The sequence below is a fragment of the Emydura macquarii genome, unplaced genomic scaffold (genome assembly GCF_026122565.2).
Source record: "Emydura macquarii macquarii isolate MOO-44397 ecotype Brisbane River unplaced genomic scaffold, CSIRO-AGI_Emac_v2 contig_3390, whole genome shotgun sequence".
Classification (NCBI taxonomy): domain Eukaryota; kingdom Metazoa; phylum Chordata; order Testudines; family Chelidae; genus Emydura; species Emydura macquarii.
The window spans coordinates 7,363,045-7,420,956 of record NW_027133527.1 but is presented as its reverse complement, the minus strand read 5'-3'; the positions used below and the strand labels follow the sequence as shown (position 1 = coordinate 7,420,956).

The 57,912-nt window shown below is 44.4% G+C and overlaps 1 protein-coding gene across 1 annotated transcript; it reads left to right on the top strand.

Moving 5' to 3' along the window:
• The first annotated feature begins 11,346 nt into the window (after positions 1-11,346).
• On the top strand, positions 11,347-49,021 carry SCNN1B (sodium channel epithelial 1 subunit beta). Its single transcript, XM_067534226.1, has 13 exons — positions 11,347-11,503; positions 25,250-25,568; positions 26,891-27,212; positions 30,360-30,553; positions 34,018-34,121; positions 34,792-34,955; positions 35,885-35,992; positions 41,125-41,242; positions 42,039-42,114; positions 42,295-42,352; positions 44,968-45,029; positions 47,634-47,709; positions 48,231-49,021. The coding sequence occupies exons 2-13, from the start codon at positions 25,258-25,260 to the stop codon at positions 48,606-48,608; spliced, it is 1,971 nt and encodes a 656-aa protein (XP_067390327.1). The 5' UTR covers positions 11,347-11,503; positions 25,250-25,257; the 3' UTR covers positions 48,609-49,021.
• The last annotated feature ends 8,891 nt before the right edge of the window (positions 49,022-57,912 follow it).

The following is a 57,912-nucleotide window of genomic DNA, read 5'->3' as shown; positions in this document are numbered from 1 at the left end:
AAATCACTGATCTTGGCTGAAATTGCAATGTTTAGGCTCCTAAGTGTGGCAGGCCTATTGCTCAGAGTTTATTCATAAAAATGAACTATATTGATATTTAGGCAAGAGCCTCCTGACTTCATTTACTTCCTGGATTCTCATCTGCATTCTGGACAACCTGGAAGACCTTCACTTCCATCCCTCTCAAGCAGTCCTGCCAAGAATCATGAAGCAGTAGTGCAGTTGAGGGTAAACATGACTTCTCATTTGGGAAATATGGAAGTTACCCACTTCTTAGATGGGGAATATGGAATTCAGTTTGTTAGTTTATCCACTTCTTTTTTCACCATTACACCACTGTCATGAGGCAATGTGAGCCTGCATCTCAGCACCCAAGATATACCAGAAGGAAGACCAACCAAAGCTGGCAAAGTGGCTGCATCATTGAGAGATCCTGAACACAGCAAGAAGATCCTTAGCTCATCACCATTAAACCATCAGCAAGTGTGTGCTGAGTATTGTGGATGGACAACAGAAATGGGTTCCTAGCCTAAAATCAGGAATACTAGTTAAAGGGACAATATCATCATAACAATTATACATTGTAAACAAACAAATTTCTTTACCAATGGTACTAATAAAACCTTAAATAAAAGTGAAATAATTTTGAAATCCAATCACGACTCCTCGTTTCCTTCTGGCATTTCTCATCTTGGATGATGACAATCAATTAAATCAGTTTTAATTTGGTATATAGTCTACTTTACCTTGTTCACTCAGTGCTACAATACTTGGGTTAAAAACACAGCAGGAGAATGTTTGTACAAAAACAATTTTGTTCAGTGGATTTTTTTTAATATTGTGAAAACACATGTATTGATCTTAGGTTTTATGAAAATATTGTGTTTACAAAATGTAAATATTAGGTCAAACAAAACGAATGTGTCCCTTTAAAAGAAGGGTTTTATCAAGTAGGCAGTTTCCTAATGAGATCAGGATTACTCAAAAGTGATCTCACATATATAATTAGCCAGACAAATCCCCACAGAACCAAGCTGAGAAGCCATTTGTGTTTTTTGTTGCGTTAAAAAGATTCAGCAAAGCTTTCATTGTCTAAAACATCATATCCCTAGAAATTGTGTGTGTGTTGAAAATGGTTATTGTTCACACATCCAGAGATTATAGCAGGGGTATTGAATGGATGGATAAACAAAAACCTAAATTCCAATAATATTTATTTTTAGCACTGAATCTATCATTTGATTTTAACAATTTTAACTTTCAATCTAATACATGGACAATGTCATTAACCATTTTTTCTTTCTTAGGGCAGGTGTACACTGCCACTTAAGTTGATCTAACTTCCGTCACTCAGTGGTGTGAAAAAGACACTCTCCTGAACAACGCAAGTTACAGCGACCTAACCACCAGCGCTATGTTGGCGGGAGAGCCTCTCACGGAGGTGGAGTAATTATGCCAATGGGAAAGCGCTCTCCCGTTGGCATACACTATCTTCACCAAACGCGCAACACAGGCACAGCTGTGTCGGTGCAGCTGCAATGATGTAGCGCTTCTAGTGTAGACCTGCCCATCAGTCTATTATTTCTTATTTCTCACTGTCATAAGTTTTAATATTTACACAGAAATCAAAAGTGCTATGCAGGGACAGGTCATGGCAAGGTAAAGACCTAGCCCTCAGACTTAACAGTTAAAAGGGACACAGTCAACTTAAAAATTACTTGTATATATATTTTTAAACCCTGCTTTTGTTGCAAATAACTTTAGGATCGTCTCTATTTTTTCAGTTTACTTTGACCATTTGACTGCACTTTGTTTTTAGTTAATTTAATTGTTTCCTTCTACAGTTGGCCATTTTCTCCTGTTGTTTCCACAGGTGTTTCATAGAGAAGCGGAAGAGTGGAAGACTTTAATAAAAATATAATTGCACAAAAATTGGGAAGGAGACTCAGGGACATGTGTGGATCTGAAACGACATTTAAATCATTTTTAAAAAATACACTATATTTCAGGTGGCTGTACACCTTTAATTATTCAAGAGAAATAGTTCAGATTTAGCCAGTTCCACTGGGAATGACTCTGTTTTAGCAAATATAAGTCGGGATAAGTCAATGTAAAATAAATCTGCACCATTCCCTCACTTCACTGTGATGAAGCATACCAGGCAGCTTATTACTCAGGACAACTAATTGACTCTCAAGTTAGCTCCGCCAGGAGCCTGGGGATGTCAAATTTGGCAGAACATTGCATGAAACCGCTATCTGCCACATGTTATCAGTGATCCCTTCAGTCGAGGATGATCTCTTTAACTGGCTTTATTTTATAAGGTCCTTTGGTGACTGAGGAGTCCGATCCTTGAGCCACAAACTTGTTGGCAGACGTTGCAGGAGGTATTGGAAGGTAGGGTTGGGCCGGGCCACGATTACTGCATGACAATTGTCTATCATTTCTTTTCTGGCATTTTTTCTGTGACCAGGGCGAGGTGATTTTCCTAAAATATGGTCAATTCTTCTTTGACAAGTCTTTGCCATTTAGCCCTATCTTAGGCTACTGTCTCCCAGTGGGTGATGTCAATGCTGCATTTCTTGATGTTTGTCTTGAAGGTGTCTTTGAAGCATTTCTTTTCGCCTCTCCGTTTCCTTTCTCAGTTGGTGAGTTGGGCATACAGCAATTGTTTTGGTAGGAGTGCATTAGGTATGCACACGCAGTGCCCGCTCCACCTCAGCTGGTGCTGGATAATCAGGGCCTCAACCCTGAAGATGTTGGCCTCCGTGAGGACACTGACATTAGTACAGCAATAGTCTCACTTTATGTTGAGAATCTTCTAGAGAAAGTGCTGGTGCTGCTGTTCCAGGTTTTTCAGATGTTTTCTATAGGTCACCCAAGTCTCACATCCGTAGAAGAGAGTTGGAATTATCACCGCTTTACAAACTAAAAGTCTAGTGTGTGCTCTGATGTCATGGTTATTCAACCTCCAGCAGGACAGTTTGCCAAAGGCAAAGCTGGCACAATGGATTTTGTGCTGAATCTCAATGAAATCTCAATTGCATGAAACCTCTATCTGCAACATGTATTCTCAGTTTAAATATACTATTTTATGAATAATAAATAACTAAGGGTCAACATTTTTAAGATTGCACAGACAAAAATGTATGTGTATTTTACAGCTGCAGTTACTATATATGTGCATGCAATCACAGTAAATGACTATGCTGCCATGATGATTGCACACATGAATATTATACTATTACCTTCATAGGTCTAAAAGCTGATCCTCAGCATCTGTTTCTATTTGTATCAGAGTGCTGGATATTGGTTTCTTTCATTGTTATATGAATTTGCAAAATTACCATGAACATTTACTAACCTAGACAGAATATCTACTCACATATCTTCTACCATGATCATTTATGATAGTGAATAAACAAATTATGTTTTATTTACCCACCTAAACAAATTATTTGCCCTGCATTTGTAGCAACTAGAAATTTGCAAGGCTTATTCTATATATATTGTTTCATATTCAATAAAATCTCAATTTAAAAAGTGATCTGGAATTAGAAACTGCCCCTAACAGCTAATGGGATTTCTTGGTAAGCAAGATTCTACTCTGTAGAAATTACCATGATGGGGGAACAGTTTGCAATACAGTAGTTCCCCATTGTGATTAAAGTAGACGGGACCAAGCCATGTTGAACTTTACCAAGGTTGAAATAATATAGCTCAGGAATATAATTAAAACAGAATTCATTCCCAACTACAATATAAAACCAAATATTTTAACCCATGTTTGGTACTACCATGTTGTAATCAGATGCTCTAATATAGTCATTTTTGGTAGTGTAAATGTGATTAAAGGGCAAATAGACCCCTCAAATGGCAGACTTAGACTTTTACCCCAAACAGTTGGAATAAACTTCCTGTTCAAGCAAACCAGGCACCAACATTGTTTGGTTTCAAAGAATTTTGTCTTCTGAACCTTGTCAGTACAAAAAGGAGGGAAAATATAACAATGTCTGCTTCTTTCACACTGAGCATCTTGTCTTATAAGCAACAAAAAAGTCACTGAGTTAAAGTTCCTGTCCTGCACCTATAAAAACAGCTGTGAAAAACCATGATCAATGTAAAAATTGTTTTTATGTCCACCAGGTAAATTTAAGGACCAGTTGATATTTTGGATATTCTACAGATTAGAAAAATAAAATAGTCAATTTCAACGCTAATCTGTTTTATGTATCACATTTCTTAGCTGCATTTAACCACTGACTACAGTACATCATAGTAGCATAATACATGTAGTTATGCAATTACAGTGTGGTGCATTACGGTATTTGCTCATTGTGCTTGCAGAAGATTTACAGTGTGTTCTTCAGCTGTATTTTTGACAGGAGGCTTTTGCTTATGGAATAAGCACCTTTCTGGTGAAGTAAGTGAAGGATACAATACAAAGGTAAAGTCAGATTCAAGGTCAATCTGTTTGTCTGGCTTCTCAACTGATTTTCCATACTGAGTAAGTGTAACCTGTTCTGTTTTGATTATTAGAACTGCCAGTGTGTAGTTAATAGATATTGTTCTCAAGAGGAGTTTATAGTAATCAGAGGGCAATTATTTTGACAGGAATTGGTCAGAAACTGAATAAGTCCTGGTCTTCACCATCAAACCTGTTCATTCTAGCTTCATTTGAAAGCATTGTTTAAACACAATCCTGCATTCCTTTTCTGACATTGGGGCAGGGGGTGCATTTGTGCAATTTGAGATTAAAAAACCCTTTTGTTCCCAAACAAAATATAATGACATCTGGAAAAGTCTGAGAAACTCTTGAACTGAACAAGGAAATTCTAGGATTACCTCTCACAATGGGAAGCAAGATTTTATGCAGTGATTAGTCCTTGTGCAGGGCTTTGCATTTCCAAGTTGCTTTACAAATGCTGATTAATTATACTGTTATAAGGAGTCAGAGGTGCTTCTCATTTCACAGAATCAGACTCAAAATGCCCAAAAGTAATACGAGAAGCTACAATTAGTTAACATTTGTACAGCACTTCAGGGGCTCAATCCTGCAGGATGCTGACCACTCTGGCCCTGATCCAGCATAACATTTAAGCACATGCTTAATTTTAGTCACACAAATAGTCCTAACAATGCTAACAGGACTATGCACATGCTTGAATGCTTTGCTAATTAAGGGCCAAAGTGCTCAGCACCTTGCAAGATTTAGCCCTAGAAATTCAAAACACTGCATAGCAGGTAAGCACTGTATAAAAGCTTGCCTTCCACCTTCAGCAGTAATCATAAAAGTATCTTGCTCATTAAAGAGTTTTTCCTCTGGCTTTCCCAGATACCCTTATATTTTGTTGTTTGTGAATGAAAGGGTTTTGTTGCTGTTTACATTAATGGAAGCAGAGGTTATTTATTCCCTTATAAGAGGTGTTCATCATCTTTCAGGAGCAGGCCCCATATGCCTGGCTTTAAGCGTCAACATTTAAGTATCAACATTTCTGCAGTGTGCACTTAAAAGATGTACAATGTACAAAATGTTCACAGAGAAACCAAATCCGGCAGCAGTCTTCATAGTAAACACAGCTGCACAAGCAGAATTACAGATATAGTTTCTGTAAAAAAACAGACATATAAAATTTATTGCTAAAAACAGCCTTTAGCACAGCTCAGCTGAAGCTACTTCATACGTGTTGAAGGCCCAATTTTAATGCACCGTATGGATATTGTTTGTTGAAAGATAAATCCAATTTGTATTAAATTGGGGTTGGGGGGAATTAGCAAACTAAGGGCCAATATTCAAGCTAAAACTTTTAAATAATGAGAAGTCCCATCATTTAGAATAATAGAATCATAGAAGATGCAGGTTGGAAGGGACCTCAGGAGACCATCTAGTCCAATCCCCTGCTCCAAGCAGGACCAACCCCAACTAAATTTGGAACATTTAAAATTATACTGGAAAATGCACCAGGAAAATTATTATAGGAAACTGTGTAGAAAAATGGACTGGGGCCTGTTGTATTAATTTAGATGGAATAAAGAGCCCAAACAGTCAAATATGTTAACATGACACTGAAACTGCCCAATATTAAACAGTTTTAAACAAGGTTTGGGTTTGGTCAACAGAGATCTCAACCTGCTTAGTATCATGGCAAACACATTAAGAAATTCATATAAAAGATTAGAAATTTATTGATTGAAATTGTGAAACACACAAAAGGAAAAGAATCAAAATGAGGCAAAGAGCATTGAAACTGAAATTGAGTAATTATGCAAAACAAACAATCAAAACTTATCAGAGTCCCTTTTTGAAGAAAGAGAATATTGGTTAAAGTTTCTTACTCAGTCAACAGACTTTTTTGGAGGGGAAGAAAGGGTTAGTTCTGTTCAATTCTGAGTCTGGAATGATAGTCACTTTCCTGTTCGAGACAAACCAGACAGACACAGAAGAGAGAGAAGAGATAGGCTACTAATAATGGAGAAAATACGGATTTTGTTGATGTTCTCAGGACACAGGGCAGCTAGTCAGACATGGATGGATGCTTTGGGCTGGCAGGTCAGCCATGACAGCCATCACTCTGGACCCTGGCTCACCTCTCTGGTTAGGGACATCATCTGGGTGGTCTGGTCAGGTCCCTCTCCTTTATTGCTCCTTCTCAGACCAAGCAGAGCTGAACGGGCTGTCTCATCTCTCTGTGCTGGTGCTGTGAAATACAGTTGATTTCAGGATCAAGTGAAAAGCCAAGAGAGAGATGACAGGAGGAAGATAGTGGGGGACAGAAAGGAGCACACGAGGGGAACACAGAGCAGGATTTCACATGTATCAGGCTGGGTCATTGCTGATGCAGGGATGATGGTCAAGTGTCCTCACTGGAGTATCAAGGTCTGGTGTTATGGCAACAATCCTTCTGCTGCAGCTGTGGTGATGGTAAAAAGCTGGGGTTTTTTCTCTCTCTGTCTCTTTTAAAGGGCCCTCGAAAAGGCAATGGGTGGAATGGTCCATCCTCTCATTATTTTACCCACCAATTAGGCCTAATTTTCATAGCACCAATTTTGGTCCATTATTCTTCTCCTTTGTTATAACCAGTTTTAATCCTTGTGTGATATCAGTAAAACCTTTCTGTTTAAATTAATTCAGTCTTTCTGACTCCTACCTACATCTTTTCTTAAACAATTGTATATAACAGATCAGCAAGACAATCCATGACCCTTTACCTACTTTTCACCAGTTAGGCTAACAATTAAAGCAGGCCTGCTAGGCCCCAATTATTACAACAGGTCCTGCTCCTGCTGTTAAAGGAAATGATAAAACTCCCATTGATTTAAATGTGAGCAGACTAGGCCCCTAGCATGTGACCTTTGGGTAATAGAACTTTTCCATCTCCAAATGCTATGATTCAGTCATTCTATAAAGAGTCTCCTTACTTTTTCTGAAGGGGGGAAAAAAGACATAAAAGGAAAGTGCTCCATGATGGGGGCCACCTGAGCTCTAGGTAGAAGAGAACTGCAAAATATATTTTAAAAATTCATAAAAACATGGTAAGAAAATCCCTCCCCATTACAATAGACATAATGCTTTATTTGGTACAGTTTATTTAATACAAACTGTATTTCAATATGTTTCACAGAATTACATGAGTAGCAGCAGAGGGAGACAGACATTAAGAGGCATGGGCAAGAGAAAAACAGAGATGTCTACATGAAATTTAAAATGAGATGGAGAGTTAATGAGGCAGCAAAAGGCTGTTCCAGACAGCAGGAGCTACAGTGCTGACGGGTCTTACACTGCCAATAGTGAGACAGTGGGAAGATGGGTGGAGGCAGCAGGGAGTAGAAAGAGACAAGATTTTGGAACTCAACTAGGGCAATTCCATGGAGGCCTCTCAGAAGAGCAGTTTTAAACTGGATCCTGAAATGAATCAGTAGTCAAAGAAGGTGTTTCAGGCTGGGTCTGAGGTAGTGATAGTTCTTTAGAAGGCAAGAACGCAGCAGCATTCTGCACATGCTGGAGCCTGCTGACCTGGAACTTGGGAGCATCAAAAAGGAGGCAACTGCAATAATTTAGGTGAGAAGAAATGAAGTCAGAGATGGTAATTTCAGCAGAGTCATTGTCAAGGCTATGTCATACAAAGCCAATGTTATGGAGGATGAAGTAGGCAGAGTATAGGGATTGGAGATGTGGGAGGACAAACATTTGGCTAAGAAAACATGACACCCTTGGGTATTTCATGGCTTCAGAAGCATTTATTATGCTTATACATACTGGCTTCTCATCTAAAACATTGCTCCCTTTTAGTGAGACTGAACTTAACTTCTAACATGCTTCCATTATAATGAGGGTCCAGTTCAGAAACAAATAATCTCATCTGCAATTTTTGTAACTACAGCTGGCTGCAATACAGAGTACAGCAAATCTGTCCTCCCCTTATTACAATAAAAGAAACGCCACCCTAACCTTTTAAAAGCAGAGCTGCACCTTGCATCATAGGTCTTAAGCAAAGTTTAAACTCAGTTTTTTTCCATTTGAATAATCAGCTGACAGCCTCTATAAAGGGAACAGGAATGTAAGGAGCAAGACCAGAACACCACACAATCAAGTCTGGTTCTGGCTAACTTGTGTTGATTCACACACTCTGTGCATTTCCACTGTGCTCAATGGAATTGCACTGGGTGTAAATCAGAGCAAGAATTGTCCTCAAACTCACTAATAATACTCTACCTACCTGAACTCCTCTTGCAGTTTCAAGTGGATACAGGTTTCTTCTTCATTTCCCATTTTAAACTGTTCTGTAGTATTCCTTATGAATTAAACTGTTGAGTTTATCTTGAAAGCTTCTCCAAAAATTTGCTGATATGCATACAGACTCCCCTGGCAAGAGACTTTGGCTGCTGATGGTGATTCAGGGTGCTTTGTAATCTCTCCTCAATTAAGATGTGTTGTTTTCTGAAAGAGGTATGGGTCAAGCTACCTCACATTGAAAACAACTCTGGCTGCTGGACCATAAATTGGATGGCAGCGCAATCACAGTAATGTCTGATGGATTGGGAAGAGGGAGGTTAGAACTGGAATTAGGTGGGGACATGGAATCTGTACATTCACCACCTTAAAAAGGGATGTTGTCACAGTGCAATACAGAGGTTGTGGCTGAATTTTGATGCGTGGCTACCAAGAATAATCTTGACTTGAACCCATATTATCAAATTATCTCCCATTCAATCATATCCATAAAAATAAAAAGGGTAAAATATCCTTTTTCATACATGGTAATTCACCCAAATATTCATTAAGAAAATAAAAAGTGTAAATTTCAAGACAAACGAAGCTTAACAAACTATTTAATTAGAGATGCTGCAATGTGCAATGAAAAAAGTCTGAGTTATAATAGAAGCTTCTTTCAGAAAAAAGGATATTTGTCTCCATTTCCAGCCAAAATCAATAACCATAAATATTTACAAGCAAGAGAAATTATCAGCAAAACAAACCGATTTACAATCAATATAATTAATAAACCATTCTGCCCAGTACTTAAAACAAAATATAAATTCAAACTCTTACACATTGGATGAAATATTGAAAATACGATGAACTCTGTTTCCATAGAAAAGACCTATCATCCCAGTGAAAACACCTGTCATTCCTTGCCTTTCCACTGCAGTGCGGCATTGGCCTGAAGGAGTCTGCCCTGAACTGGTTATGTGTCTGGGTGGGGAATGTTAGTTGGAATGGGAGTCACTTTGCTGACAATTATTTGCAGCCAGGGCTGCTGACATATCTTTCCACAGAAAAAGTGGTCTTTCTACTGAACACAACTGTGGTTCCTTGTAATTCCATGAGATACCAGTGAGTTTTGTGATTAATCGATTTTATTTTAGGAGCCCATTTGTTTTCTTGTGACTGTCAAACGTGCTGGCATCCCAACGTCAACATAACCATCTCCCTCCCTTCGGTATAACCACCAGTAGGCATTCCTCATCTCCCACACTATTACTTCTGCTAGGCATTTTCCCGACTCCCACCTTTGGTCACTGGCAGTCCGCCTCCGTCCCCAATGATCACCTTCAGACGTTATCATCAGAGGGCACTACCAGTACATGAGTCACTGCTAAATATTGGCAGCTCAGGGCCTGGAGGGTCTGAGCATGGACTCCACGCCCTCCCCACGGTCCCCACACAGGCCAGGGTCTTTCTGTGCATTCACTACTTTGCTGGTGCCCAGGGGGAAGCTGTGATACGGGAACAAGGGCCAAGTGCTACCCACCTCAGGAAGGTGCCACGGGAGGCTGGGGGCAGCACTGAGGAGCTCAGCACGGCTGCAGAGGGGAAGGGGCGAGGGTTGATGGGAAAAGGGGATGCAGAGGAAAGGAGAGCAAGGGAGATGCGGAGGAGAGGGTGCAGAGTGCGAGGGGGGAGGGGAACTGGGGAGACTGAGGCAGGGAAAGCAGGAGAGGCAGCGGTGTGGAGGGGGGAGGCTGGGGTCTGTGAGGGGGGAGCAGGCTGTGCGAAGGCTGGGATCTGACGGGTGCGGAAGAGGTGGAGGACCGGAGCAGGAGGTTGGAGCTCTGGGGAGTGAGATGCGGGGGCGGGAATTGAGGGGGAGAAGGTAGCTGTCTGCGGGGGGGGGGGGGGGGGAGAGGTTGGGATGTGAGGAGACAGCGTCGAATCTACGAGAAGGTTCCGGTCTCGTGGGGGGGGGGGGGCGCGAGGGAAGGAGGTTGGGGTCCGAGGGGGCGGGGTCTGAGGGGAGGAGGGGGTTGGGATCTCGGGGGGGGGGCGGGGGAAGGAGGTTGGGGTCCGAGGGGGCGGGGTCTGAGGGGAGGAGGGGGTTAGGATCTCGGGGGGGGGACGGGGGAAGGAGGTTGGGGTCCGAGGGGGCGGGGTCTGAGGGGAGGAGGGGGTTGGGATCTCGGGGGGGGGGAAGGAGGTTGGGGTCTGAGGGGAGGAGGGGGTTGGGATCTCGGGGGGGGGAAGGAGGTTGGGGTCCGAGGGGGCGGGGTCTGAGGGGAGGAGGGGGTTGGGATCTCGGGGGGGGGGAGGAGGTTGGGGTCTGAGGGGAGGAGGGGGTTGGGATCTCGGGGGGGGGGGAAGGAGGTTGGGGTCCGAGGGGGCGGGGTCTGAGGGGAGGAGGGGGTTGGGATCTCGGGGGGGGAGGAGGTTGGGGTCTGAGGGGAGGAGGGGGTTGGGATCTCGGGGGGGGGAGGAGGTTGGGGTCTGAGAGGGCGGGGTCTGAGGGGGTTGGGATCTCGGGGGGGCGGGGAAGGAGGTTGGGGTCCGAGGGGGGGCGGGTCTCCGAGAGGGTCGGGGGAGGATAGCAGGGGTGTGAGGGGGGAGGTTGGGGACCGGTCTGAGGCGTGGGTGTGTCTCGCGCCCCGAATCAGCGCCGGAGTCCGGCGCGCGCTCCCGGCCCCGCGCGCGCTCCCGCTCGTGCCCGCGCCCAGAGGGACCAGGAACGCCTCAGCCTGCGAGAGCCGAGCCGAGCCGAGCCGCCCGCATCCTCCGCCGGCAGCCGAGGTAAGGTCCGCCCGGGCGTGGAGCTGGGGGTCGGTGCCGGGCGGGCCTGTTCTGTTCTGTTCTGTGCTGTCTTGTCCTGTCCTGTCCTCTCCCCGGGTCTGTTCTCTCCCCGGCTCACCTCCCCCCGCCCGGAGTGAGGGCGCTCAGGACGCCTTGGTTCTACTGCCGCGCTCCGTGCCTCAGTTTCCCTGCTATGCTCCGGCTCGCAGGGGCCGAGGGGCGACTCTGTCGGTGCTGGCGAAGCCGAGACCCTGCGGGGATGGGGCCCGTAGAGATCCACTGCTGAGGGACAAGCTCAGGGCCAGTCTTCAGCTCGAATACTCACCCCCCCCCATGCTGCCCCCACCTGCCCGAGGGGTCATTCCAGCCGGACGTTTTCCCTAATGTCTCTGGGATAAAAAAGTCGAATTAAAAATAACCGAAAAAGTTTGCAGTCTGTTTCTCACCAGCTCCCCCCAGTCAGGCCTTCTCACCAGTCCTGCACGAACTGGGAATGTAGGCCATGTCCTGCTCTCCCCCCTGTGCAGGAAAGCAAGAAGTGCTTGCTGAAGACATGAATGTATGTATGTATGAGGTGGGGAATTAGTCACCCAAGAATTTTTTAATTTGCTCTTGGAAAATTTGGAAAGATGAAATTTGCAGGATGATTTATTATTCTTTACAAGTCACTAGCTCAGCTGCAGTTGGGAGAGCGCTTACCTTCAGGAGATTGCTGAGGGGACTGTTTCTTATTCTCTAAGTAGGACATTGAGCCATGCCTGACATGAGTGGTCAGTACCAGGTTCCCATGAGGATTGGAGACTGTTTAATTGCTACTGTAAACAGGACAGAATTGTTGTCAACACTATTGCAGAAAGTGTGGCTCTGAGGGACTAGCTGCCTGACAGTTGCTATTTGATCCGTATTGGAATTCTCTATTTATTTTCTCTGGCCAGGTCTATCAGGCATGAATGATAGTGGATGTTCCCCACAGTGGGTTCTATGGTAAAATGTGCAGCGAGCTGAACTCCTCAAACAAACTGACATAGCCTGCCTTTTCACTGAGTCAGACAAGACACTGCCTCTCTGACAGATGGTTCCAAGGGTCTTCCTCTGATATTATATTCCTGCATGTACTGAGGCCACACATATGCAGGCAATACTGTCACTGAAGTCTTTTTCCTCATTACTTTGTACTCAGTACAGTGAAGTCTGCTATGATTTTGTACGTTTACCACACTGAGTGAACAGCAGATGCTACCTGTCTCCAGCTCACAGCAGACAGGCGAATTCAGGCTATTCAAAACCCATCCTGTACAGGGTAACATTTCTGTGCATCTTACATACTGAAGGAACAGAAAAGTGATCAGAACCTGTTTTCCCCTCTATTTGCATAGGGATTCATAACGCCTCATCAAGATGGACCCAATCTTGCCATCCTTAAATATGCAAAACATTATTAGTTTCTCTCACCTTTTCCCTTCATCTATTGTAAATATGGAAGAATGTTCTGAGACTCACATTAAAATGCAATCAACTGCATTTCCAGAAGAACAAAGAGGGGCTGCAATGTTAATGGGACAAGTGATGTTAGGCAAAGCACCTTTCACCTTGGGCCAACCCTCAAGCAAATGGCTGCCCAGCCCACTATCACTTTTACACAGACAGTTACCAAACACTTTGCTGTTCCAGGTGGCCCCAGTGCTGTTCTGCCTGTATAACAGAGCTGTCCGGAGCTCTCCTCTCTCACAGCACTTCCCGCTCCCTTTGGTAATGTCCAAAGGCTGTTTAGTGCACTTAGTGGAGTATTGCCAACCTCAAGCATTCAAAAATCAAGTGTCAGGATCCTAAATTAAGGAGATTGACTTAATCATGAGGTTTTTGGGTTTTTTAAAAAAATAATGCAGTTGTGGTTCTTTTTATTTACCTCCTAATATTTACCTCCAACATTAGGAATGCTTAGTAGTCACATTTTCAAAACAAAACAAAAAATAGAAGCAGAGATTCTCAGCTAATAACCTACATTTCAGCAGCTGGGTCTTTCAGAAAAACACCAAATATTGTGAGGGTTGGCAACACTAAGCTTTGGTCTCAGTCAAGTTCCCAGTGGATACGTGTCCATATCACAAGAACTACTATTGTAATGAGCTCTATTTGGGTCCCTTGCTGACAGCCTTAGCAGAAAAGAATAAATGGGTCAGGGGGAGACATATTAGCATAGTGATGTGAAGGGGAATTTGCACTGCAGCTGTCCAGGTTGTGCTAATCTGGGGTGACAGAAGACAGTTCAGTGATGTTAATCTGGCATCTTTCACTAGCTCTAAAATTCACTTAATAAAAAAAGCAACACCCTAGTATCCATATTTACACACAAGGCTACATTAAAGGTTAAGTAGCAGTTATAAAATGGATGTTTTCCATTATGGGCTGGAGTTTCTGCAGTGTCAGAGAAGCAGCCACAGAATTTCCATTAGCATTAATGAGTTGCTTTGTGGTTAAAATTGTGCAGTATGCTTAAAATTCACTCCCTTATATTAACTATCAATGGCCAAGGATGGATTTTACTTGCTATCCTAAATCACACACTGAAGAGGCCAGTGAGTTTTGGGGATTGAAACGATTGATTCTAGATTTTAAGAGTAGAAAATAGAAAAAAGAGTAGAAATTAAAATTATTTTAATTTTTTTCATTTGGTGTGTTTGTGATGTCGTAAGAAAGGAATGACAGGTTTCTGCAACACAGGAAATGGGTTTGCACTTCAGCAAAACTCATAAGCTCTATGTTTTGAAGAATAGGCTATTTTGAGGGGATAGCTTGTATAATATGAGATCTGTTCAGGAGCAAAGCAGGTGTCATCTATCTGTAACACTGGACAGCTGTCTAATGACTAAGAATGAGTGAGGATTTGTGAGTGTGTTTTTCTTAATTAAGATGAAAAACATATTAGCTCCATGTATAAAAGAGGGCAGAGTAGAGATACAGCATACAGATAGGACACATCAAAATTCTAGGGCAAGGAACTAGACCTAAAATTGATAGGTATCACTAGAAGAAACTCTCAGTATGGAAACTTTCCACTGACCATGGTGAAAAACTTACATGAATAAGAGGAATAAATTTAAAAAGTCATATGAAAAGGTATCATGTAGATATCATTAAGTTAGAAATAGAAAATCCTCAATTTGTGCAAACATTCTGGAAATACTAATTCAAAATAAAAGTTCTCAGTGCTCTACATAAGTTAATAAACCCCTAACTCAGGTGTTCACAAAATCCTTAATATGTCCCTAAAGGATCTTACTTTATTATAAGACAAATGAATTTCACAGGAGGAATCAAAGTTCAAGAAGCTCAGTGGACAATATACAGTGCTACACATTATTTGTTCAAACTGAAGTTAGTGAGTTTAGTTTCTGCCTCTTTCAGCAAATGTTTTGCTTCACTAACATAAGAGAGAATTATTTATTTTACTCTTTATGCAATATGTAGATATCAATGCTTTTGGAATGGAAAACTTGTCACTCAAGCATGGTGCTTTTTAGTGCTTGAGCTGCTGATGGTAACTTGAGGTCATTCAATCCTTTTACACTTTGGCAACACTTGTACAGGCTGTCATGCCAATAGAGTATACTGAATGTGCGTACTGCTCAGTCAGGTATAATGTTTCCTGTTTAATTTGTATTAACCTCTGGATTTTATATTTAAATTTCCTTGACTAAAGGAATGAAGTGAGAGTTTGGTTTTCCAAATACTTCAGTGGCCATGTCCTTTGCTCCAGATGTCCCATCCATCCCCAAACAGCTGTCACTTGGATTTCTCATCAGAGAACTGTCATCCCTCTTGAGGATGCATGATCTGTTACCTAATCTATCCCTGATACAGATTGTTACTGTAAAGCACTAAGAAAACCAAACTTGTAAGAACTGCTGGTTAGAGCTCCTGCTGCTCTAGTTACAAGGGCTTCTCTTCATACTAGCATGTTTCTGTTTATATGTACGCTACATAGATTTAACTCTCAACAACATCATCCTCACTAACAACCAACAAGGAACGTGATTCCTTGGCCTGTTCTAAGTGACTGAGCGACACTGACTCTTCCAGGAGAAACACAGGACTTAGCATGTAGGTAAAGGAGGGATTGTTCCAATATTTGAAGAAGAAAGGCCAGGGTCCTCCCCTGGCATTTGTGTAAAGTTAAGCATGCTGATAGCACACCTGCCGGATGGGCCCCACAGGCAATATAGGCAAGGGAATTCCTATCTTGCCCTAATTTGAGTATCCTGCGCTGGGTCTTAGGCAAGAGATGCCTGCCTGAGGTAGCAGTGTGCATGCCCACAGGCAGAAACTTAGGTGCCTAAAGAACTTTAATGGCAAAAATTTAGGTGCCAAGGCACTTACAGGGGTAAGTGGCAGCTGAGTGGGGGTTTTGTGGATTGCATTGGTGCTTAAATCTAGGTTTTAGGTGCCTAAGTCTTTTGTGGTGCTGGCCCTCAATGTACTGTCATTTTTCATATGGGAAACAGACTGTTAGTTTTAAAAATTTAATCCTTTAAAAAAAGTCTTCTAATGACATGTAACTCCCTCCTCCCTCAGCATTAAGCATTTGTGTCTAGGAGAGTAGGCCCTACAGGGAGGCTGGATCTCATCCAGAATTAGCCAAGTTAGACACAATTGAAGCAAAACCTTTGCTGATCATATTACACATCAGACAGGTTCAGTAAATGTTTTCCTATCTGATAAGAGTATGTACACTTCTGGTTCCGTTTTCGTTACACTGCCAGTTAGTCTGCAAATCTGTACAGAAATAAAAATATTTCTACACCTAGGTTGCAAAAATTAAATCAGAACAGAGTAAAATCCTTTCTGTAGGAAAACAAGACTAAAGAAGATCAGAGAGGAATTATTGTTCATTTCAGCAAGGAAACTAACAGGAGATATTAAGGGCCTGGCCTAGTGTTGGAATTATGTTAGCAACAGACTTCTTGCATGGCCTCCCTAATCCGTGTGGACTGGGATTTTTTTTAAATGAGAACTATGCTAGCCAAATCCTATTACAGACTAATTGGTAGTCTATAGCATGATTTTATAATATGGAGTCTGATCCTGTGCCTTATTATGCCGATAGAAGTGTCACTTTGGACTTCAACAGGTGTAGGACTGGATTTATGGTTCTTGAGGTGCGGTGAGAGTAGCCTCTCCACAATAAGGCACCAAACTGTGCTAGGACCATACACACAGATGTTGCTAGTATGATTTCAATCACTGTGTGGATAGGGCCTCCATGAGAGTGAAGTATCACTGGTTCCTTCAGTGCTACTGAAGCCCTGTGTCCAGAAATGATTTTCAGGATCAGTTCTTGAAAATTACATCAGATAACACATTTGTGCTGGCAGATGCCAGCAAGAGCCGAACTTTAAATGTGTCCAAACAATGGTGGAGGTATCTTTTGGTGTAGACAACTGCTCCATTGTTTACTGGAGGTGTCCATTAAAGTTTGCAAAGTGCTTTGAGATCCTCATAACTATAAAAGGGCAGAGTATTATTACACAATATATTGATGAAGAAATATGCAACTAATTCCTTACTTATGTATCAGAGAAGAATCCATACAACCTGGGCAGTGTGTAGGGGCAAAGTGCAGATCAACAGAAGAGGTGGAGATTGGCATCTGGTGGATGCTTTACCCAGCAGTACCCCAAATCAGGAGAGAGGAAGGTAAAACAATTAAACAAGAAGCTCCTGGAAGCAGTAATTAGGCATCATAAAGTTTCCCACCTGCCTGCAACTATTGCTGCATGCTGCAATTTTGTAAACAGTGCTATCTAGGGGAAGCTGCAGGGATAGATCTTTTCTCACCCCCAAATCAGGGACAAACATATTTTTTGCCCTGTCTTCCTCTGCTAGCGGTAGCCTGACTATCGGATGGAGTTCTATCTGGCTTCTACAACTTCCTAAATTGTCAGCCCTAACCTCAATTTGCGATGTAGAGTGAGGGAGGGGAAGGGTATTGTGCTGCAGCCTGTGTTCCCTGATTCAGGGTGGGATAGAGAGGGGGTAGTACATTTATCTGTGCTGCAGCAGTGGTGGGTGAGTGCCAGTTTCTCTTACTTATCTCCTATGTGCAAAGCTCAGGGTAAATCCCAGCTAATGGGAGAGTTGGACAACCTGAAGGGTTCACAGAGAAACTGTTGAATATCCCTTTAGAATACATGGCTGCTTGAACTCCTCCGATATCAAATGAGCACAAGGAGCTGTCTCAAGAAGAGCAGATGTGACTGTAGACCTGTAGCAAGCCACCATGCCCAGAGCAGTCTGCAGGAGTAAGGAAAGAGTAAGATTTCATCTTAGAAAACAATTAGAAAATAAGGTAAGGAAATGTGTTAAAGTTGGAAAAGTTTAAAAAAAATAAAAGTAGGGTTGCTTTCCTTCTTGAAAAATGATCAAAAGAAAAGTTGCACTTGAACACAAACAAGTGATCAGACAGCTTTTCTGTTTGAAAACAATGCTTAATCCTGACAGACGAAGTAAGCTTGGCTCTTGGCCTCCTGCCACATTAAAAAATCCTTTTGAAGTGGTGTTTGTTAACTAGATTGTGCTGCCAGCATTGGGCAGAACGTGTTAGCTTGAACAGGTTGTAAACTGTGATTCAGACTGATTTGACTATAGATCTGATGACTAGATTCCTGTGTAAAGTCTCTTTAACTAATGTTAACTGTTATAATGATTGTTTTGTTTCTGAAATTTACCTGGTAAGGACTTGTAAACTTGTTAAAATTTCCTCAATAAATAGTTTTTTAAAAATGATTAGGATAAATGGTTGTGTCTCCAGTCCTCTTGTCTACACAGCATTTTTGGGTGGGGGTAGGGAGGAGATTTTCCCATCATTGTATTACTGTTTGTTCTGCTCCAATGGTGGGAGCAGAATGGGTATGTCTACACTAGAACAGGTACTTTCCTGCTCAAGTAGACATACCTGCACTAACTCTGATTGAGCTGGCATGCTAAAAATAGCAGTGCAGTCTCGGCAGTGCAAGCAGAAGTATGCTCTAGCTACCCTGGCTACGGTCTCATCTGAGACGCTAAGTATATACTCGGCAGTTAGTCCTCCAGCTACACTTCTGTTTATGTCTACTTGACCTGGGCATTACGCCTTCCAGCTCCTTAGCATCAACAGGGCATGGCCATTTTACCACCACGCCATCTAACTCAGATCAGAGCAGGTCTTGATGATACGAGGTAGAAATGCCTCTGCCTTGCCTACAGTAGCTCTCCCACCGTTTGTCACTGTTGGAGGTGCACCAGTGGTTCTACAAAGATGGGTAGATTTCCTCAAAAATGTTATTGAAGTCACAGCAGACAGGGACAGAGCCTAACTGCAGTCCAGAACCAGTTCAGGGCCCTTCCCAGGTCCAGAACCAGGACATGTCACCACAGATGGATTTAGAAATGTCAGCTGTGTTAAAAATCTTTAAAGGACCATGGTCATAATTAGATTAGTCATAATTAAAGATTAGTCCTAATTAAAAAATCCTCCATTAGTAATGTCTCAAATTAATACAGAATTATCATTTCATTTTCACCTTTTATGCTGTTTGTTTTTTCTCTTCACTTGTGGTCCATCCCTGCAAACGTTTACTCACATGAATAATCCTTTCAGGCAAAGTATACCATTTGACATCAGTGGGACTTCTCACGTGAGAAGTGGTTGCAGGATAGCACCCTTAGGTTGGATAGTAAAACAAACCTGATCAGACTAGATCAGTGGTTCTCAATCAGGGGTACGCAGAGGTCTTCTAGGGGCGATATATCAACTCATCTAGATATTTACCTAGTTCTACAACAGGCTACATAAAAAGCACTAGTGAAGTCAGTACTAACTAAAATTTCATACAGTGACTTGTTTATACACAGTAGACTGAAATGTAAGTACAATATTTATATTCTAATTGATTTGTTTTATAATTATATGGTAAAAATGAGAAAGCAAGCAATTTGTCAGTAATAGTGTGCTGAGACACTTGTGTATTTTGATGTCCGATTTTGTAAGCAAGTAGTTTTAAAGTGAGATGAAACTTGGGGTATGCAAGATAAAGATAAATCAGACTCCTGAAAAGAGTACAGTAATCTGGAAAGGTTGAGAGCCACTGGACTAGATGGTTTTGATTACACTAATGGTTATTTTCTTGTGGGGTTGTAATCAGTGCAGTAAAATAGGAATGAATCCCAAAGAAACAGTTTTACTTGAACATTTAGAAAATAATGAAAAACATTAGGGTAAGTAAATAAACAATTAGGAGTTGGGTTTGAACTACTTGACACTGTTTTAAATGATAGGAAAACATGATAAAATGAGTAATCTGAATCTAGTATATGATGGCTAATTCTGTGAAAACACTCAATGGCAAGAGAATACAAAAGGGTGTTAAAAGTACCAGAAATATAATGTGAGCTACAAAGTAATTTTTAAAAGGGTCATTTATTAGATGGATAAATACATTCAAGATACAGAGTGTGTATGTGTAATGACTGCTGCAAAATTGTGGACAAAAAATGTAGGTAAAAAACAACATTTCAGGGTTTTTAATCTTTTTATCCATATAAGGATGCAGTTGTGTGTATCTACTGTGTTATAGCAGATTATAAATTTGTAAATGAAAAGGTTTAAATATTCAGATTACAATAGAAACTTTGTGCTTTATTCTAAAGAGATGTTTATTTGTATATGTTTATTATGAAACTTCTGAGTGCATTTGTTTGAAGAAAAACAACGGTAATCCTTAAATCCTGGATATAAGAGGATATAGGCTTTAAAGTATTATAATACAAAGGTATTGTTGTAAACAAGTGTCTGTGTTAGACTTTATGCATGCTTTATGAATGATGAATGTTGGCTGGCTGAGTTGTAAAGTGAAAGGCTAATTAATGAACACTGATTTTCCTGAGTGTATCTGCAAGACCAGATTACTCAGAAAAAGTGTTTGAAAAGCACTGGTAGCTCAGAAGTCTGTGCTGTGATCCTGGCTGACTAGAATGATTGGTTTGTGATCCAGCCCTGTTCACTAGCAACCAAAAGTCATTAGTCCCTGGAGGCTGCTCAGTTGCCTTAGTGGAATGAGGTGGGGTCTCTGTCCAGTTTCTAGTCAACAGGTGTTGATGTAACTTTCACACTTGACACTAAGATACTTCCTTTCTGACAATCTCACAGAGACCTAGGAGTCACTGGACCTGGAGAAGGAACACCCCCTCTTATCACTAAAGGTTCTGTTTCCGTGAACGGTCAAGTATATTGAAATGGTAATTTGGAAGAACTTTCTACTGCTGCTTCCCACCCCTGTTCTTTGTACAGAGTCTTCACTTCCCAAAACTGCTATTCTGGCATGTTCTCCAACAGTGAATTCAGAGTGTGGAGCTTATGTCAAGCAGAATCTTTCTGGCAGTCTGAGCTACGGGAGGAACCATTTGGTGCTCACCAGCTTGATTAGATGGGAAAAACTAATCACTATATCCAATGGAGCGTTCATTACAACTTCCTGGTTTCCTTCCCCTACAGTATGCCTGACACTGTGCCCTTATGCCATAACTCCACTGTCAGCACATAGTCACATGTAGGAGAACATCTAAAATCTTTTATGGATGATGATATAATGGAAGGGAAATATACACAAGGAACTGAAATTCCAAACAATCTATAGAAGCCAGTCATCTGGAGGGGATTGCTCATCTGTCAGCCTGTTACTTGGTACGGAGAAGAGCAGTTCCGGATTGCTAGTGGAGATGATAATGCTCATCATGTGGTTTTAATAATCACTGGACCCCTGTGACAATGAGTAGGAAATTGAGGGAGGGAGAATTTTGAAGTGTTACCTTTAACAAGCTCAAAGAGCTCCTTCTTTGAGATGTATTAGAATATATGGAGTGTCTTGGCATCACTTTTGACCATGCCCTTTCCAAAGAAAGCCCTACAAAAATAATTTGCCCAGGTTGCACCAGCTGCATAACAACTTTGCAGAAGCAGCACGTCCCTCATAATCATGAGGCTTAATGCTTTATTAGTCAACACTGCTGCTTCCAATTGGCTCAGAATTCAGGAGCAAGACAGGTCACTGGTTTGAGCTCTGTAATCAGCGTATGAGGCCTAATCCTGCATTCTGTATGTTAGCCTCAGTTACACATGTGCAACCCTACTGACTTCAGCACATGTAAGCAAGGGAAGAACTTACTCTAGAGCCATAACCTAAACAGTGCAGGAACTTGAACTTCAACCACATGAAGCTACACGCCTGTTAAATAACAGGTATTCAATCAGCTTGTGAGACTCTCTGTGAAGTCTGCTCATAGGTATGCCTTTTTCTCCCATGCTTAGTGCCCATCCTGGGTATGCAGATGGTCCTGCTTGGTCCTGCTTTTAGAGGTTCATGTTTTGCCTAAGGGTTTAAATGAAATAAAACCAAGGGAATCTGGCCTGAAGGCTAAAATTCCATCCAGAGGCTATTCCCTGTGTATCTTAGGGGTCTCCAGCCCCTGCAGTGTTAAAAGTATGTGTTACTAACAGTGCCCACATGCAACTGAGATGGGGCACAGGACAGTCTAGAAGAGGAGGGAGGGTGGCTGTAGGTGAAAGTAATGGGGTACTAGAGGAGACTGAAGGATACAGAGGACTGTGGGGCAGGATGTAGTAAGCTGCAGCAAGGATTAGCAGGCAAAGAAGGGTGAGAGGCTGAGGGGACAAGTGGGAGTTGGGAGACTCTGGTGCAGCATGGAGGAGAATGTGAGTGGGGCAGAGATAAGGAGGGAGATAGGAAAGTGATGGGGGTGGAGAGGGTAACAGGAATCTCCCATCAAGCAGCCAGCAGGCAGGATGACTGTGTAGGCCACACAGTCAGGACTTAGATCAGAAGGAAGATCAAAATGAGATTGGCTTGACAAGAATGAGATTTTAAAAACAATCAATCCCCTGACTTGGGGGTCTGACTCCTCATTCTGAACGCTGGTGGTTGGCTATACTACTCTTATTGGTTGGGGATTTGGTTTTAAGACCATTAAAACTCAGACTTGGGAGACATACTATTAAAAGAAACTAGTACTTCTTTCCAAGCCCCTCAAGTAAATGCGCCACTGACAGTTCTGTACAGATGAGCCCAGGACCCCCGTTGGTGGTAGCTTTTTAGAACTGAAACAAGATCTGACTTTGTCACCTCTCTATTTCAGATACTTATTTGGGTAGTGTGAGAGTGAATAAGCAGCACAGCGAACACAGAACCCAGGACATCCTGGACCAGCTAGTCTGGTCTAACAAGGTTGGATTTTGCCTGGTGGAGTTTGGGTGTGTTTTAATTTTAATCTAATCTAAATATTTTAATGGATTTTTGAAGAGAGGGGAAAATATTTACTAGTTTGCTTTTGCCAATCTCTCTGGCTTCAAGTGTATTTTGGTTACACCTATTTATGAAACAAAGGCTGTCCTTGAGGCTTCCTGATCTGGGATTTAGCAAGCAAATGTCCAGCTAGTGGCAGAACAGCTGAGGTGAAAAGGCCATACATAAAAATCCTCCAGCCTGCCTGTGTGTCATGGGCTTGCTTATTCCTCTGGAGTTATCTACTCAGAGAAGACCTTCTGCCTGGAACTCTCCTGTCGTGCAGTGGTGAATTGGGGTGCAGGGAAGAGTCATTGCTTCTGCAGCACCTCAAACCCTGCAGAGAGCTTCTGCAGCTCGGGCAGCCATGTCTGGAAAATAGAAGGGGTGGGCAGGAAGAGTGCATATTGCTTGCCCTCATCCCCACCACAGATCTGCACAAAAGCCATTGGGAAGTTAAACATAAAAACCCTCTTCAAACTGAAGAAACCCTTGAGAGCAGGAAACCCAAATGTGGTGGGGGGCTCGGAGAATCCTTGGTATTGTGACTTCATTGGAGCAGTGCTATCAGGGAGGTGGTGGGTTGGGAGCCCCAGGGCTACAAGTCTCCTTTGCAGGTTACATGAAATCTGTTGGGCTTGGGAACAAAACTGCTTCCTGTTCCCAAGGAGAAAGGAGTCTAAACCCTGTTTCTGACAGAACAATCCTAGGAAGTCTCTGAAATGTGATAGTGCTGGAAGTTTTCCTTCCCTCCAGAGCTCCTTCCCATGGTTTTCCTTAGGGAGGAGGTAATCTGGGTCTCATGTGATGTCCCTATAACAGTTGATTTTGAGTGGTGAGGAGCCGTTGGGGCAGGGCACAGGATTAAAGGGCTGTGAGTAATGGGAGACAGATGGAGTTTGACTCCAGGTCAGCATGAGGTCAAGAGACACCAAGAAGTCATTGAATCATTTTAAACCTTTACCAAGCTCATTGCACTTGCAATCTAGGCCAGATTTGGAAGGTTTCCTCACCTACTTCCCTAAACAGCTGAGTCTTCATGAGTACTCAGTTACTATCCAGTTTCTCTGCTTTGCTGTCTAAGGTTTCAAACTGATGCAGTCCTCTCACCAAACAGGCCCAAGAGGAAAAGACCGTCTAATCTAATGAAATCAAGCCTGTATGGTCTTCCCCTTCTAGAGTGTAAAGGGATCTCTGTTGAGTGTTTGGCCTATGCCCCAACTGAACTGCAACTTCCCTTTGATATTTTATCTACATGGGATTAGTAACAGTAACACTGAATTATTCTGCTTTTATGCATTCTGGCTTCTGAATATTGCTGACTATCGAAACATTTCTAATTTTACACATTCAGTGTTACTGTTCCCAGTACGCTTCCTACCATATTTAACATGGTTCTTTGATCCTGACTTCCTACATTTTAAACTTCTGAACAATTTTCTACCCAGCTAGGTCTTTCTTTTGTTGTGAAATTCTGCTCCAGGATATAAAAATTTGGTAATACACATTCTTGACTCTCAATAGCAGCAGAAAATGTACCATGTACTCATAATACCAATGCAAAATATGCAGCATCCCTCACATTAGCAGCACAAAATGTACGGATATTATCTTAAAACAAAGGAATCTGAAAAAAATAAACCTATTGTCCTTTCTCTGGCAGACACCCCTTACACCTTTGACATTTTTAAGTCTTGAAGAAGGACACTATTGTATCTAAATCCCTCTTTCTTGCTCCCCTTTTGGGAGGGTGCATATACTGCTGCCTAAGGAGCTGGTAATATTTCTTCCCCAGCCATTTCAATTCAAATCCCTTTAGGCCCCTTCTACATTGAGAATTAAGATTAGTTATCCTAGTTGCTGTTCAAACTAGTTCAGAGTTATGCAGTTCAAACAGACCTAGAGCAGATAAAGATTTAAGACTGACTGGTCTATAGTAGCAGCATTTATTAATTAATGAATGGTGGTTCTTTGAGACAAAATAGTGGTCCCTTCTCCAAGGATCTTACACAGTTTAGGCTGTAATGGGCTTAGAATGGGTTTGCAAGTATGACTTGCCTTCCAATAGCTGTATGTTTTTCATTACCCATGTCTAGATGGGAAGGATTTTCAGTATTACTGGAGGAAGCCCAGCTCTGGGGAGGTACAGTGGGAGGTCTCCAGAATAGGTAGTGAGATGCTGAGAATCTAATTCAAATTTCCTTTGTGGCAATGTAGACCTGTGCCCTAATTGTTGTGGTGAGATTGCTACCGTATGATTTGTAAAGTCCACCTGTTGAGCTACAAGACACAGGCTGAAGGCACCTGCTGCTTAGCCTCCCATCTGAAGGACTCCTACGAGCAGAATACAGCAAGTAATTGAAATTCCTGCTGCCTAGGACTAACCTATTCTGTTTTTTCTCCCATGTTACAGGCAATACAATGAACTTTAAAAAGTATTTCATTAGAGTGCTCCATCGTCTCCAGAAGGGTCCTGGATACACATACAAAGAGCTGCTGGTTTGGTATTGTGATAACACCAACACTCATGGGCCCAAACGCATCATCCGAGAAGGGCCAAAGAAGAAAGTCATCTGGTTTTTCCTGACTCTGCTCTTTGCATCCCTAGTCTTCTGGCAGTGGGCGATCCTCATTCAAACATATCTTTCCTATAGTGTCAGTTCATCTCTCTCTATAGGATTTAAGACCATGAAGTTCCCAGCAGTCACAGTCTGCAGTGCCAACCCCTTCAAGTGAGTTCCTTGTCTGCATCAAGTTACACAGTATTAGCTGTGATGCTGACTTGCTCAATGACATTCCCAGTGCATAGCACTATACATCTTTTCCATCTCAAATTGCAATAATATGGGGGTTTTCTGAAAGTGGCCATTGTAATTCAACAAGCCCTTTTAAAAAAAAATAAGAAAAATGAATGAAAACACCTTCGTTCTGCAACCGGACCCCATTATCTGGGTGCCATTAAAGGCCAATATCTGCTCTCAGTTACATCACAGTAAATTCAGAGTAAATCCGGCAGTCTAATGACTTCATTGGAGTTACTTTAATTTACATCAATGGGACAGAACGGAGGTGTGGCCCTAAGTGTAAAGTATATCCCAGGCTTGGTCTCCACTACAGCATTAGGTCGACATAAGGCAGCTTACATCGACCTAATTGTGTCAGTCTACACACTCCAGCCTTGCTCCCGCTTCTGTAAGTGCCCTACAACACTGACATAACTCCACCTCCACAAGAGGCACAGGGCTTACGTCAGTGTAATTAGGGCAACATGGAGTCCGGGTGGACACTGCAGGTTACTTACATCCCTGTTGGCTGTCATTCTTGTCAATGTCACGGCTCCCCACTCAGCTGCTGTCCAGGTTCTCGGCTCCCCCTTGGGAAGCAAAGGAGCTGCCCAGCAGGTAGCCAAGAGTCCTGGGGGAGAGCAACCCCACTCCTGAAGAGGAGCGGCAAGCCAGGAGCCCATGGGAGGGGGCCAGCCCCCACGCTCCCAGAGGGGAGCGGGAAGCTGGGAGCCCAGGCTCTCAGCCCTGCACACTGCCCCTGAAGTCAGTGAAAGCACTCTTGGTGAAGACACACCACTGACAAAAAAAAGGGCAATGTGTACATGAACCTGTAAGTCTACCTAACGTAGGTCGACTTAAGTTTTAGTGTAGACATGCCCCCAGTCAGGGTCTCAAAACTCAGAGCAAACCCACAACGAATAAGTTGATTTTTGTGTCTTCTTGTACAGCAGCTCCTAGTTATGTTAGCCCACTGCTGACCCAGGAACCAGTGAGTTATTTGAAAGATAATGACATTATTTCTGTATCACACAGCAATTCTTCAGTAAAACATTGATTATCTCCTGGCTAATTTTATATATACTCCTTGCCCCCGTGTCTGGCAGCCAGGATACACATTCTAGCATAGATCACACTTAGTACCTGGACAGCAATTCATTTTTCAGTAACTCTTTATGAAGCTGACTAAGGTCTGTGTTCGCTATAGAAATCTAATCTACTGCAAGCCTCCGCCACCTTCCCAGCCCCGGTAACTGCTCTTTGTCCTGCAGATACTCAAAGGTGAAGCATCTATTGAAGGAGTTAGATGAGCTCGCTGAGGCAGCCCTGGAAAGGATCCTGCAGTCCAAGCACGGGGATGCAATCTCAGCTCTCCCACTAAACTCCAGTGAGACGCTTTCTCAGAGGTTAGACCTGAGGCTCTGGAACCAAATACCCTTGGTCCTGATTGACGAGAGTGACCCAGATCAGCCCGTCATTATCGATCTCTTTGAGACCAGCCACAATGGCTCAGATACCCAACAAAACAATTCCTCTCCCGCCCTGTCCAACGCGACGTCAGAAGTAAAGAAACATAAAGTGGCCGTGAAGCTGGTAAGTGGAGGTTTTATAGCTCAGTGTGGATGTGTGCTGCATGTCTCTCGAGGACACACGTTATACTATGATCTGTTTGGAGCAGGAACTGTCTTCGTTCTGTTTTTGTACAGCACCTAGCACCACAGGGTCCTGGTTCAAGACTGGGGCGAGTCCAAAGAGTAAATAATAATAATAGTATGGGGAGGAGAGTTAGATCCTGGGATCAAGGCAGATAGGGCGTGTGATGGGGCGCTCCACTCACCACTAGAGTGGAACCTCCTCCTGATCACTCTGGGGAATAGCTCACAAGGTCAGTGCCCCTTCCCCCAGTTGCACACCATCTCTCCACTTCTCTCGGAGTCTGCAGCCCCTCTCACACTCCACAAGTTGCTGCCAGCTCTTTGGGACTCAGCCCTCTGGCCAGGTCACTATATGCATGTTCCCCTTCCAGGGTATCATGGTCGCTCTCATTCACTGCCTCGTAGTGCCACTCCCTCCATGGCTGGCAGGGGAACCCAGGCCTGCTTTCTACTCCGGGTTCTGGCTCAGGGACCCTCTAGCCAGCAGTCAAGGTTGGTTCCCTTCTAGACCTTACTGCCTTTCCCTGAGTCGAGTCCTGTCCTACCTTCCTGGCATCCCCCCACTCTGGGTTTGCCAACCCAAATGCAACCCCCTTCCACTTCTAATTGCCTGTCTTTATAGTCCCAGCCCAGTTCTTCCTCAGCTAGGCTCCCTCCCTCATTCAGGGGATTGCTTAGCCACCTGACTCCCCTCAGCTGGGGCTTTTTGGGTTAAGTAGCCCTCTTCATAGTCTTCATTAACCCTTTCAGGCCAAGTGTCAGGTCAACACCCCATCACCTACCTTCCCATCAAGACTGCAATCCTCAGGTGGGTGGATGCCTTCTCTCCTGGAGCAGTTACAGCTGGGCCCGCAGGTCGTCCCACTCATGCTCCAGGCCTCCTGCCACAAGGAGCAGCTTGCCATTCTCCTCCCTGAATTTCTCTCTCTGGAACGCAGTCTTCACATGATACTCGCAAGGCCAGCTTGGTGGCTTTCAGTTTCTCCTGTAGCCCTGGCCCTTGCTCTGGAGGCTCTCCCAGCTCCCCTTCTCCCAGTTTGCCTCGAGTAGTCTCCATATTAGTCCCCTCATCCTTCAACTGGACCTCTGAGGGACTCTTTCTTCTCCCCAATCCCTCTTCTCCCTTTCAGCCCCTTTGGCCTACTCCACCACCTTGCTGTGCCTCCCCTTCGGGTATCTGGCACTTCCTTCTGGGCCCTTGGCCCTGTTCCTCACTCATCACCTTTTTCTCATCCCCCATCAGGACCCTGCCTTTCCCTGGGTTACTGTTGTCTGTGAGGGCACTGCCTCATATGTCCTACTTCCCTGCAGGTGAAACAAGTGTTCCTTTTCCTGTTTTCTTCACAGACACCTTTGGGATTTCCTGCCTGATTTTGAGGCTTATTATTTTTGGGGCTGGGCTTCGTATCTTCCCAATAGGGACACTCTTTCTCAGCATCCCCTCCACCTACAGGCATAAAAATGCCGTGCTCAGGCATCTGGTCTCCTGACACTAAGACCTTTTTTCTTGCCCCAACCTCTCTGGCCTTTGCTTATTTCTTGAAAGATCTTGAGCAATTATCGCTGTTCTTCAGCAGCTTGTATCATATGGCACTGCAGGTATCTCTGCATCTTCCATTGTCACTACTGGCTCTCTAGAATCTGTTTCATCAGCCCCCTTCACTAGGACCAGCAACTCTGTGGTCCAGCCTGGGCGGGGATATCTGCTTGCCGCAAAGAAGGCCTCCACTCTGCTCTGGGTTCTGGCTCAGGGAACCTCCAGCTGGAAGTCTAGGTCTGTTCCTTCTAGAGCTTACTGACTTCCCCTGAGCCCTGTCCCACATCCCTAGCTCCCCTGGGGTGACTAGCCCAAACACACCTTCCTTCTCCCACAGAGTGACTGCAGACTTTTCCAGCAGACCTGTCTGCTTCCAATATCCTGCCTATATAGTCCCAGCCCAACTTGTTCCTCTTCCGTGGGGCTCACTCACTCAGTCAGGGGATTACTTAGCTATCAGATTCCCCTCAGCTGTGGCTTCTTGGGTTAATTAGCCCCCTTCTCAGCCTTCATTAACCCTGTCAGGCCAAATGTCAGCTGAACACCCCATCAAAGGGCTATATCCATCTGATAGGGCCTCCAAATGGGGCCTCTGGAGTTTGTTTCTCCACAGGTTTCTCTCTTGAGAAACTGCATTGTGTGGTCAGTGCTGGGTCACAACAGGGCCCTGGCAAAGCTCTTTGCTTCATTTCTAAACAGTCATTTGCCCTCAGTTTAGAGTTGCTTGGAATCAACCCTTGATCCCATAGCAAATTACTCCCCGCACAGTGACGCACTGGGTGTATGCCGGGGGCTGCTCGATCAGGCCTGTGTGTCTTTGGCAGGCTGGTCAGCAGGACTCGCGTGTAATACTGGCATGCTGGGGGCTGCGGTGGTTGGTATTTTTAATCAAACCAGCACTGAACTGGTTCGTTTCACAGAAACACTTCTAATTCTTTGGGCCTGATCCTGCCACAGCCGATGCAGCCGGGACTCTGGGTGCCTCCATCAGGATCAAACCTCTCAGGGCTTGTCTAGACAAAGTTAGTGCACAGCAAGCTGGCGTGCAAATCTCTCTCGCTAGTGTGCCGCACACTGACTGTGTGTATGGACCCTGCTCCCGCGTCCTAAAAGTTCCCAAGGGCACTGCTATTCAGTCCATGGGAGTGGCGCACTAGGGATCCCAGGAGCAGGGTCATGTGGAAACTGAGCTAGGTGCAACCTACAGCAGGTGGGTTCACAGGTGAAATTCACCTGTGGTGCAGAGGCCAGTGTTAGCTGCACCAGCCCACTGAAACCTGCAGTGGGACCCTGGGCAGAGCTGCACTCAGGTGCCCTGGCACTGCAGAAAGGACCTCCATGCCAGCCGTACAAATGCCCATGTGGGCAGTGGTGATGGAGTGGGCTCGGAGGTGGCTTGTGTATGTTGGGACCCCAATGCCCTGTGAATGCTGCAGGGGCACAGCTGCTAGTCCAGCCCAGAGGTGACTCCTTCCCTTTGAACACAAGGCCAGCTGCCTGCAGGCCGTGTGCTAGTTCCTATTCGAATCCAACTCCATGTGTCTTCAGTGCAGCCATGAGGGCACCCCTCAGTGCATCTATTGGAACTTCACCAGCGCGGCCCAAGGGGTGACAGAATGGTACATTCTACAGTCCACTAGCATCCTCGCGAAAGTCCCGCTGCAAGAAAGGATCAGGATGGGCTACCAGCCAGAGGACATGATCCTAGCGTGTCTGTACGGGGCAGAGCCCTGCAGCTACAGGTAGGTGTAGTCTGTCTCAGCATCACTTGGGACCAGGCACGGCAAAGGGAGTGTTAAGCTCTTTGGAGCAGGGACCCCTTTTTCTTCTGTGTTTGAACAGTGATGAGCACAATGGGGTCCTAGTCCATGATTGAGGCTCCTAGATGCTGTGAAAATATTAATTACTACTACCATTACATATTAAATCATGTGCCATCCAGAGCCTTGCACCGCTGTGTGATTCCTGCTCTTTTTATTGTCTTCTTAAATATCTTCATTGTACAGAATTAAATCCATAAAGACCAGGGCAAAAGAAAAATGTTTAGAGAGAAGTCTATATTAACATGTAATAGAAACAACACACAAGTCTCACTCCTTAAAGCAATGAGTTGCAATTTAGCTTTTACCCATCCAACGTTGCTGGGTGCTCATTAGCCTGAATGGAGCAGGGATCTTATAACAGAATTTCAAACCAAATTATTAAATGGCCTAAACTTAAACTGGGTATTACCATCACAACATCCCCATTTGGAGTGTTACTGGGTGTCTGCTGTGTTTAAACTGTAACTTACCAGTGAAAACCTTACATTTTGGCTGGAGGCAACTTCTTATTAGTCAGTTCCTGAGGGGTAGTCAATTATTTAAAAACTAGTCCGTCCATGTTGCAGCCATATCTCTGAGGTCCCAGCTCGTGGAACTGCTCCAACTTGTGTCTATTTCACCGTGAGAATGCAGTGCAGCAGGGGAAACAACCCATATAATCATCTTTATGGTAGAATATTTTTTAATTAAAAAAACCCTCAATTCAAAAACTTCAAGCTCAAAGACAATTTGCCTGACTTGTAATTTGTGATGGGCAAAGTTACTACTCTAGACTTCAGCAGCTCAGAGAACCATACTGAGAAGCCAACACTTAAGACTTAGCTGGTAAAGTCTGAGTAACTGATATCAATTTAATTCTAAATAGGAGCATTGCCAGGGAATTTGCAGGCAAATATTAGTTATAAGCTCCATGTTAATCAATAGACATGACATAAGAAACAAATGACTTAGGAATACGTCTTACGTGATTACGGACTGCAGGGTGGCTGTAGATTAGTTAATATCAAACCTATTCCAAGCTGCACTCCAAATCAGTGGGAGTTATGTGCTCTTCACAGCCGCAGGATTAGACCCCAAGCCATTTTTCATCTTCCTTCTTCCATTTATACATATTGAGTAGTTGAAAATGCATCCACTAACATCTGATTAACACCCTACAGTTACTGTTGGAGGAGAATTTTGGATGATTTGGGACTACCATGAGCACAGAGACTTAATTACTCTTCGTCACAGTCTTATTTGTAAACATTGTTCCAATATCTAATGATGTCAGTTTGTCTGTGTACCAGACAGAGAATCAGTGCATTGTTGCTGTTTATTCCTGTCGACAACAAAGCCAGGTGCCCGGGGTATATTCGCAAGGCTGCTAATTACCCTTCGGGTATCCGTGGAGTTCCATGCGTGGAGTGAGAGTCCTTGGTCTGCAGGGAGCCTGGGCACCAAATGTCTGTTCTGCAGAGTCTTCCAACACCAGTTGATGGGGTAGCTCAGTACTATGAAGGTTGTACCCTCCCTGTGCTCTCAGTGTGGAACCTATATTGAAGAGTGGGGGCTCCGCCTGCTAACAGAGAGGAGACTCCGCCCCCCTGCACATAACAAATGTACGTGCCCCTCTGTGTTTGAGAATGTACTAACTTCCCTGGGTGCTCTGCTCAGCTCAATCCCTGGTCATTGTCCAGCCCTCCCTGATCTCTGACCCATTGATGGGTCTGGTGATGTGAACACAAGACGGAATCAGGAGAGTCCCAGCCCCAGCTCTGTCACTGGCTCCGGATGACCATGGACAAGGAACTAAGGCCAATCTTTAAACTTCAGACCCTAAACCTGAGCACATAAAGAAGTGGTCTGAGTTTCAGAGATGCTGAGCACCGTCAGAGCCCAACTAGCTTCAGTGGGAATTAGTCTGCCTAAAGGCTTAGTAATAACTAACCACAGAGCACACACTTGACCCAGTGTCCTGTTCTCAAACAAATACAAGCCCTCGGTTACACATGCTCCTAAGGCAGGTTGCTGGATAATACACTTCTTCCATCATCACAGCCTGTGAGTGACAAGCCCTTTTTATCTGCAGACCTGAGTGTCTGATTCCAAGATAGGTTGTGCTGTAACGAGCCCTTCCTGCAGTACTGCTCCTGGACAGGACATTACAAGAATGATCAGTAAACAAACAGTTGGGTAGTTCTCGAAACAGAGCGAGTCAGTTATTGCAGCCCCAGGGCAAGTCAGTTATCACAGCTCTAAGTCAGGCACTTATTTGGGTGTGCCACACAGATGTCACACTGTAGCATTCAATACAAAACCACATGCAGGCTCCTTTCCGTCACGGTACAGCATGTACCTTGGAGATGCAGACTCTGTGGGCAAGACTGTCTCTCTACCTTGCACAGGTGAGCAAGAGAGTGTAGGTGCTGCAAGGAATCCTTCCCCGCTTTCTGTGCAGGCTGGACAAGGTCAGGCCCGCTGCTCCCATGAGGCAAGTGCTGCCCGGGTGCTAACCTCGCCAGAGATGAGCCATGGCTAGCCCCATGCTGTGGGTGTCGCAATGGCTGTGCTTCCAGAGGCACGGGGTCTGTGTGAGACAGGGTGCTTTCCAGAGCTCCTTTTGTGGCAGTGCAGCTCGGCACTTCTCTACTGCAGAATGTGCTTCAGACACAGCTGAGGCCCACGTCACAGCATGTCCTGTGCAGTTCGTTACGTTCCCAGGGGGAACACTTACACGTTTACACACACAACTAAAATGCAACATCCCCTCTGAAATTAACCTTACAGCCTTCCCCCATTTTGCCTCCACTGATACTAGAACATACTTTATTTAAAGGCCCTTAAATACCATATTCTAAATTCCATTTGTTTTTTTTTGGCTAAGTACAACATATTGATGACACAATTTAAGCCGCCTACCAGTGCTTTAAGATCCTGTAAATAAAGAGCGTTGAAGGAACTCTCACTGTTGGGAGCACTGCACCTCCACCTTCCCAAAGCTCTGAGCCAGCTGAGTGTATTGCTCCCTTTGCCAGCTGGCACCAGGCTTGTCCCAGAAATAGGAGGGATTTTGATGGGACAGAGAGTCTGCAACACTATCAAATTAAATAGGAAAAAATGAAATCTTGCAATGGAAATTAATTTAAAAAACTTCTAAACAAGTCCCTATGAAGTCTCACAAATTGCTGACGATATTTTTTAATAGAGCAAATTGGATGAAATTACACCACTTAAAAACTGAGCATCGTATGCCAGTAGAAACTGTTGTATTTGTCTGCAGCAAATAAAGAGGCTAAATCTACATTCTAGGCATAACTACAAGCTATCAAAACATAAGATCCATTAGTACCAGCATTTTACCTCCCTACACGGTCACACCTTATTGTGCATGATTCTTTCAGAAATTTCACACAGATCTATCATCCTGACCATGGCAACTGCTACATCTTTAACTGGGGCATGGCTGAGGAAGCCCTGATTTCTTCCAACCCTGGAGCAGAGTTTGGTAAGTAATAAAAATCCTGCTACAAGAGAGGGAACCAAGGAAATGGAGTGGCTAGGAAACATTTCATCTGCAGAAAGCAAGTTCTGTTACATATCATGAAGAGGCTGATGATTTATGATACTATTTAGGGTTGCGACGGGATGGATCTCTTGATGATTGCCTTTTCTGTTCATTCCCTATAAAGCACCTGGCACTGGCCACTGTTGGAAGACAGGATACTTGGCTAGATGGATCATTGGGCTGACCCAGTACGGCTGGTCTGATGAATGAGTTCTTAGGGGAACGGGATGGATAAGGACTGATAACTATCTGCCAGGATTAGAAAAGGGATAAACCCTGAGGAGGGGCGGGATTACATAGGAATGTGCAAAGGGGTATAACCAGGAATAATCGGATGACTTTATGAAAAGTGTAGTTAGGCTGAGTACCTAGGAAAATGCCCACAGAATCAAGTGTTTCCTTTCCACACATTGATCTGTGTGTCAGAGTCTTTTTCAACGCATTAACAGATGTAACATTGGTCAATCTAAGGATTATGGGTCTGTTCTCCTCTCTCAGTGGAAAGGGGTTTCCCTGCATAGTGAGAAAGAAGGAAAGACTCTTCAGTTGTTACATACAAACCCTGCACTTCATGTTTTGGGGTTTTGAATATTGTGTTTGGTGCCTGCAGGGCTGAAGTTAATTCTGGACATCAGCCAACAAGACTATATTCCCTACCTCACTTCTACTGCTGGGGCCAGGCTTATGCTGCATGAACAGAAGAGTTTCCCGTTCCTTAAAGACCTGGGCATCTATGCCATGTCTGGGACAGAAACCTCTATCGGCGTATTAGTGGTATGTGTGACGTTTCATCAGAACAAATCATGAGAATAATGCTATCTGATGGGACAGGAGCCAAGTTTGTTTTCAGTCTTGTCTGAACTGGCTCAATCCAAACCAGTCAAGTTCTATACTAGCTATGGCTTGGAACATTGCTTATGAAAGATTGACTGCAACTAATCTGGTACAGTACTGTTGTTGAAGCCAAAAACCTCAGCTCAGGTAACTGTGGCCTTTTCACTCCATGTATCAGCAGCTGCAGTGCTCAGGGAGTCCACTGACATTTAATGCTGATGCTAAAATAAATAATGTTGGGGGCAGGGCACCTCATCTTTGCCTCCCTGCTTCTCACCGAGGTACAGTTACCAGACTGTTACACTCCCTGACTGCCCCTGTCATTAGCTTTAAGACTGTAGTATACTTATCAGAATCTCCACAGAATCATACAGACAGCAGGTGTCATGTTTCTTTCTGTACGTTTCATGATTAAGGTATGGGGTGTTTTGTTTGGTTGCTACTATTATTGTTGGCTGTGCATCCGTCAGCGTTTGCCACACACTGTATGTGGCTAACACATCCCAGCTTTTCCCCTACTCCATTTACGCTTCTATGGCTAGAATGCTGTTGTCACGGGAACCTCTAATCTGGGGTTTGGGACAGGGTGGAACCCATGAATCGTCCATTAACCCTCTCCAATAGACAATCAGAGGGGGTCACAGAGCACTCGGGTATGAGGAGGTTCTCTCTGTCTAATCCAGAAAGCCCAAGGCCCTTCCTGAGCACCAAAGAATTCCAGGTCAGCTCCATGCATTTCCCAAAAATGATATTCCTCTAATATTGCTGCTTGTGGCTATCAGAGCCTCTCCAGGATTGCACCAAACAGACATGGGACAGAAAGGAACCATGACTACAACATATATTTGGTGGTTTTGGTTTTCTTTCAGGATGAACTTGAGCGGATGGGTTATCCCTACAGCGACTGCACTATGAATGGGTCAGATGTCCCTGTAAAAAATCTTTATAATGAATATAACACCACCTACTCCATACAGGTAAAGGACGTTTTTAATTAAAACGGGTTTGGGTTTTTTAATCATTTAATAAATTTACGTTCTTAATTTACATGCCTATTCTAGAGAATAAGAAAGTTAAACCTAAGAGATTAGAATCTCTAAAATAACCATTAAGCATGAACTAAGCATAAGAAACACTTTTTAAAAACACAGATGAAAGCCCCAATCTTGCAAACACTTATGCATGTCAGTAACTTCATGCAAATGAATGTTCCCATTGAGTTCATCTGGAAAATTCGTGTGTATGTTTGCAGGATCAAAGCCTAACAATTTAGCTATTCAAAGTTATATTAAGCCACTAGGAATTTTTAAATTGCTTAGACAGAATACAGTTTAAGGTAATTCTCTGTCACTCATTCTTTCTACACAAACTGCTAAGCAGAGCGAAGACTAAGTGGAAATGGTTCCTTTCACTCTATCCAGTTGGAAGCTTTATTTTGCTGTTTTGTTTCAGGCTTTTCTGTAGCTTTCTGCCAAGCTGTAACATAGCAAATTTCCCAACATTCCTTATGGTTGCACAGAATTCCAATAACTGCAACTTACCAGCAAAGCAATGATTTGTAAACCGAAAAAGCAAAAAAAAAAAAAAAAATCTGTAATTTTGGTCCCTGGGAGAGACTGTGGGAACTCAGGGATCATGGATGATGATTATACATAAGTCAAAGCACTCAGAATCTAGGATATCTGTGCACCCTCCAGTAACATTATACATTCTCATTGAATCCCTCCCAGTTTTCCTCTCTCTTATTTACTTTCATACAAGCATCCAAAGGCCTGCATGTCTGTCTCTGCCAGATAAAAACTGTTATGATTGGAGAGAACAGAAAAGGAGTACAGAACATAAGCTGAATTCCAGTAGAGCACATTTTAGAAGAACTTGGGAACTGTTGGGTGAACTTGAATGGATTAAGGGGTCAGACTGCAAAGGTGAAATTACAAAAGTTCCCAGATAAATTGCAGGGTGCAACAAAATGTGATGTACCAAAATAAGTACATTAGCAGTAAAATAATGGGCAAATGCAACAATGAATAAAGCAAAGGTGGTGCCTGCACAAGGGGCCCAGAGAAATGCCAAAGTGGACAAGGACTCCAAGTGAGACATTCTCACCCAGTGAGAACTTGTTGGCCAGAACAAAACCAAAATGAACGTGCTGAAAGTACCAGAGAACTTCTTTCTTTGTTTGCGGGGTGTCCTAGGACTTTAGGAAGGCAGGGAGTCCTGAGGGAGAAGTATCCCTGCAAAACATCAGAGAGCAAATCCAGGACCCTTGTGCTGGTGGACAGAAGGGTGATTTACCTCTTTAGTCCAGCCAGGCAGCACTTTTGAGCTTTGTCTGGTTTTGTTCATTGCCCTCTACAATAGTGCCCAGTTTCTTCCTCAGAGATGAGCTTCCCAGAGTAGAGTTCTCTCGGAAGCCCCACTGCTGGAGGCCCCCATCCATCCTGAAATCAGAGCACAGGCAGCGATAGGGTGAATCCAACCACAATGTTCAGTGTCCCCTCTTGTTCCTGTCCTAAATGCTGCGTCTGCAGTTCACCCACCTCTAACGCCACTGGGATTTCCACTGCCTGCAGCACTTAGCATGACTCTAGCAGGGCATAACAAAAGCAGCGTGACTATGGCCCAGAATCTCTAGCTATAAATTATCCCAAAAGCTACCATATGAATGAGCCCTAACAGGATCTGGTTTAGTGGTCTCATTTTGTCTTTGTGGAGCTTTCCCCCACTTCACATTTTCTCCACTTCTGGACAATACAAAGCATTGGGCGTTTGGTCTTGCTAAGACGACCCTATAGGAAAACTGATGATTCTTTCAAAGAACTGAAAGGCCTTGTGCTTTACCTACAGAGAGAGCGAAAGGACCTTGTGTTCCAGTGATCCCAAAGTCAGGCAATTAGGGGACGCCCCTCCTGGCAGAGCAGTGCATAGGACAACAAATAGCTTTGCTAAATGATTAGATGCTGAATGAAAGTTGTGGCTCCCATGTTGCAAATGCTGTTCATGTTAGACAAGAAATAAAAGGAGCAACATGTGGAAACCTAAAATAAAGACTCAGCTGGCTGTGGGCATTTCTGGAGGATTGGTGCTGCTCCTGCTTTTGCAGATTTTCTAGGGGTATTGCTGTGGAGTCAGGACATGGCAAGTGTGTGAAAGGTGACTTGTAAAGGGGAAAAATGGGTGTGTGACCCTTGTTGCTTCTTTATGAAGGATAAAGGGGGCTTGAAACACTTTCTGAAAAGAAATTATCCAGCTTGAACACACCCCAACTTCAGGTCATCTTTGCGCTGTTTTTCTTACAAGATGCTATGGACAACAAGGATTATGGCTCCCCAAATATCCAGATGTTCTACCTGAGCATTGGGGGAGGTGATTTTTATTTGGACAGTTTGAAATTGTGTTGGCTAACACCTGTTCCTTCCACGACTCAAACAGTTGGAAGAAAATATCTGTTATTAAAGATTCAGGACCGCACCCCCCACCCCCAATCCCTCAGTTAAGGGCTGAGCGCGCGCCCAGTCCATAGCTGGGGATTCGCTAGAGTCCTCTGACACACCAAGGGATGACACGACTGTATTCCTGGTAGTTCTTAGCTAAATCACAAACAGGAAAATAGATCGCATTTTAATCTCACACTTTGCTGACCTTCTTTCATCATAAAGCAGCAAAAGGGCACAAACCAATATTTGCTTTTGCAGATGTCCTATGAAGGAGCAATGTGATATTATTTACATAGTGTCAATAAGGAAAGAATTTCATTGTTGATCATGAAAGGATAATGTTTGATTTTTGAGTGTGTGATGATTGACTGAAATCCTTTTATCATAGAACAATAAGTTATCTAGCCAGTAGGTGTGGAGTTGTAAAGTAATGACGACACCTGTGCAGGGGGGATGTGCTTTGAACTCAGAAGGGATTATTGAATAATCAGTGTATACTTCACATGCTACTTCAGTTAGAATATTGGGGGTAGTCAGTCTAGGATAACCACTCCAGCGTTGGGGGGATTGCAACAAACAGCAACCACAATTCTAGATGGGAAGCCATTGAATAATTACAGTTTCAAGGAAAATAATGTAATATTTAAATACATTGGGAAACAGCATGACTATTGCTGCTTTATATGTAGTTAGAGGTGAAAGGTATCTCTGGTCTATGTAGCTGTATAAATATTATCTTTTGAATTTAGTGTGCTCCACCTTTAAACTGCTAACAACTCTGCCTTCCGCAGAGACAGACAGGCAGACAGAACTGCTGCTGCCTGTGACAAGAAACCACACACACAAACACGGTTTTCTCAGGGTGACTTCGCTTTTGTTCTTTCATTATTTTGTTTTCCTTATGTGAAATACATTCTTTATGATTGAAAATACAGATATGGCTCTTACTATACGGAAATGTAAATTCCCTTCAGGCCTTTCTTTTGCTTCAGAATCAAAGAAGGGAGAGAAACGGGGAAGCTTTGCTTAGCATTTACATTGTGCTTTTATAGCTTTTTTTTCTAATGCTCCAAGAGGCTGTAACTAGGAATAATGGGATACAATAGAACTGAGGGATACCTAAGCAGAACATATTTCCTAATAATGAAAAATGTCAGACTGCTGTGGAACAGCTTTCTAGGGAAAACAGCAGAAGCCCTTTGGCTGGAGTCATTTCCAGCTGGCTTGTAGATTAAACTCACATCCCCAATCACAGGGACAGGCTATATGTATTGGTAGGTATTTCATATCTCTAACTTAATATAAACGTTTTAATTAGACCAATTTACCATAAATGTTTAATAACTATTTTAAAATGTATCTAAGCAAATACTTTAAATGACACTAATACTTAATAATACTTAGCTCAAAGGTTTCTAAATTTTGTCCCAGGATCTAACTCTGCCCCTATATAATTCATATCACCCAAGGGAAGTTTTAAACACCTGTCAACAAAATGAAACTTTTTCATAGCTCTGACTAATTTATAGTACAGTTCTTAGCTGTTTCCTATTGCATGGGAGATATGACCCTTCATCCAGCTGGAAGGATGGGATTTCTCTCTCTCTTCTTAGTCTCCAATTTCTTCTCTCACTCCATCAAATAGCCCATTCCAATATCTTATGGGTACCATCCTGCTTTGCAATGGCCTGAAACTGAAAAGCAGAAGAACGACCATATGGGGTCAGACTAATAGTCCATCTAGCCTAGTATCCAGTCTTCCAACAGTGGCCAACGCCCAGTGCTTCAGAGGTAATGAACAGAACAGGTTGTCATCAAATGATCAGGCTAATTGAAAAGTTGCAGTTCTCGATCATGACCATCTCAAGGGAAGGCTGTGGCTGAGTGAAAAAAATTCAGCTCTATGAGAGCTGCTGTGTATAAGAACTTTAAAAATGCTTCACATTTTAATAGAAACTAGAAGGATTTTGAAAAATCCAGTCCAACCCCTAGTCTGGAATATTACCCATCTATGTTCATAAATCAAAGGGAAATAAGAATATGCCATATAAGGGCTGGAAACAAGGTCAAGGTCCATAAGTTTAATGTAACTTACTTTTCTTTTTGGAAACCCTATAACCCAGCAGCCACAAATAATTAGTTGTGTGTGACTGGAGATAAGCTGCTTACCTCTCTGTGGCTCAATTACTCCATCTGTTAAATGGGGTAGTATCACTTACTCACCATTGTAAAGTGCTTTGAGAGCACCAGAGAGAAAAGTGAAAAGCAAAGCAAGCAGAAGTTCTAAAGCAAGGAAGATTTAACAGCTGGGAATTGTGAAACCAATCCATTTGTTACTACTGCGTTCCATAGTCTGCCAGCAAATTCTGATTTGTACACAGGTAGTTTAAAGACCAAAATCCCTTGCACCATGCTTATCACTCCACCTGTAAGAACTTATCAGCCTTGAGTCACAGTGCAGTTCAGCTTGCTAAACCAGCAAAACTGGCTCCCTGAGTGAAATGAGCTTCTCCTAACACGAGTCTCCCAAATCTTCCATTCACTGCGGGAGGAATAGGCCCTGTGGGAGCCTGGTAGGAAGGCATCGTGGAGCAGTCTCTGCCCTCCTTGATGCACTGATCAGCGTGAGAGAGTGCCCCAGTTCTAAATGGCTCCTTGTCCCCTTCTTGCAGGCTTGTCTGCGCTCCTGTTTCCAAGCTCAGATGTTTGAAAACTGCGGGTGTGGTCACTATCTGTTTCCTTTACCTGAAGGGGTAAATTATTGCAACAATGAAGATGATCCAGACTGGGGTAAGGATGTGACCAGAGCATGAAGTAATAAGGCCCCACAGCACATAATGAAAGGGATGGGAAACACACAGGGCTCTGTTGGGAGTAACTATGAATTAAACACTTTGCTTGTACGAGTTCAGCAGCAGCTCTGGTTGCTAATCAGGTGAATAGTGAGGAGGGAGGCAAAGCCCTCACCTCTGGCATCAGGCAAAGGAATCTCAGCTTCCATACAGCTTAGCTAAAGGCTTCTCACACAGAGAGGGCCAGCTGGTAACAAGACCATGAGGGATGGCCGGGATTTCTGCTCCTTGCCATGGCGTGAACAGAAACCACCAGCCTCGCTGCATTTCAGGTCTCCTAGCATGGAAAGGTCAGCACTGCTCCACCTGTTTGTACAGATCCCCAAGTAAATCCCCCCTTCAGTACAAAGTGGCACAAAGCAGATGTAACCCTCAGCACAATTGTGTCTGCTCTGACAGAACGTTTGAGTGTTGCAGTTCTCTTGTGACAGACATTTAGAGAAAAGGGATTTATAGAAGAGGGGTATTAATATATCCAGTGAGGTTTAATTTCAAGTGGCAGCCCATGATACATACTGGAGTAATGAAGATATACCTTACATAATACAGTGCTGCATAATCAATCTATTAAGCCCTTAATAGTAGCTATCTGCAAAAAGTGTTACGCTGTCTAACAGTTTCACTTTTTGCTTAAATGGTTTTCCCAAAAATGGAAGGTTAAAGGGGAAGCAGATCTGTGCAGCAGCAAAGTTCTCATCTGAAAGGATTGTTTGCTTTTTGTTTTCACCAAACAGCATATTGCTATTCTTCACTGAGATCAAGTATAGGACACAGGCAGTTTTGTATTGACTCTTGTAAGGAAACATGCAAGTAAGTACATAAACATTCTCTGGCAGCTCAAGGTGGAGGGAATCCTGTGTTTCATCGCTCAGTGAATACTGATCCTCTTAAAATCTACCGTCTTTTTGAGGGGTTTGAAATCAAGCTAAAGTTCTGGTGATTTAAGAGAAGTGAAAAATTCTGTATATTAATGTTCTTGTGTCTTTCCAGTGACACTCAGTACAAGATGACCATATCAATGGCAGACTGGCCGTCTGAGGCTTCAGAGGTAAAGCCAATTTCTAACTTTTAAAATGTAGGTTTATAACGAGATGTTCTTACCCAGATGAATCCTTGAGTGTTTGAAGTTAATGTGTTCACCTCCCTCTCTTTGTTAATTGATACTTTTGTCATCACACAGTAGACAACAGACTCTCCAGTCTGTGAAATACAAACAGGGAGTGAGAGCTTTTTCTTCAACAGAATTGGAGACAGGAATATTGAATCTGGTTTTAAAAAGCAAATAAGGCCTCAATTTTTTCACTTAGGTGAAAGTCTGATAGCTAGAACCATGTAAAATTGGTGTCAGTGAGTGGAGAATCAGGCCCTTAATTATTCATTACTTTAGATGTTCTTTAACTACAATGAGGACAGTGGTCTCCTCTTTCAAATAAATACAGTACTCGCTTTGGTAGCTAACTGCACTAAGGACAATTGCCTGTCCAAAGCTATGCAATAGAAATACGGTTCAGGACTCCCAGCTGTAACAGAAGGCTTGGCCTTGCCACTGCGTCATAAGCTTCCTGTGTAGCTTACACACCTCTGTGATCTGCATAGTCCACTTACGCAAGAAGAGCTGGCCGCTGCTAGAGAAGCCACATGGAATCTGTTTGATTGTACTGTCTCTCAATAGCAGAGAACAACAAAAAACACCCACCTTTGTACTCGATGAAGTAGAGAAGTGTGGCTATTCCATGTGATCGTATCAATGTGAAAGTCCAACATTCCATAAAAAATATTAATTAAAGAGATGTTCAGGTTGACTTAAGCAGTCAAAGGTCAGAAAATGTCAAAATTAAGGTTGCACAAACAGTCTCAACTCTGCCCCTTCATGCCTATACACAGAACCCTGCAAATCTGCGGATATCTGCGGATCATGTTTGCGGATCGTAGATCAGATACAGATACACATTTTGTATCCGCGCAGTGCTCTACATGTACATGACAAGTCTTGAATTGTATGACCATATTCTATATCTTTAATACAATATTTTCTACAAGATTTTAGATGTGTGTAACATCCTCCAGTCTGTGCCGCTTTGTGTACATGCAAGACCAAGGTCTATTCTCATTCAAAGTTCTCTATAATCAAAATAAGTCTTATAGTATTTTAAAGGCCATCTCTTGCTCTCAGCTCTCCTCAAATTTCCACAACTTCATTAGTCATAGCTGACTTTAGAGGGAGTTTTAAATGTGTAATAGGAGCAGGATTTAGTAGGAATCCAGCAGGTTTCTGAGAGCAGCAGAAGGTAATGGAAGAAGTGGTGTCACCACCTCTGGTACAAACCTATGTTAATAGCTTCTGCCTACCTAGGAACAGGTAAGAACAACTATGCAAATCTGAGTGAATGACTCAGAGGCTCATTCCATTGTTAGTAAATGCTTCTGCAGAACCAACCCTGCCCTTGGTGTCATCAGCCACTAGAGATGTGGGCTCACGCCACATCAGCCCAGCACAGAGCAAATGGTGCAAAAATGAACTGAGCCCAGGGCAAACTGATCTACTAGAGCTGTGCAAATATTTGCTGAATACATTATTCAACACTTTCCCCCATTTTCCGAGGTAGACTATCTGGGTAACCGAAGAGTTCCAGAGGGGTAGCCATGTTAGTCTGTATACAGCAAAAACAACGAGAGTTCTGTAGCACTTTAAAGACTAACAAATTTAATTTCAGCAGGCATAAGCTTTCGTGGGCTTCAGCCCACTTCCTCGGATGCTAGAAGTGATTCTTCCGAACAGATACAGATTCTAGGACATCCTTCTAAGCAGACATGGGAATAGTTTTGATATTTACCAAGTTCTACTCTTCATAACTCCCCTGCCTCCTGGTCTCTAATTCTGACGACTTTCAGCATACTTAAAAATTCTATTGTTTCTCGTTCCCTCCTGTATTAGTGCTTTATTTTCTCTTCTCCAATGCCAATGCAGATTATCCCCCATCTATTTTTGGAGCTCTGTTTTTATCTACAGTTAATTTGTCATTCATTCCCACGGGGTATAAAGTTTTATGTTGAGTTTTCTGTGAAGGGATATGCTTTTTCTTAGCTAACTCCCACACCTGTTCAAACTCCAGCCAGTTCTCATCCACAGCCCTACTTGCTAAGAAACACTGCCACTTCCTATCTCATCATAGGCAACTCACGTAATCAAACTGGCCCTTTGAAAGGTTTCATTTACTTTAATTCATACCCCAAATCCTTCCAATGATGAGAATTCGAAATCTTCATCTGAGCCCATTTTCCCAAACTCTCCGTAAGTCACCTCACCACATTCTTTCAAAATCATTTGACAACAGCGCAGCTAAAATATCAGAGCCCCTAACATGGAATGATGGAAGAGGTTTCAATTTTCTAAGTTACCCCTTTTATAATTTCATCAGGAATATTCCTGTTGATTTGTTTCTTTGGGTCCTGATTCTATGGTCTGGAGGAAAGTCACCTGTCTGCAATTGCTACTGACTGAATCACAAATTCCTTTGTGTACAATAACATCAATGGTTATTTAGCATGGTCAATGCCAGAGGTTCTAGCTTTCTGTGTACTATCTTGCCTCCCTCCCCCAGAGCACACATGGCTCAGAGAAAACATTTCCCTTTTCAGTTTGAATCAATTTTCTTTCCCTAGGACTGGATTTTCCATATTTTGTCCTATGAAAGAGATCTGTCAACAAATGTGACTCTGGACAGGTGAGTAAAAGACCAGTTAAGAGAGACAATGATCTGAGGCGCCTATTGACATTAAGTTAGCTCAAACTTTGACAGTCTACCCAAGCATGTGGGAGGAGAGCAAAATCTCTGACATTGTGTATGCCCATCCATGTAACCAGACACTCTCAAAAGAAGCTCATGCAGATACTGTACTCTCCATAGCTACAGACTAGGCAAATAAGAAACCTGCAACCAGAGTTTAAGCTAAAAAGCATATTGAACACAGCAGGTCCTTTTCAGCTCTAAATAGGTTTTGCAGCTGCCAGGGCTGAAAACACCACAGGTTTCCAATATTCAGCACCCATATGTGCATGTGAGAGTTTCTGTAGATAACACTAACACACAGGCATGACAACACTGATGTGTGGGATGCAGGCTCACCCACCTGAACACACTGGATTGGCGCCTGCTTCGGGGAGGAGCCAAACCAGTGTACCAGGTTGGGTGGAGATGACTATTACTATTTGATCATCTGAGCTGAGGCCTCGGACAAGTGGGAAATCTGAACTCTGCCTTTGAAGTGCAGAAATAATCTGACTCCAAACCCAAAAAACGTAGCTTTGATTTGAAAATTCCTGATTTTTTTGCATGTGTGTAACATGCAGCAAACTCAAGTCACATGAAAGCAGAGGTTGGACATAAGGTCTGAGCCCAGAATGCAGTGCCAGAGGTGGGCTTAAAAAAATAAGATGGAAATAGGTCACACTGCAACAAAGTTGTGTGAACATTAAGCTCCCTGCAGTAGGGCTCACACACACACACACACACACACACACACACACACACACACACACACACACACACACACACACACACACACACACACACACACACACACACACACACACACACACACACACACACAGCAGTGTCTCTTACATATCAAGCCAGATTAAAATAGACCTTTTCAATGCAACTTGTCCGATCCTAAGAGAAAGGCACAAGGAAATGGGCTTTAAGTCTGTGCTCAGGAACATTCACTTCTCCTCATGCAGAAAATCAGTGCCTTTGATCTCATAGTCCAAACCCAGGCTAATCTGGCACCACCATTTTCCCTATGTGTGGTGCACAGGCAGTGCTGACCCCTGGATTTCAATGTGCCTGGCATTTGTCACGTGTGGTCCATTGTTGCTGCTAGGGTAGCAGTTGCATTCTTTGTTTATATAGAATTCCGTCTCCAGCCCCTAAGCGGTGTGAAGGGATCCAGAATTAATGTTAAGCAGAGAAACGGGTTCCATATTCCCATCCCGTATGCAGAACACAGAGGGTGCTGCTGTGTCCGGAATACAACGGACATGAAATCATGCCATTGTGCAGAATGAGACCATGGAATTGATTCTGATGGAGAGGTGAACTAGAGGCTACCTCCTGCAGCAGGCCTGTAACCCTGGCTCTTCCACTGTGGAGTCTCAGCATTAGGTGCTGTTAGACTGGGGTTATCTGCGCATTTGGGTGTTTTAAACTGAGGCAGGACATGGAGGATGTCTGCAGCTGAAGTCCATTTGCCCCAGGGCTGAATGTTTCAGGTTATACAATTTCAGGTTCTTTGTGCTGAGCTAGAGAATAAACACAAGGCTGGCCATAAAAGGTCGGGACAGAAGTAGCACAACAGTAGTGCTCGGTGGAGAGGGAAAGTAAAAACAGCACTTGGTGTCTCACCTTTAGTGTGACTCTAGTGAGGTGTGAGATACCAAGGACTATGGCAAAAGGCAGAGTAACATTAACAAGGGTTTTATCCACATTACCCTACTCTTAGAATAATATGGTCATAAAATTGGTTTAAGAGATTGAGGCAGAAATCAACAGGAAGCTCCAGCATGGCGGAGAATTGTCAGAAAAGAGGAAGGAAAGGTGATGGCTAAAATGTTCATATTTCAATGTTAGGCAATTGTAGAAGTGGCCTGCTGCTTCAGAGGTGGGGCGAGCCCACGCTGACTGCAGTGGGAGGGAGCAGCTCTGAAAATCAGGCTCTTGTTTAGGTGCTCAAAGATGGCGTCAGAAGCCGCCTAACTTTAAGACATGTATTTTTAAAAATTGTGTCACGTGGCTACCAAGTGAAGTTCCAGCACTGTCCTCAGGAACAGCTCTAAACCCACCCAAAATGCTAAACCACGCAGCGCAGGCCAAACCAAGTGCCTCACTAGCACAGTTCATGCCCAGCCCTTGGCTACCTCCAGAACAAGCCTCAGGGGCTATTCAGATGTGTCAGTCAGATGAAAGGCTGCTAATCAGCTCCCAAAAATTTGCTTCTGGCGAGTTCCCCCAAGAATCTCAAAGCACTTCCAATACAATCATTAGGTTGCTCTGTGTTTTTAATGCACCTTTGACCCCTTAAGGGATTCAGCTTATAAGGTGCCTGAGAACATGAGCTCTCCCCCATCACCTAAGGCCCAGTCTCAACATTTCTACCTCATTTACACACCAAACCGAGTGTTTAATAGAAAGAATATTCTAAGCGTGATCCCAAATGCAAGCCCAGACCCCCTCCAGGGATCACGCAAATCCAGCTGGAACCGCACCCAAGTAAATGCGCAGGGCGTACAGGGCTAGAATTTAGTCTGAAATAATTCTTGTGTCCTACAGAAATGGGATCATCAAGCTAAATATCTACTTTCAAGAGTATAACTACAGAACCATCTCAGAATCTGCGGCTACAACCGTAAGTGCAGCATCAGGCTCCTCCTTCTGGCGAACGTGCCACAATAGATTTCCATGGCCTTTTCCAGAAGCCAAATACCTGTGGCGTTCGCTGACATGACTCTGCCAGTCGAGTCTCTGAGCAGAGGCCATGCAGCTCCCCAGCGATTATCTGCGGTATTTAGGGGTGTCCCCCTCACCTGGACTGTGGGGTAAATGCACCTGCTGTGCAGGACAGAACTCGGACTCCTGGTAAGCACCACTCTCCAGGCTGGTGCACAGCCCCTTTTTCATTCCTGCCGCTGACCTATGTCCTCCTTTAGCCTTGGTGGGGGTGGGGGAAAGCAAGACTCAGGAGCAAGTGAAATCTCCTTGGGATGAGCAGCTGCCGTCACACCCTCTGTGCCCGTCCCAGGAGGGGCTGCACAGACGTTGCAGGTGTGAGCTAGGCATGGATAATCACCTCGTTAACCCTGAAAGCCCGAAGTGCACAGCTGCCAATTGCTCCCGGGTTGATGGGTCCTGGCCTCATTTCCGTTTCAGATCGTCTGGCTCCTGTCAAGCCTGGGAGGCCAGTTTGGCTTCTGGATGGGGGGCTCGGTGCTGTGCCTCATTGAGTTTGGAGAAATCATCATCGATTCCCTGTGGATCACCATTATTAACGTCATCGGTTGGTGCAAGGGCCTGAAGCAGAAGCGAGCCCGGGCCCGGTACCCAGACGCACCTCCCACCGTGTCACAGCAGGTGGAGGCTCACACGAATCTTGGGTTCCAACATGAAGACACCAACATCACAGCCAGTGAAGCTCCTCCCCCTGGAGCACTCCCGCCAGAGCCAGGCACCCCACCCCCCAACTACGACTCTCTGCGTGTAGACCCTCTGGCTGTCCTCGAGTCGGACAGCGATGCAGAGGCCAATTAAGAAGCACAGACGATTGCGCGGCCCTTGGCCACAGAGGGGCCTGCTCCGGTTTGACAAGGCCCTTGTAATTCACAGAGCTGCACAGCGCTCTGGTCTTTTACAGCCGCAAGGGATAAAAAGGCCCAAAAGAACACAGCTCCTTTTAAAGAAATTCCACCCATACAGCACGAGGGGCAGGCCTGACTTTGCTGTACACAGTGTGTGTAATTCAATACTGCCGTCTAGTCAAGTCTAAGACGTACTGCTGGTTTTTTTCAGCAAATCTCTTCCCCCTCCCTCCCCATTTGTATCTAAAAAGTGCTTATTTACAAGCTGTTTCCGTGGTCAATAGCTTCTCCTGGAATGATTGTGAAACTGATCGTAGTCTTAGGTTTACAAGCATGATACCTAAATAAAGGCTGTAGCAATGGCAACAGGAAATTTATTAAACGGGAGAAAAGTTGCGAAGGAAAGACTGCGGGCAGGTTGCGGGAGGGAGAGACTGGGATGTCCATGGCATGAGAATCGGACATTGGGTAACTGAAAAACACTAGAGCCTGTTCTACACACGTCTGTTTCTTCCCAGCTAGCCTGCAAGGAACAGAACTGAAGTGACCCGCCCTTTGTCTCCTTTTCTAAGATCTTTTCAACTCTCAATGTTTCTGCCTCCAAATAACCAGCAATATAAACTGGGACCTGCTCCAGACAGCAGTTGTCTTGGCTGCTTGCTGGAGCGCTATGCTTTTTGTTTGTGTTCCTCTGCTCATTGCTGTGACTTCTTTTAATTTGTTTCCTGTAGATGGGCACATTTGTTAATGTATGTTAGAGGCAAACAGTTCAGATTCCAATAAAGATACAGGCACACCTACGGGGGGGGAGTGGCAGATCACCTAACAGTATTATTCTTGGCAGAAAACACCAGCGATCATTACTGAGTTTCCTGGTGGCACAGCAGGTGAAGTTTAGTGCTCATAAAAGGAGAGGCTGATGGTACAGGCTCAGGCCAGGTACGGTGCAGATTCAGGACAAGCTTCCCGAGGCAGCCAGGGAAACAAGATTGTGCAGTCAAGTCCTGAGAGTGGGAACATGAAAGTCCTGGAGATGAACTGCTGAGCTGGGTGACCATGGATGAGTTATAATCTCCCAGCCCCTTACCTGTAAAATGGGGCTAATACGTTCTTACGTATTGGCGGGGGGAGGGGGGTGGTGGTGGTGGTGAGTGAGGCTTCTTTCTAGTCTTTATAAACCCACTTGCAGTCTACATTAGTTGGAAAGTTTCTACATTTCCTGCACCAACAATGGGGAAAAACCAACAACAGTTTTCAAAGGAGTAGAAACTTTCTGAGTGCAATTACTGAAAGAGAAGAATATAACGAACAAGAACTCAACATAGCCCAGAACACTGGGGACACCTTTTTCCTCATTAAGACCTGGCAGCCCTTCTAAATTTAATTAATTTACATCATTATTTTGGGCAGATTTCTAGTGTCAAAGTCAACTACACCAAAAGCCTTTCACTATATCCATATCTCAATTTGTTAACTACTTCAATTAGCCAATTGAATAAATATGCTAATCTGCAGTATCAGGAATCTGAGCATTCACAGTGCAGCCCAAATCTCTCTCACATCCCTCTATTAAACCAACACTAACGAAGAGCGCAATAGATGGAAATCTCCAGTTTCACAGACTGCAGGGATACATGTACTAAAAATGAACGTCAGCTACACTTCATCTTTTTCTGGGCTCACCATTTACAGTGTCCTGAATCTTTTCCTTCTGTTAAAGAAAGTTATCTAAACTAGGAGCACAAATGCCCTAAAATGTGCAGAGACTCTACATCCGTGGTTCCCAACCCGTGGCGGCCCGCGGGGTCTTTCAGAGTGGGCCATGGCTCCCCGTCTGCTGGCTGCAGCAGGGAGCCACTGCCTAAGTACCCAGGCAGAGCGTGTTGCCGGTGCAGGTTCCTTGCTGCAGCCAAGGGGACGGGAGATCAGCGCTGCCCTCCCCTCCCCTTGGCGGTAGCAGAGAGCAGGGCAAAGTGCTCTGCCTAGGTCCCTAGGCGCTGGGTCCCTGCTGGAGCCAGAGAGAGGGGAGATCCTCCTTGCTGAACTCCTTCCCTCTGGCTGCAGTTGGGCGGGTGGAGGGGGTGCTGGTGGCGACTGGTGGCCTTTCAGGGTTGTAAAAATTATATTTGTGGCCTTTGAACCAAAAAGGTTGGGAGCCCCTGATCTACATCAAACAAAACTACATCATAAACTAGGTTCTTAAGAATTTGTATATCTTTTTCCCTACATAAACAAACCTTTACTGGAGCCCTATAGCTGCAGTGCCCAGCATCAGAAGTGAAACAGAATTTCCTTGTTCTAGCAACCCACATTTTGATTTATTCTGTTTATTGCAAAGGAAGCTTTTACTTATGAGAACCACTCTTGTGCCTCTCCTTCATTAAATATATGGAAAAAAACAAACCGTCTCAATTATCCTTCCCCATTCCAGCCTGTCCTTCTATACAAGGAATATTTAAGGTTTTGACATCTTCAAATAATTTTAATTATTGGTGAAAGACTGATCTAAAGCTGCCGCATTTGTGATCAGCAGAGAAACCTGGCTGCAGATAATCAAGAGCGGTATTGCCAGCCAAGCGTTCAAAAAACAAGAATCTGGTCCCATAAACATGAGATTGGCTTAAAACAACAAGAATTTTAAAATAATGTGCAGTTTTCATTCTTTGCCTTCTGAAGGTTGAGCTTTTATAGGCCATGTTTTCCAGTTTCTCTTTGCAACCACAAGAGCTGGATTTTTATTTATTTTTTAAAAGATGAAAACAGATTCTCACAAACAAATGGTTGCAGGAGCTGGAGCTTTAAAAAACCACCAAAGCATGAAATTTGTAAGAAGCAACTGTTGGCAGGGGGCATTCTCTGTAAGGGGGCCTCAGCTTTAGGAATCACTTCTACTCTTGGTCCAGCAGAACCCTTCCAGACATACTCAGAATCTCTCAGGAGTTTCCTAGGCTACTGAGGAGAGAGCAGGCTGGGGGGAGGCTAGTAGATATTTACCGGCAGACCTTGATATTGTGTTTTGATTTATGGGGCAGAGCAGGACTAGTCAACAGGCAGTCCGCGGGCCAAATCCAGACCACCAGATGCTTCTGAACGGACCCCAACATTTTTATTTACTTATCATCATCATTGGGTTTTTTTAATTATTTTCTCTGGAGTCTGGACCTTGATTATACTTTGATCAAGAAATTTGGACCTTAAACCCCCCCGACTATCCCTGGGCTAGAGGCCATTCCTATATTCTGGGCACTGGAGAGATTTCTACAAATGCAAAGAAACAAACAACCAGTGCCACATATTACCAGATTTGCAAATGATACAAAACCTGCAGGTTGCCACCTGGTTGATATTTTAATCTCATTCAAAACACTGGACGTGCATTAGCTCACGCAGGGAGACGGCATTCATTCAATCAGGTCTAGGAAAGCAGGGGAGGGTCTAAGATGTAGCCATTATCATCTAACTGTCCCACAAGCAGGCGATAACTAGAGCAAGTGGCAGACTATAATTTTGCAAATAATATTGGTCTAGCATTCCTGTAACTTCTATTTGCATATCTCATCTAATCACTATCTACTTTAAACATCAGCATTGCAAAAGGAGGCTCCTTTATGTCAGTGAATGGAGCCATTCTGTCAAAGTTTTGCCTCGAAAACGTGGCATTTTCACTTCCCACACACAATGGGAACAGCACAGCTACCACACTTTACTGAGTAAATGAGTGAGTCTGCACCTCACTTCCAAAGGTTCGGATTCCTTATTGTGTGTGAACGCTTATTGCAGACCCAACTCAGCCGCAGATGGGCCCTTACCCCAAAACTTTCACCATGCAGGGGTGAGCTCACAGCCGTCAGCGGGGGAACACACCTGCCCCTGCACTTGAGAGGGGGTGAGGCACTTTTGGTGCCCAGTGCCTGCTGCAGAGGCCGTTCGGGTTAATAAAAGGGGAGTCTGCGGTCTTGTGCAATAAACAAACACCTTTACGAACCATCTTCTCACAACTTCTGTTGCTGTTCCCAGCTCACATGCTTCTTATTCACCAGTTTGTCAGTATTTGTAGAAGCTAACAGCAGATGGAGACCAGCCTATTCCAGACAGCCAATTACGTTATCTAAGCAGGTGGTGTTGTAAAGAGGAGATCACCTAGCCCTGGGTACATTGAAAGCAAAACCATGAGCAAGCAAGTAAAAATAACCAGAATTGGTGACGGGGCAGATGAAATGCAATCAAGAAACCTGCTCAGGACAGCAAGATCCAGTTCTTACAAGAGCTGTCCTAGCCCTTTACTGTTCAACTCCGCACTCGCCTCCTACCCAATAAATGGGTCACTTCCTTTATCAGGCAGAGGATGACTCCATAAGGAATGCACCCTCCTTCCCAGCCCATGTGGCCATTGCATCAGAACTGGGTAATTGAACAAACCTCTGCTTTTGGGCTGATGCATTCTGTAGTAACACGTAGCAGCTTCTCAGCCACAGCTCTCCGCGGCTGTGTGCAGCAACAGGCACGCATTGCTCTGCCCATTTTATAGGAGTTTAACCAAGGCACAGAAGCAATCTGCTTAAGGCACCCACAAGACAACGGGAAGCTGAGAATAAACACAGGTCTGACTCCCGTTCTGGTGTCCTAGCCACTGGACAACGCCACCTCCATCATTTGTAACAGCTTCTATTTCAAATGAGCACAACAGCTGTTCCGACCCGAGCCAGGGTGGATTTAGAAGCACGTGTAAAATTCTCTTCAGTCTGGCCCCACTACTACCCCAATCCCAACCCTCACACAGCTGCAAGAGAAAGTCCTTGACCCCGGGAGGCCAGCTGCTAAGGGAAAAAGAGGAGACAGTTTTGTTTCAAATCCAGCCGTCACCAAAACCTTTGGGGAGTCAAGTCCCCTCCGATACAGCATCTTCTAGCTCAGTGAGGCCCTAGTCTTGAGGGAGCCGCTGGGCACTACTACAGCCGAAACAACAACAAGAAAATGCACCAGCATGGCTAAGATCCCATCCAGGAGGAAACATCTTCCAGGTTCCTGGACCTTTATTCCCAGCCGGGTACCTGCAAGGGTTATTCGCTCTGTTAACTGCGCTAACACCTAGAGCCCGGAAACAGAAGGCAAAGAGCAGCCACTGGACTCCTGATGTTGAGTTACAAAGTAGAGAAAGGGCGGGAGAGGCACCAGTCGTGAGAGATTCCCCCCTGGCAGGAGGAGGTAAATTGGAACAGCATGTTCTCTGGCAGGAGGTGGACAGTTTACTATTCTAGGCATTGCTGGTTTATAGAGGGTGTTTGACAAACTAATAAAATGAAAAATGTGCCTTAAGTACTTGAGTCAGGGTGTTTACTTACTTGATTATTTTTCAAAAGTGGTCCATTAGATTCCACTGGTGCCCAAGCTTTCTGAGCGAAAGCCCCATTAGTTAACCCTGGGTAAAACACACGCCCCCCCCCCAGTCCCCTCTCACTGGCCACAAACACACATCATGATGATAACACTAAATCACATATATAATAAGAAGTGACTCTGACCTGAGTAAGAAGCGAAGCTTTTCCCAGCACAGCTGCCACCACACACCCCGTGTGGCCCTGCCTCTTCCCGTTGCTAATGGAGGTGGGCCCTGGTGGGTTGGCTGGGGCTGCTCCAGACCCTCACCGGCGCGGGGCTGCTTTTCTCCGGCCGGGCACCCACCTGGCCAGTACGGGGCCGCTCCTCCGCACCGGCCGGCGCAGAGCTTGGAGGGGGGGGGGGGGGGAAAATGCGCCTGGCATGGAGCTCAGGGGGCTAAATGACCTCAATATTACTGAAGCCTCCTGGACCCCCTGTAATCTTTGGTGCCCTCCCAAGGGGGTCCCGCAGCCCATGTTGGGAACCATTGCATTAGAACGTAGAACACGTACGTTTGACTGGCCCATGGTAATGGGATATTGCATTGGCTCGGCGAGCAGAAGAGTGTCCCGCCCATGAAAAGATATCAAGCTAACCTGACACACAGTCCCATGCTGCCAGGAGCTGGGAGTGGTGGAGGCACAAATCTCTACCCCACACAAAAAGCGGGTAGTGTGGGGAAACAAGAGAGACGTGTTTAAATGTTATAAAAGCAGCAGGACCTGCAGGAGATAGTGCAGAGAGGGAGCCATGGGACTGTACAAGAGGGGAGAGATCAGAGGCTGATTTGACAGTCGTCAGCTTAGAGGTAGGGACCAAAATGCTGGAAACAGATACTGTTGCCAAGGAGAGCAGAGGCAAGAGAGAAGGTGGCAGAGACAGAGCCCTGAGAGGGGAGGAAGAGGAGCCACAAAACACACCAGTTCAGGGCAGTCAGCAGGAGCGGAGTGTCTGGGAAGTCCAAACGGCAGCAAACCCGGAGAAGAGGATGGTCTGTGAGTTCCAGAGAATGGATGTGCTGATCTGGATAGATGTTCAGTGGTGACTAGTGAGGGCAGAAACCGGACGGAAGTGAGTTAATGAGAAAACTGGAGTAGGGAAGATGGAGGTAACTGTCCCAAGGAGTCCGGCGGTTAGCCGGGGAAAGCTGCAGTCGTAGCTAGAGACAAAGGGAGGGTTTTATCCCAAATGGGGACAATAAAAGCAATTTTTGACAGGCTGAGGGAAAGAGCCGCAGGTGTGGGCTAAAGGAAGGGGAAGGGAGGAGAGAGGATGCGGGGAGGACAGTGGGCAGGAGAGATGTGTCATGGGGCAGGTGGAAGAGAACTGAGCCACTTGGATGAGTGGTTTGCGAAAGGTGAGGTTGCCCCCGCTGGACAATGTTGCCTCAAGTAGTTAGCAAGATGCTGGAAGGGGGGAAGGAAAATGTGGAGAAGAGCTGTCGGGTTGGAAGCTTAGGAGTTACCTAGGGAGGTGGAACAAGGATTATCGAGCAAGGAGAAGGAACCCCTCCCTTTATCCTGTATCCTCTACGCTTGCAGGAGACAGGACCTTGATCAAATCCTGGGTGTGCACACGCCAAGGGAGGCAAAACAATGTAACCCCCCAACAGTGAATGAACAGACCAGGAGATGGTTACTAGTCGCTCCGTGGCCTCAGAGGGAGTTGAGAACAAAACTTTGCAGAGCATCCCTGCGCTTAGGCAGGCAATAAGGAACAAACGAGGCCAAAGCTAATCAGAGACTGGAGATTCTCCAGTGCTCTCCACAAAGAGCGTCTTTCTTCAAGCTGAAAGGAGAGGCTGCATCATAAGACAAGTCCCATACACATGCCTGATGCCCAATTCCTAGCTGCCACCTCAGCTTCACTCTTACGCAAACGCTGCCGGATCAGCAAGGTCGTGGGCATTTACAACATACAGGCCCCTCACCGAGTACATGTTGAGGCCTTACCTGTTAGATGGACCTTAAAGGAACAATGAGGGGCCAATCTGCCTGAAAGAGAACCTCAAAGTACGAGCTGGAGCGTGTTGGAGGCCCAGTGCACTTTGAGTTGCCTGACCATTGTCTTACCAGCCTAGCATAGCTTCAGTTGCTTGCTTGGCTATTCTGTCCCCTGTAGCGTGACATCTTCCGGTTGGCAGAGATGAACAGGACTACCGAGTAGCCTGGCAGATGTCTCAGTTTCTGCACACCCAGGCACATAAGACGAAATACACAACGTGTGTGCTTGCAGCTGCACATAGATAACAGCGATGGGAACAACAACTTATCCTTGAACATCTGGGGGACACTCGTGGCCAAGGAGCATGTTTTTACTCCGCCCCTCCTATCACCAGATGTTTCTGATGAGCCCAATTATCATGGTGAGAATGGAATGTAGTTAAGGGTGAAAATCCAATGTAGGTAATAAGCATATATGATAATGAGTAGAGAGGTAATTAAGTGAAAGCTGTTTATGGAAGGGTATAAGAAGTTACCACTTAGACAAAGGGGTGCCCTCCATCAACACCCGACTCAGTGGGAGGTGCTGCCGGTCGGACCAGAGGCCACTGACTCCCTGGCGGGATCCCTGAAGAAAGCCATTCCTGTATACAGCCTTCTGAGTGACTGCTTAGCTCTCCAGGCGTAGTGAGTATAATATACTGGAGTTAATTTTAGGCTTTGTATTCAACTAGTGTATCTATAGAAAACCTTGCACATTAAACATTGATCTGCAAATCAGGCGTATCGTGTCTCACCGGTATTCACACTGATCATTAAGCATCCAGTATCAACAGAGAGAACAGGAGCTAGGATCACCAAGGTCTGCAACACTAGAATTCCTTCCTCCTTGCTATACACCAAAGCAGTTCAAGACTTGATTCCCCTGGCACAGCTGCAGGGGCATATTGAGATTTTGTTTCTGCTCCGGGACACCACTGAATCTGGTGCCTTATTACATAAAGCGAGGGGGTGTGTGTATTGCGGAGCTCAGCAACAGTCAGCCCCGGGTGTATCAATTACATTATTACAGTCTCAGCAGGTGGGGAATGCAAGAACAGCACTTCTGACCTAGCGCAGCCTTCCCTGTGCAACTCACCATCAGAACTGGCATCTCTGGAAGGACACAGCACCCCACCCTTGCTGAACTCCACTGACCGGAGCCACAACGCAGTAAAACGCAGCAGTGTGAAATATTGTTTAGCGAGAGGCCAATATGCCTAAAAGCCACTTGACTCCTTTATGTCTCTTCTGACTTCCTCCCATCTTGAGAGGTTTATATCTAGGTCTGCCACATGCTCTTTCCTGCACTGAAAGCTGCATGTGGAATGAGTGGTGCAGAGGTACAATAGACGCATGGCTGAAGAGCAGGTCCTAGTTACTGCTGCATACACATGGTCCAATGGGATTAAGCTGTCCTCATCTGCATGAAGGAGTCTGGCACAGAACCTCCAGAACTCCAGACGAGGAGATACCTGTGAAGATGATCTGCGATGAATGGGTGCCTCTCTGGCTGGGCATGTCAGCAAATCCAGAAAGGAATCTGCTGAGAACAGGAAAATGCTTCGCTTCCAGGTGGAAAAAGAGGGAGTGAGGACAAAGTGCTGGGGCAGGAGAGAAGAAAACTTTGCAGAAGAGAGGATTCATTTTTATTTTGTTGCATGCGCTGTACATGTGCGTGTTTAAAGTAGACACCAGATACAGGATACACTTGGCAATTCAGAGGAGGAAAGTTCACTGTAAAATAGACTATTCCATTCTGGTAACAGGGCAGTAAAATGTCAGTCTCTAACATCTTTCCGTCACTTTTATTGGGCTACTGCTGCCAGCAACCAAGAATCATAATCCCTTTCAGGTACAGTCTGTGCTTAGGATCAAGACACACCTGAATATTTG

Excerpts from the sequence above, each read along its gene's own strand:
- SCNN1B (XM_067534226.1), top strand. The coding sequence starts at position 25,258 with ATGAACTTTAAAAAGTATTTCATTAGAGTGCTCCATCGTCTCCAGAAG. Across the intron at positions 34,122-34,791 it reads CAACCCTGGAGCAGAGTTTG|GGCTGAAGTTAATTCTGGAC; the intron begins GTAAGTAATAAA and ends TGGTGCCTGCAG. Across the intron at positions 41,243-42,038 it reads TGAAGATGATCCAGACTGGG|CATATTGCTATTCTTCACTG; the intron begins GTAAGGATGTGA and ends TTCACCAAACAG.